The 60,948-nt window shown below is 43.8% G+C and overlaps 1 protein-coding gene across 1 annotated transcript; it reads right to left on the bottom strand.

Annotated features, from left to right (window-relative positions):
- Positions 1 to 200: 200 nt before the first annotated feature.
- Positions 201 to 29,670, bottom strand: LOC145341517 (monocarboxylate transporter 14-like). Its single transcript, XM_080186498.1, has 6 exons — positions 29,551 to 29,670; positions 19,061 to 19,347; positions 14,045 to 14,188; positions 12,081 to 13,094; positions 828 to 995; positions 201 to 282 (listed from the first exon to the last, which is right to left on the bottom strand). The coding sequence occupies exons 2-6, from the start codon at positions 19,320 to 19,322 to the stop codon at positions 224 to 226; spliced, it is 1,647 nt and encodes a 548-aa protein (XP_080042624.1). The 5' UTR covers positions 19,323 to 19,347; positions 29,551 to 29,670; the 3' UTR covers positions 201 to 223.
- Positions 29,671 to 60,948: the final 31,278 nt, after the last annotated feature.

Below are 60,948 nucleotides of genomic sequence, written 5' to 3'. Positions count from 1 at the left end.
CACATGCAGAAAGATATTCTGCTGCTTCCAGCTCAATATGAATAATGGAACTTTAAATCATACTGAGCACTCTGCCCAAAAGCTTTAATTGTTACCAACGATTGAGCAGAAAAAAGTTGAGGGTAGCTGTCCTGTAATTGTAGTATGATTTCTCGTGCTGTCAAGGGTAGTTGGCTATTCTCATACTTTGTGACACGGTCGTGATAAACCAGCTCTGCACAATCTATTTTCCAGGACTTGACATACAAGGTTGCTTATACAATGGGAGTAGTTTATTAGAACCTGTGTGAACATAAACAAAACAAGGGTGATGAATATAAATATGAATATGAAGGTCGAGCTACCATACTGAATAGTTAACACATTTCAAATCATCCCTCAGTAGGAATTAACAACTGGGTTTCCCGCTTGTGTCTCAGAGTGAATGTTAAGGGGCGGATTCTCCCATCCCACCGCGCTAATGTTTCAGCACAGCGAGCTGGGAAATTCCAGTGACAGCCGATGCGCGGGATGTGCGCTGGGTGTCCCAGCCTGCTGGCATCTCCCAGCGCCAGATTTCCGGCGGCATCCACTCCATGCCGGAAAACAGCAGGAAGGCACATAAATTAGGGTAATGTTCTTTACTATATATTTTAAATCCTATTAGTGGGTCCAGGACTGAAATCTGGGAGAATTCCAACCTGAATCTTGAATTCTAGGATACGTATAAAAGAAGGCCAAATATCAACTTGAGCACAAATTGTGACTATTTTATGCACTAAAAGTATTAAATCCTTTTTAAAATCTCAGAAGCTGTTCTCCCAAAGGAAATGATGAAAAAGAGGTACCTGTTGTCACAGATGTGTCAGCTTCAGAAATTGCAACATTTGTCTTTTTGGTGCTTTCCTTTATCTGGACACAATGCTTGGTCAACAGGCAGGTTATTCCAAACATGTAGAGGAGACCACATACATAAAACGAGAAGTCATACTTGTTTGTCAAATCAAAAAGCCAGCCTAATCAAAGAAAAGACTCATTAAATATCCAGCCTTGGGCATTTCAGTTATGCTTCATTTTTATTTGTTACTCTTCGACCTTGCAGTAAGCACATTTGCGATGTTCACTCCACAGCACATATACCAGCCACAGATTTTCCCCTTAGGAAAAGCCAGATTTTTTTTGTTAAACCTCACATAACCTTGAGTTTTTATGTGAACAGAATCAGCCATTGCATTGCTCATATTGGCCAAGCAAAATAAATCAACACCCCACATAAAGTTGACCTTATTGTATCAAGTTTAAGGAGTACAGATTCTAAATTGTTTAACAGCACCCAATTGGGGGTTGTAGCAACAGCAGAAAGAACTGTGACAAATTACAGGAAGACATTAATAAATTTGGAGCATGGGTTATTGGGAACTGAATTGCGGCATGGGTAAATCCATGGTGGTACATTTTGATACTCCTTGGAAAATGGATGTCTAAATGGGGTAGGGGTGTAAAGGTGTCTTGGGGTACAGGTGCATAAATCACAAAAAGTAGCACTACTAGCAAACAAGACCTTTGTAAAAGGTTATTGAATTGAAAAACAGAGATTATGCTAACCCTGACTTGAATCTTTGTTAGATCTCTGTAAGCCATGATCTTATTGAATGGCGGGGCAGGCTCGAAGGGCTAGATGGCCTACTCCTGCTTATGTTCTTATGTACATATGAAGATCTATGAATTGTTCTGATACAGAGGCACTGGAGAAGGTGCACAAAATATTTACTAGGATGACACCAGATTAATGGATTATACCTCAGAGAAACACTGAACAGACAGGGACTCTTTTCTCTAAAAAAAGAGATGAGTAAGATCCAATGCAGTTCTTTAAATTTATAAAAGGGATTGATAGCATCAAGGTAGAGAAGATCCATAAAAATTCATTCACTTAAATGGAGTTGAAAATGAGACGTGATGTTTCCATTTGTGGGAGAGACCAGAATTGGGAGCTATAAATACAAGTTAATCTCTAATAAATTCAATGGTGCATTGAGGGGGAAATTCTTTACTCCAGAGAATGGTTAGAATTTGGAACATATTATCTCAACAAGTGGTTGCAGTGACTAGCATAGGTGCATTGAATTGCAAGCTAGATAATCAAAGGAAAGGAAGGATATGTTAGTGGAGATAGATGAAGGAGGATGGGAAGAGACTGGTGTGAAGCATGAACCTGTTGGGTTGAATGTCCTGTTTCTGTGCTGTGAATACTGTGGTGTGAATTTGAAATTGTTTTTTGCCTATGGGTGCCACAAGTGCCCATCGACTTCCAAATGGTGACTATGGCACATGTACATATCTTTAGGGTGAGTCGCACTATATGTTTTATATTGATGAGAATGTTGGCGCATCCAGTGATTAGCCACACAGAGCAGGCTGATCATGACATAATCAGCAGTGTTGTTTTAGAGCTTGAGCTCTCTCCTAAGTGCTGGACAGACATTCAGCATCCATCAGGATCCACCATCAAGGCTATTTAAAGGAATGATCCACTACCTCCAGGTTAGTTGCTGACTGGTTTCTGGCTGCTTGTGGTGTTTCTACAAGTGGTTGGAACTTTTTATACTTATTTAAAGTTGTAAAAGTAATAGTGTGGCATGTTCTCAAGGACAGTTTGCTCACTTAGTGGCATCTGCACAAACTAACTGATCCCAGACAATGATGCACTAATAGGCATTCTTCTTGGAATACAGCATGACTTGGAGAAGCGTCATGAACTCCACTGATGTTCAGGACAAAGGCATTCTCTTGTTTCTTTCTCTATAAACAGTACTGTCTGTATAGCGCACAAGAAACAATACTTTCCAATGTATGCTAATACATATGACAATAATCAATCAAATCAAATCAAATCGAAATTCCAAATTCCTAAAAGAAAACTTGGAACACTGGTTCTTAACTATTTTTGCGATTTGAAATAAATGCAGAAAAGAGACGAAAACCTGGTAAAGAAAGGGATCTGCCTTGTTGTAAATTATTCAAATGACAAAATGTTTATTAAACTTTAAAATATACAACAAAAAAGACAACAGTGAAGAAAAACATTTACAATTAACTATACAATTATAAACTAAATAATATGGGTGGCATGGTAGCACAGTGGTTAGCACTGCTGCTTCACAGCTCCAGGATCCTGGGCTCAATTCCTGGCTCAGGTCACTGTCTGTGTGGAGTTTGCATATTCTCCTTGTGTCTATGTGGGTTTCCTCCAAGTACTCCGGTTTCCTCCCACAGTCCAAAGATGTGCACGTTAGGTTGATTGGCCATGCTAAGAAATTGCCCCTTAGTGTTCAGGGATGCATAGGTTAGAGAGATTAATGGGTAAAATATGTCAGGATATGGGGGTAGGGCCTGGGTGGGATTGTGTTCAGTGCAGACTTGATGGGCCAAAGGGCCTTTTTCTGCACTGTAGGGTTCTATGATTCTTAATAATGGTTACCCAGACAGTATTCTTAAATTATCACCACTGCGCGCACACACAAGCTAAATGTATCTATTTTCCTAAACTCCAGAAATACACCTTCCCCAAAACAATAACCCATAGGTTTTAACACAATGAGCCAAATCCAGCTAGTAGTTACCATACATGGCATGTAGCTTCCTTTTGGGAACCTATCCCGTAGTTGAGAGTAGAATTTATGGGGTCTGACACAGATTGACTTCTGCTATTGTCCTGCACAACAGCTTGATTCTCTGAGAGAGCTCTGCGTTGCAGTTGGGTGTGCCTGTGATCTAAGTCTCTGGATTGCTAGTCTCCACTTTAAAAAGTATCTGTTTCAACCTGCTAACAGGCTAAACTGCATCTCACAGGTCCTCAGTGCTGCTAAATTCCTAGAGGGACCAGGAGAGCTTGTTGTTGATCCAGACACCTAGAAACTTGAAACCCTCAACCATTTCCACTTCAGCCCCAACTTATCCAAATTATCCAAGTGTGATTTATTAACCCCAAATCCCTACTCACCAACAGTTCTACTTTTCCCCAATTTCACTGATCATCACATGTAAAGATAAACACAGCAAAATATATAAACCAAACAAATTTATCAATGAAATTATTCCACTTAAGTATCTACTGTTAAACCTTGTGCATTGCTTTAGTGTCTCTCTTCCATACACTTTGAGCTCATGCTCTCCAACATCTCCAAAGTATAGCGATAATACCACAAAGCCATCGTCACAGAGAAGTGCTTATCTGAGTCCCCTGCAGCAGAGCCCATGTGCAAACCTTCCTCTGATGGGCTGGTCCCTGCTCTATCATTGCTCCCTGCTCTGGCTGCATATCTGCTATCTTACCCAATACGGATCCCACCTCGATGCTATCTTTTTAATTATGTGCAGTGTCCACATTTGAGCTGGAGGGTGTGAATGTGAAGTTGAGTGACAATGTCTGTTCATCGTTATTGTCTTCTTGCTGTCCCACACAGCCTGGGCAGGTTGGACTTCTTGGGTATCTGAAAGGGGAAAGGCACAGCATAGATTTGTGGTGCTGGGAGGGAGGGAAAGAAAGAGGTGCTTACTTACTTACACTACCTGCAGCTTGGAAATCAGAAGAGATTGCAGGATGAGGGAAGATATGAGAAGAAGGATTGAGTCTGAGGATACCATCATTTACAATGGCTCCAGCCCCACTGCTGGCCACAGCTTCAGTAATGGCATCCCAATAATGATAAGGGAGGCATGGTGGCACTGCTGCCTCACAGTATCAAGGACCTGGGTTCAATTCCCAGCTTGGGTCACCATCTGTGTGGAGTTCGCACATTCTCCCCACGTCTGCGTGGGTTTTAAAAAGTTTATTTATTTATTAGTCACAAGTAGGCTTACATTAACACTGTAAGTAAGTTACTATGAAAATCCCCTAGTTGCCACACTCCAGCGCCTGTTCGGGTACACTGAGGGAGAATTTAGCATGGCCGATGCACCTAACCAGCATGTCTTTCGGACTGTGGGAGGAAACTGGAGCACCCAGAGGAAACACACAGAGGCACAGGGAGAACATGCAGACTCTGCACAGGAAGTGATCCAAGCCGGGAATTGAACCTGGGTCCCTGGCGCTGTGAGGCAGCAATGCTAAACACTGTGGGTTTCCTCCAGGTGCTCCAGTTTCCTCCCACACTCCAAAGATGTGCCAGTTAGGTTGATTGGCCATGCTAAATTGTCCCTTAGTGTCCTGGGATGCGTAGGTTAAAATGATTAGTGGGTAAAAATGTGGAGTGATGAAGATAGGGCTTGGGTGGAATTGTCGTTGGTGCAGGCTCGGTGGGCCGAATGGCCTCTTTCTGCACTGTAGGGCTTCTATGTTTCTAAGCACTACCTCCTTCATGAGGGTCGGGACAAAGCCTGTCCCCCTCTAATACTTCCTGCTGCCTATGTTAAGCACCAGCTTGTGCAACAAGTGAGAGGGAAACATGTTAGTGAGTCTTGTGCAGTCTCAGATGGTATGGTTCTCATGGTTGACTAGCTGACAGTGTGTACTATCTGTGAGATGTAAGTGTTAGTTTTGCATGATTGCTAATTGTATGAATATGGTGGAGCATGTGAATGCTTTATGAGAACACTGATTGAAAGAGATCTTGATAGATGGGTGATGGGAGTGTGATGAATTGAACAGAGTCTGAGGTTGTCAGTGTGGTTGTAAGATATGGCATCTGAAGATGCCTTCGCTGATCTTGACCACTGTGGTAAGGTCATTGAACTTCTTGCGGCACTGTATCTAACTCCTCGGGACTGACATTTTTCACCACAGCTATCTGCTTCCAATGTCTTCTATGTGTTGGGCTGAATGACTTTCTGACCCCCTGTGCATTTCTCTTATCTTCTACTTCATTCGCCCATGCCCCCAGCACAGCATCCACAATCCTTGGAGCCAGCCCTCACTCTACCATGTTATACCTTTATTCAATCTTTCCCAGATCAGATTCACTTCCTGCATAATTACCAGCGTCAACTCGAACCAAAATATTGCTGGAGGTGCAGGCTTGTTTAAACTCGCCAGTCACATTATTAGCCCCTTGCTGAAGCGCCCAGCCGATCAACAGTGCGGTTAGTGCTGGATGAGCACTGAAATCATTTAAAATTGCACTCAGTTCAAAGTTGGCATGGTGCCTGAATTACAGGCGAAGGTTAATCATGTATCACAATGTTTATTTTAAGGGGCTAACCAATTTAGCTCTGATGGACAGTAATCAGAGGTGTCTGCGCTATTGCACATTCTACAGATCTCCAGGGAATATATTTGGAGACAAAGTATTGCTCTTCAAATGTTGTTTCCCAATATGTGGTGTTACCATCTCCTGCCAGCTAGGTACAAATATTCTACTTGGAAGTAACAACTGATAAGGAGATAGTAAGCAAGCTCTTATGGCTGGAATGCACTGTCTGCAGAGCAGATTCATTAGTAGTTTTCAAAAGAGAATTGGGTAAGTATTGAAGGGGAAAGAACTGCAGGGATATGGGGAAAGAGTGAGGGAGTGGATAGATCTTTCAAAAAGTCAACAAAGGCACAATGGACCAAATTGACTAAATCTCTGCTCTGATATAATTGTAAGCATCCCTTGTCACGGTTGTTAGCAATGCTGCCTCGCAGCACCAGGGACACGGGTTCAATTCCCAGTTGGGTCACTGTCTGTAAGGAGTTTGCATGTTCTCCCTGTGTCTGTGTGGGTTTCCTCCAGGTGCTCTGGTTTCCTCCCACAGTGCGAAAGACCAGCTGGTTAGATGCATTGGCCATGCTAAATTCTCCCTCAGTGTAACTGAACAGGCACTGGAATGTGGCGACTCGGGGATTTTCACAGTAACTTCATCATAGTGTTAAGCCTATTTGTGACACTAATAAATAAGCTGTTGTCAGTAAGAGGAATCACGGAAAACTATATTCAATCTTAATGCGAAACAAGTTTTTGATTATTATTAATTTGAACTGATCTTGTACTCGAGGGGCAATGACGCTAAAGTAATTTTTCAAACGGAGTGTCCCACTGGACATATCCACCAACATGGATATTTATGTCTAGGTGATTTTCACAGTATTTTCACTGCAGTGTTAAAGTCAGCCTACTTGTGACACTAATACATAAATAAAGGTGATGAATTTTGACAGTTAACTTGGAGCACTGAGAGCTGCTCAGCATCATTAAGGGTGTTAGTATATTTAAGGAAGGTGACTTTCTTGGCTAATGGTCACAGAGGTAAGAGTGCAGCACATTGCTGCAGCTGGGTTCAACATCTCTTGTACGATCTCACTCGGATGCTCCTTACAGCAGCCAAAGGAGCTCATTCTGAATTTCACTGTCCCAAACTGCTCAGGCTGTAGTTTCCTTTCCTCAGGCAACACAGATTCCTCGACATTGAGGCATTAATGGCCTTCCTGAAGTGCAAAATTGTACAGGTTTGATTTTGATTTGATTTATTATTGTCACATGTATTATGATACAGTGAAAAGTATTGTTCCTTGCGCACTATACAGACAAAACATATGCTTCATCAAATACATAGGGGAGAAGGAAAGGAGAGGATCAGGATATAGTTTTGCAGTCATAGTTAGGGCTTAGAGAAATATCAGCTTAATATGAGTTAGGTCTATTCAAAAGTCTGATGGCAGCAGAGAAGAAACTGTTCTTGAGTCAGTTGGTACATGACCTCAGACTTCTAAATCTTTTTTCCGATGGAAGAACTTGGAAGAGAGACTGTCTGGGTTATGTCAGGTACTTGATTATGCTGGCTACTTTCCTAAGGCAGTGTAGACAGATGCATAGGAGGCTGGTTTACGTGATGGACTGGGCTACATTCACAATCCCTTTGTAGTTTCTTGTGATCTTGGTGAGAGCAGGAGGCGTACCAAGCTGTGATACATCCAGGAAGGAAAGAGTGCAGCATGCAATGAAGATTCTTATGGTTCTTCAGAGTATACACTCTGTGTCTTCATTATGCCTGCTTACATTAATGGTTCAATGCTCCTGATACTGCTTAGACCTGATTGAATGCATCATTCGTGGTCATACTGGTTACTTTAGTGGAATCGTAAGCCATGGTTGTAGACAGTGTGTCTTGCCCCAAGAAATCATGATTCTCTTTATATAACAGGTCAACAACAATAGCGTGGTTCAGAATGAAATCTTTGTGGGAGCTGCCAGTAATGACTAGCAGAAGTTTTTAATTGGTATCACAATCACAACATGTACAACGTGAATCACTTTTTCTTCCTGGACATCAATGGATCTTTTCCATACGTGTACCAAAATAATTCTAAGCATGTGGGATTCTCGGAGGGTTGAAACACTTGGAAAATACTATGGTGTTGTGAGACTGCGGAACTTCTGAGGACATGGAGTGGGAAACAGTGAAGGACAAATTTAAAGAAATAGTACTGTTTTTGGGGGGGAATAGGTTGTGAATCCGAAAGTCAGCAATAAAAGTTTCAGGACTTTTCAAAACTCTGAATCACTTCACTATCATTTGTACCAGATGACTTGGGAGCCATGTAATTTACACAGGTCTAATTAACTCAGAATGGTTCTGTTAAAACAGAAAATTCACATGCACAATGTTACAAGGTGATTGTAGCTTCACAGATGAGCCCATAGTACTTCAGCAAGTAGATTCTTACTGCAGCCAGAAGGATCGAGAAAATTTATGTTTAACACAATAGTACATAAGCAATGTGAAATGCTGAAATACTGATTTCCTCGATCCTTTTAGCATTGCAATGTGTAACTGGCAACGATCGTGAGCAATTTCATCTGCTACGTCACACAAATATTACACAAATTGTTGCACGTGTGAAGGACAAAATCTTAAGCACATTCTGGACCTAAGCTAATTCTCCAGCCTCATCAGGTGGCCCATGGGAATCCTGATATTCCGCTGAATGGGGCAGTCGGCCAAAAATTGGGATTCCCAAGGGGTGTCAAGGCAGTAGGGATTCACTCAACCCACCCCACCGACACCGATCGGACTCCGGTCTATAGCAGGCAGTGAGCTGATTAATATGCAAACCCGCACTGACAGCCTGGGCCTGGTGCTGTGAAGCAACAGCGCTAACCACTTCATCACTGTGCCGCCCCATTGTGTTATGATCGCTTTCAAATATTTGTTTTTAAATGGACGTAACCAGTCTTTTATATAAATAAAGAAAAATTTGTATTTCTATAGCACCTTTCACAACCTGAGGATTTACTGAAAAAATGATGGCCAATTATAGTGAGCACTATAATCACTGTTGCAATATGTATTGAATAACCATATTTAAAAATTTGATTAATAGGATTGAGTACATTGTAATTATCTCTCTGCAAAAGACATAAATAAGCAGCCTTTCAGCATCCCAGACTAATATCCACATTCCCTCTTAGTTTGTGTCCGTATATCTTCACTTTGCTCATTTTCTGATGTCCATTATTGCTCGCTGACACATCCCCTTCAATTTTTCCTTACCCTGGGGAGTTTCTGCTGATTTAGCATCATCTGCAGAAGGGGGAAATGGGTATAGTATGATTATCTATCCCATTTTCCCTGAGAGAAGAAAACTATGGAAAATGCACATTCAACTGCTCTCCGATTTTCATACAGGGCAGCAAGGACCTGGGCCTATTACCTCGACAGGTGAGTGTTTCAGAACCCAACATAACATAAGACAAAACCAAAATGAACAAAAATTAATAATAATCAAACTGTAGAGATACTGTAATGACCTCAGTCAGACCATTGAGGTTGGCCTATTGGAGTACAAGCTCCCTGATTAAGGATCTAATTGATGGGCCAATCAGGGAGTCGTCGGTGCTGGGGCCTCAGCTATTTACCATTTATATAGATGATCTGGAGGAGGGAACCGAGTGTAGGGTGTTGAAATTTGCTGATGACACCAAGATTGGGGGAAAGGCAAATTGTGCGGAGGGAGTGGAGAGTCTACAGAAGGATCTAGATAGGCTGGGCGAATGGGCCAGGAACTGGCAAATGGAATTTAATGTTGGCAAGCGCGAGGTGGTCCACTTTGGTAGGAATAATGGTAGGAAGGATTATTACTTACGGGGCGAAAAACTGCAGCAGGCGACGGTGCACAGGGACCTCGGGGTCCTTGTGCATGAGTCGCAAAAACCCAGCCTGCAGGTGCAGCAGGTGGTCAGGAAGGCGAATGGGATGCTGGCCTTCATAGCGAGGGGGATTGAATATAAAAGTAGGGAGGTCTTGCTGCGGCTGTATAGGGCATTGGTGAGGCCGCAGCTGGAGTACTGTGTGCAGTTTTGGTCGCCGCACTTACGCAAGGATATTTTGGCCTTGGAGGGAGTGCAGAGGAGGTTTACTAGGCTGATACCGGAGTTGAGGGGGTTGAACTATGAGGAGAGGCTGAATAAACTAGGCTTGTACTCGTTAGAGTTTAGAAGAATGAGGGGAGATCTCATTGAGACGTATAAGATGATGAATGGGATGGATAGGATAGAGGTGGAGAGACTCTTCCCGTTCAGAAAGGACAGTAGGACGAGGGGGCACAGCCTCAAGATAAAGGGGGGGCGGTTTAGAACGGAGTTGAGGAGGAACTTCTTCACTCAAAGGGAGGTGAATCTCTGGAATTCTCTGCCCGTTGAAGTGGTGGAGGTTACCTCGCTAAATATTTTTAAGTCGCGGGTTGATGGGTTTTTGATAAGAGAGGGGATTAAGGGTTATGGGGAGAGGGCGGGAATGTGGAACTGAGCCACGACAGATCAGCCACGATCTTATTGAATGGCGGGGCAGGCTCGAAGGGCTAGATGGCCTACTCCTGCTCCTATTTCTTATGTTCTTATGTTCTTAAGTGGGAGTGTCAGTTCCTCTGGCACCCCGGAGGTACACTGCTGACTGATTCCACTCTGGGGACTGCTGTTAGAGTTTGTAACTAAAGGGATTTTGGTGGAGGGATTTCTGTGTCTGAAAACTTATTACAAATACCGGGTCAAAAGAGAAAGTAATCTTTCTTTTGTTCTTATAATCATCTTTTCTCCACAATGTTAGGCTATAATTTCACACTCTCGCAGGAAACTAATGAGCCGGATCTGCCTCAGCCTGTAGCTTCATCATTTCAATCCATATCCATTTACCATTGATGCATCGTCAGAAGCAAGACTAATTTTGTGTAGCAAGAAGTTGTTTTCAACATGGTGTAGAATATATTCAACATAATGTACAATCTGGCTGTCTTATTAACATCTCAATTCAGCTGCTTTTACAGAACTGTCTGGAATTCCATCTGAATTTAATCGTTATCAAACTATTTGACCAGCAAGAGGCTACAATGGCCCTTGGATAATATGCTTTTATTAGTAATTATTAATACATGCACCCATTTAAAATTAATTTTTCATCTTTCTATCCTATTGAGCTGAATGAATGGGAAAGCAGGTGGTCTGGCTCCCTATTCCTCTCACTGCTACAGATTTAACATCCCACTACTACAATAGTGACTTATATTACTATAGCACCTTTATTAAAATCAAATGTTCCAAGATGCTTCAGGGGAGTATTATCAGACAAAATTTGACATTGAGGCACATGAGACAATCAGGTCACCAAAGGCTTGGTTAAAGTGGTAGGTTTTAAGAAGACGCTGAAAGGAGGAGACAGAGATTGAGAAGCAGAGAGATTCAAGGAAGGAATTTCAAAGTTTATGGTTTAGGTAGCTGAAGGCACGGTCACCAATAGTGGAGTGAAATTGGAGGTAGGCACGTGGAGCATTGGAGGAGAAGCAAGATCTTTGAAGATTGTAGGGCTGGATTAGGTTGCACAGTGGAGAGGTGAGTGAGGAATTTGAACACAAGCATGAGAATGTTAACATCAGAGAATTGCCAGATGGGAACAAATGAGGCATTAGTCTAATGAAAGGTAGGAAGCAAATCACATAGAATCAAACTTAGGTAGGCAGTATGTTTCCTTTTGCTTTTATATCAACAGCTGGAGTGTAAAATGAAGATGAAAAGTCTTGAGGGAATATTCACATTGGTAGAACAATTGGCTACTGTCTACTTTATTGGTAATGGACTCTTATCATATTAACTATACTACTATTAATGATATGACATTGTTCCAGTGTTTACCTGCAAACGGTGGCCCCAGCAATGCAGACACTCCATTAGCACAGATGATGATACCATAAGCATTGGCAAGGTTGCTTAGTCCCACCAGATCCTCAGTTACACAGGGCATGACTGAAAAATATCCACTGGAAAACCCAATCAACGCACAAACAATGGCCAGATTGGTAAACGTGTGCATGAGTGGAATTATCAAAATGCAAATGCCAAGACAAAAGTTAGACAAGATTAATACATTCCAGGCACTAACAAATGGGAAATCGCAGATTATACCCAGAATGACTTTTCCAAAAATATGAAATATAGCAATGATTGAGGTCAGAGGAAGCTTGTCATTTTCCGAGGATAAACCATACTGTTTTACAATCTCCGGCAGATGAATGAAAGGTATAACAAAACTACAGTAAGCAAATAAAGCCCAGAAAATAAATGCTACAAAAACCTTATTTTGGAACAAGGATTCACCTCCAAAATAGCTTGAATACCAAAAGTGAAATCCTAGCTTCACAGAGTTTGCACGCTGGCTAAGTGTTTTAACGTGGCCTATTGCATACATGTCCTTCAAGATTATGTCTTTAGTGTCTTTATATTTCCGTTTTGTATCTGATGCACTTCTCTCATGGTCACGACTTGAATTTTCTTTACTGCCCTCCGCATTGTCTTCAGTCTTCTTTATTCCAGCGTTTTGGTTGTCAATTGCAAGAGCTGTGTGACCATTGTCAGATGGCTTCCTACTGCACTTCTGCACATCACATAACTCTGGTACAAATCCTTTGTCAGCTGGAAGTGGCCTTAATAGTGCACCACAGACACACAGGTTCAAATTTACTGCTCCGTGAATCAACATTGCACCCCTCCATCCAAACTCAGCAGAGAGGGTTTTAAGTAAAATGGTTACAAGGAAGGCTCCAAACCCAGTGCCAGTTGTGCTTATTCCCTGTGCCAGCGCTCGTCGCTTTTGAAAATACTGTCCCACCATGACTATGTTCGGCAGGTATGCCAAACCGTTGCCAATTCCTGCTCACACAGTGAAGAAAATACACTTTAGTTTTACAGAAAAATCTAGCTGGATTCTTTCAAATGGAATCTTCCGAACAGGATCGCTGTTGTTAGCTTAAATTAAGAAACAATGAACGGGCATACAATATTTAATATTATGAAAACACATTTTGATTTGCTTGTCTTCCCTTTCTTCACCTCCCTCCACTTACCCCTCTGCCACCACATAGAGTCATAGAGGAATACAGCATGGAAACAGGCCCTTTGGCTCAATTTCTCCATGCTGCCCAGTTTTTATCAGTAAGCTAGCTCCAATTGCCTGCATTTGGTCCATACTCCTCTATGCTCACCTTACCCATGTAACTGCCTGAATGCTTAGGGCCTAGTCCATTTGCTCAGTCAGGTTGGTCAATCCTATTGACATACTCTCCTCAGATAGTACCAGTGGTCCTCCTTGGATAATCGAGCAGAGGTGGTGGGACAACTGTTTTTAAATAGTTTATCCGATCGGTTCATTTGAAACAGATAAATTCTGTATTCGAACGGTTAGCGACAGAGAGTATATCCAAAATTATTTATTCCCCATCTCTTGCAGAAATTTGAAATAAATATTTCTATCTCAATTTAATGGAAAGGACCACCTTTTGACAGACAAGGGAATTAAGGGTTATGGGGAGAAAGCGGGAAAGTGGAACTGATCCACTTCAGATCAGCCATGATCTTATTGAATGGCGGGCCAGGCTCGAGGGGCTGGATGGCCTACTCCTGCTCCTATTTCTTATGTTCTTATGTTCAAACTGAATAATAAGTAAGTCAAGTACAAGTACAGCAAGAAAGATCCAACATGACAGAACCTACATTCAGCTACCAGCTAACCTGGATTTGGAAATGGGTAAGCTAACATAAGGTGAATTATTATAACGATGATTAGGAAAGACCAAATAGTCCAATGCTTAAAATGCACTCACCAGTTACTACTCCAAATGAAATGAAGAGATCGTAAACACTTGTTGCATATGCACTCAGAGCCCAGCCCATTGTGGTTATTATCCCTCCAGTTATTGCTGTTGTGCGACATCCACATGCATCCACAAAAAAACTCACAAATGGACCTGTGCAGGAAAGGGAAATACTTGAATTATCCGGGCGGAGAATGTAGCAAAACAGATTGATGGATTAGTACTACGCATTGTGATGTATCGATTTATTCCTTAAGGCAGATTGCATGGATAGATGGATTTAAATTAGACTGAAACTGAAAAGGAGGACATATGATAACATTTGAGGTAACACTCCTGAAGATAATCATGATGTGGAGATGCTGGCATTAGACTGCAGTAGACACCGCAAGAAATCTCAGAACACCAGGTTAAAGTCCAACAGGTTTATTTAGAATCATGACCTTTCGGAGCGCTGTGCCTTTATCAGGTGATGAAAGCTTGTGATTCCAAACAAACCTGTTGGACTTTAACCTGGTGTTCTGAGACTTCTTACAGGAGATAATCATGGGGAATTGTACAAAGCATAACGACGAGGTGTGGGGAAAGATTGGCTAGGTTACAAAGGATTGTGGAAAGAAAAAGTCAAGTGTTAGTGGGAGAGACTCTCAAAGAAATCACTCAACGTTCAGGGTTGGTCCTTGCATCAAACTGTTTATTTTTGCCAGCGGGGGGATGGCTTCTGTTAAATCCAGCACCTCTCTCCGACAAACAAAGGAAAAACATCCATTCTTATACATTTTTCAAACATCTACACAGCCCATCACAGCTGGACCTTGTCCAATAATATTGATTACAGATTACATACAGCAGTCGCATATCCAGTGAAAAAGGCATTATGTAAGGTGGGCTTGTGCATGATCAGCTCATGGTCTCATGGTACCTCAGTCAATATTATCTTTCTCCCATCTGGAGTCCTTGAGTGTACAATATTCCTTGTCTAGTGGGCCTCCTTAACCAAAAGTTAGCATGAATCTAGTACTCATTCAGAGAACCTACATGGATAGCTGTTCTCAGGATGCTAGTTAAAAATATCATTTGTTGCTGATAGATTTTTACTGTCAAGTTTTACTAATTGCTACAATTATATAAATATTGAGTACTTTCTCAAGATCTCTGAAGTTGCTGATGTCTACAGGAAGTGGTGCCAAAGGATTTTGTTCCAACTTCAAGGTTTCTGCAAATACCAGTTGTTCTCAGAAATGGGTTAATGGAAAGACACTCCCCATGGAATACCGACTGCATGGTTGGAAGAATAAGCAGAAGCCATGCAGGGCATTGCTGCTCCGAGATGGAGGAGGGAGAGGGGGAGAAGGATTCTTCTCAGAAGCTGTGTTCACCTCAGATGCACAGACAGCAATTCTACCTGAATCACAGTGCGTCAGTAAGGAAGTCCTCACTGGAATCTGCCAATTGCTGCAGCTGCAACTGAAGTCTCAGAGTTTGGCAAGGACAGCATATACAGTGGCTTTCATGGTGATCATGCAAGGAACATTTGCGCTGCAAATCATCAGAAAGGACATAAGAACATAAGAAATAGGAGCAGGAGTAGGCCATCTAGCCCTTCCAGCCCGCCCCACCATTCAATAAGATCATGGCTGATCTGAAGTGGATCAGTTTCACTTTCCCGCCTGCTCCCCATAACCATTAATTCCCTTGTCTATCAGAAATCTATCTACCCGTGACTTAAACATATTCAACGAGGTAGCCTCCACCACTTCAATGGGCAGAGAATTCCAGAGATTCACCACCTGTTCTAAACTGCCCCCCACCCTTATCTTGAGGCTGTGCCCTTTAGTTCTGGTTTCCTTTCTAAGTGGAAAGAATATCTCTACCTCTACCCTATCTAGCCCCTCCATTATCTTTTAAGTCTCTATAAGATGCCCCCTCAGCCTTCTAAACTTCAACAAGTATAGGCCCAGTCATTTAATCTCTCCTCATAAGCTAACCCCCTCATCTCTGTTACCAGCCTGGTGAACCTTCTCTGTACTCCCTCCAAGGCCAATATATCCTTTCGCAAATAAGGGGACCCAAATCGCACACAGTACTCCAGTTGCGGCCTCGCCAGTGCCTTGTACAGTTGCAGCAAGACCTCCCTGCTTTTATATTCTATCACCCTCGCTATAAAGACCAAGACAAAGACAAAGGACACTGGAGGAGTGGCAGAGATTGGAAGAAAAAGGCTGTTTTCTCGAGAGAGGACAGCAAGTCAGCGCACCTCAAAGTCAAGACAACACCTCAACAATCCTGGTTCTCTTTTGGAGGACAGATTGCTGGATTGCTGTGAGACTTTGCAAATTCCTTCAAGCACATGGAAGCAATCTGAGCTTGTGTAATAGCACGACCTCAGCTTGAGCTCCCCCTACAACCCTCAGACGTTGGATGGCTGTTGTTTGTGCTGCAGTGGAAGCTGAGATAACAGCTGTCAGAAGCTGCATCATGGTTAGATCCGCAAGTGAGCTAATAGAGTTGTCCACCACTTCCATGCTGAGAAGGCTTGGCTCCAAGATCTGAGCAAAGCTCTGTGCAAGGTCGATACCCAACTCTCCACGTGTCTTCATGTACAAACAAACCTCCTAGCAGAGCTGTCAATGCACTAAACACTGTGCATTTCCATCAGCCTGTTTTTTTGTAGTCTACACCATTGAAATAATCACCTGAGTCCATTGCAACAGAGCGCATCTGTGATTTCACCCTAGCTGTAGGCCACTCATGAGGTGTCTCATTACATACAAGTCCTGCTTTTCCACTTTCCTCTCAATATCAATATTCAAGCTTGGTGCCTGCAGATTTTAAGTCAGGTGATCGTGTTTCTTTATCAGAGTGAGCTGTCATCCTTCCACTCGGTATCTGACAGGAGAAACTCAAGGGGATGATTGTGATGCTGGGAATGGGGGAAACATCTTTACATCAGCTGCAGCCTGTAAATCACAGCCACACCAATGGCTGCTCCATTGTCAACCAGCACTGTTTCCACCACCTCCAGTTTGTCCTGCAAGAGAGAGGAAAGTATATCAGAGAGTGCTGTGCAAATTATTTGGACAATGTGACTGTATGTTTAAATAGCTGTGAAAACTGTGAGATGAGAGTTCATGCTGCCAGGAATGTTAACTAATAGTCTTTATTGACAGAAATTGTGGGTAGATGTGTCATGGGGTGTGGCACATTCAGCACTATCTGAAAGTAATGGTGCATCTGGTGAGATTTGGCATTTGAAGATGGACTCACTAACCTTGACCAGTCTTGTGAGGTTACTGAAATTCTTGTTTCTTTGAGCGCTCGTTCCTCTTGATTGCTGGATTCCATGGCTACTTGGCTCCTCTGCCTGCTGAGCACTCATCTGGAGGGCCTCCTGTTCTGCTGTTGATGCAATGCTTCTCTCCTTCATTGCTCCTCCTCCAACAAGACCTTGAGTGCAGTTTCCGAGAACCATAGAGTCCATTCTCTCTTACATTGTGTAATTATTTAATTTTTTTTCCCTGTCAAAGTGATTTGCACAATGACTTTCACTACCTCCTCTGACAACAATGAACCTCCCCTTCAGCCTGGCCTTAAGGCTTGCTTTAGTTCATGCTAGCTTCTCATGCCTTTGGACTCCATTTTGAGGCATGTGGACACTCAACAGTGCATTTAGTGCTGACTGCATGCTACAGTCTAGTAATGAACGGACAGCAGGAAGTTGGCAAGCTGCCCACACCACAGGTGCTGGTTAATTATGCATTGAGACCCTGTGCCCATTTTTAATCCAACCTTAGCAATGGAAAATAAGGTTTTCACTGTAATTCTTAACAAATGGATCATTGTTAGGTGACACATAACAATTTTTACTGATGCACCATAGAAAGCATTCTTTCCACATGTATCACAGCTTGATATGGCTCCTACTCTGACCAAGACCCCAAAAAGGCACAAAGCAATTGTGAACATAGCCCAGTCCATCATGCAAACCAGCCTTCCATCTACTGACTCTGTCTACACTTCCCACAGCCTCAGAAAAGCAGCCTGTATAATCAAGGACCTCATATACCCCAAACATACTTTCTTCCACCTACTTCCATCATGAAATAGATACAAAATTCTGAGGTCATGTACTAGCCGACTCAAGAACTGCTTTTTCCCTGCTGCCATCAGACCTTTGAATTGACCTACTTCATATTTAAGCTGATCTTTCTCTACACCATAGCTGTGACTGTAACACTACATTCTGCACTCTCTCCTTTCCTTCTCTCCTATGTACTCTATAAATGATATGCTTTGTCTGTATAGTGCGGAAGGAACAATACATTTCATTGTTTGAACATTGGTTAGGCCACATTTGGAATACTGCGTCCAGTTTTGGTCACCACGCTATCAGAAGGACATGGAGGCTTTGGAGAGAGTACAGAAAAGGTTTACCAGGATGTTGCCTGGCATGGAGGGTCTTAGCTATGAGGAGCGATTGGGTAAATTTGGGTCGTTCTCCCTGGAAAGACGGAGGATGAGGGGCGACCTAATAGATGTGTATAAAATTACGAAGGGCATAGATAGGGTGAACAGTGGGAAGCTTTTTCCCAGGTCGGAGGTGACGATCACAAGGGGTCACAAGTTCAAGGTGGGAGGGGGGCAAGGTTCAACACAAATGTCAGGGGAATGTATTTCACACATGGTGGTGGGGGCCTGGAATGCACTGCCAAGCAAGGTGGTTGAGGCGGACATGCTGGGATCATTTAAGACTTATCGAGATCGTCACATGAGTAGACTGGGAATAGAGGGATACAAACAAATGGTCTAGTTGGCGGCGCAGGCTTGGAGGCTGAAGGGCCTGTTCCTGTGCTGTACTGTCCTTTGTTCTTTGTATCCTAATATGTGTGACAATAACAAATCAAATCAAAATAGTATCAAGACCTCTCGGGTGATATTTTCAGAAGTAAATATAATGCAAAACAATATAATAAAGAGCATTATTTTATATCCACGAAACATTAGAATGCTAAATGACAAACATACCAACAATAAGTGATAGACCCATTGCCAAGGATCCAATCCATGCTGTCAATCCACGACTTTGATTGAACTCCTCCAGCCATTCAACATACAGTATCCCCAGGGCCATCTGCGATCCCATAACAAGTACATGCATGATGAAAGATGCGAGGATCACCATCCAGGCCCAGCCCCTGTCTATGTTTGGATTTGTCATTTGCATTTCACTCCTGGGTTTAGCACAATCTTCTGAGTGGTATTCAATGTTTCCACCACTGGTTGCCATCTTGCCATTCAAAATTGAAAAGAATCTGAAAGAATAATAAGAACTAATTGGTCGTAACTCTTTTCAACGTTAACTACAATTTTCTGTTTCAGGCAATCCCATCCCTTCATTTTCTGTCTTAACCAAAATCAGATTTCATCTTCAAAATGAGCTTTGCTCCATTGTTATTTAATTAAGTCATTTCAGTTTTTCCACTTTACATTTCCCTCTATTCATTAAGACAAAATAATTAAGTATGATATTCAAATTAGCAAACTGATGTACTCAAATCTATCTCCAATCTGGAATGGCATCTCTGCTTATTCAAGTTTTTTTTGGAAACTAGGCTGAACTCTCTTCTGCACTCATGCATTTTGTTAGGAATCAGATCAGAAATCCCAAGGTATATCATGTGGTCAGACTTGACCCCAACAACTTGCTATTTTGGTATTAATATGCAGATTATGATGTCTCATTTCAGGTCTGATTCTACTGACAAATCGGGAAGCTTTCATCAAGACAAACTTTATTTAACAACACGAGTATAACAAATGAATTAGCTTAATATTTAATATTGAACAATACTTCAACATGACGCAAGACAATTCTTAGCTGTTCACTTATCCCGATGAATGCCAATTCAAGCAATATTCTTCTTAGACTTAAAACCCCCCTTCAAAATCAGTTAGCAAAAAAACAGGCTTATGTGCTTATACTTAGGTTGCCAGTCCGAGAGCTGTCAGAGCACTTCTGAAAAGAGAGATAGAGAGACACGTCTTTCTTCTTTCAGAATGAAGCAACAAACTGTTTATTTTTAAAAATGAAAGAGAAACTGGATATCTTCCCTGCAAGCTTACCTCCTCCTATTAGTAGAAGAATCAATCCCTGTCGACCAACTTAATCAAAACCCTATTCTGAAACTCTAGGGGAAGAAACCAAGTAAACACAAATGTACTAATTTGTTTAGACAAACACACATCAGCTAAAATGAATTATTATTCTGCAGTCTCAGCTATAGCTGCATATTCTTTAAGACAAATCAGCTCCTTGCAACAAAACACAGCCTCTTACAAGAAACATGATATAAATATATTTCTTAAAGACGTAGTATCATCACAAGTTTAAGAAACTAGGACCTGAATTTTCCAGCCATTCAGGCCTGGGTTGCTGCCCTCAGCCAAATCTCTGTTCACTGAAGCAGGACCAGAGAATCCCATTGGAGTGAACAGCTGGAGAATTCTGACCTAGCTCATCATTAGATATGGGTTATTTAATTATAACTAACAATACTTAACATTCTCTATCCTCTGTAGATCCTGGGTCTAGTTTTTTTGAATGAATTGACAGTCATATGAATTAAATGAAATTGATACTTTACATTTATTTTGTTTTGTTGCTTATTTCTTCAGTACGTTTGCCACTGACCAATTGTTCCAGACTCACTCCCTGGTTATGGTCAATAATGTTGTTACGATAGTGAGTCCCAGTGATCCTGTGATCATAGATTCACTATTTTTAGACCATTGGATCTTTTTCTTAATGTGTCAGTTAACAATTATAGGAGCTTTTCAGAGATCGATGTATTATGCTGGCTTTCATGGGAGAGATTTCTCTTTATTGATTACAGCTCAGCCAATACAATGATGACACTGATGACACCAAGATTGGGGGAAAGGCAAATTGTGCGGAGGGTGTGGAGAGTCTGCAGAAGGATCTAGATAGGCTGGGCGAATGGGCCAGGAAATGGCAAATGGAATTTAATGTTGGCAAGTGTGAGGTGGTCCACTTTGGTAGGAATAATGGTAGGAAGGACTATTACTTACGGGGCGAAAAACTGCAGCAGGCGACGGTGCAGAGGGACCTCGGGGTCCTTGTGCATGAGTCGCAAAAACCCAGCTTGCAGGTGCAGCAGGTGGTCAGGAAGGCGAATGGGATGCTGGCCTTCATAGCGAGGGGGATTGAATATAAAAGTAGGGAGGTCTTGCTGCAGCTGTATAGGGCATTGGTGAGGCCGCAGCTGGAGTACTGTGTGCAGTTTTGGGTGCCGTACCTGCGCAAGGATATTTTGGCCTTGGAGGGAGTGCAGAGGAGGTTTACTAGGCTGATACCGGAGTTGAGGGGGTTGAGCTATGAGGAGAGGCTGAATAAACTAGGCTTGTACTCGTTAGAGTTTAGAAGAATGAGGGGAGATCTCATTGAGACGTATAAGATGATGAATGGGATGGATAGGATAGAGGTGGAGAGACTCTTCCCGCTCAAAAAAGACAGTAGGACTAGGGGGCACAGCCTCAAGATAAAGGGGAGGCGGTTTAGAACGGAGTTGAGGAGGAACTTCTTCACTCAAAGGGTGGTGAATCTCTGGAATTCTCTGCCCGTTGAAGTGGTGGAGGCTGCCTCGCTAAATATTTTTAAGAAGCTGGTTGATGGGTTCTTGATAAGAGAGGGGATTAAGGGTTATGGGGAGAGGGCGGGAAAGTGGAACTGAGCCACGACAGATCAGCCATGATCTTATTGAATGGCGGGGCAGGCTCGAAGGGCTAGATGGCCTACTCCTGCTCCTATTTCTTATGTTCTTATGAACTCATGGAGATGGTAATTCTGGCTGAAAACGTATTTTATTGTTGCCCAGGCCTAGTCCACGTGTATAGGAAATGATTTGGGGCAGTCGTAATTATTCTAAATTGCATTCTTATCAGGATCACAATTATACATTTTCAAAAATCATTTGCCCACCTACTCTGCTCATCCTACTGGATTGAGCCAATCATTTTAGCATGAATCAAACACCTTGGCCAATAACATTCTACTCTCTGGCAGCATGAGAATGCATAAGTCCGTAGATCCGGAAGTTCTTGCCCACTGTCTCCTAGCAATCCCAATACGTAAGTCCATGGGGTTCAAACGTTCCACTGTCTCCTAACAACTGTAATATGTATGTCCATAGAGCCCAAAAGTTTCTTTCCCAACTGTCTCGTTTTACAAGCCCTTATCAGCAAAATTCAATTATTCTATTCATTCTGCTGTGTGGGAAGCTTGCACTTCCTAAAGCTGATAAGATAGTTCTCAGAAGCTGTATTGTGTTCAAGGAGTGTGGTTCTTCTTGCTCAGCTGTATCCCATCATGCCATAGAATGTCATTAGCCAAGGTTTATGCCTTTAATTCAGAAGACAATATGTTTTCAAAATATACATGCTTAAATTCTCTAACAGTGGATATGCATGTTTATATGCAAACTGTGCCTTTGTAACTCCAGGTACTTTGTACTATATTCACTCTAAATTAGTTTATCTTAATCTATTAGTCTTTTCAGTCCCAGGTTATCCTAAACCCCTCTAACAACAACTTAGATAGATTCTGTCTATGCTGTTTTAAATAAGATGTTAACTGAGTCAAAACATAGCAATAAACTTAAGCAGTATTATGACTAGTGCTTTTACATGATGGGTAATTTTTGTGCTGCATTATCTAGTTTAGCAGTCCATTCAATGTCCTACTAAGATGTTGAGTGGAAAAATAAGAGTGTCCTCTAGGCATGTATTTGAAATACCAACTGCAGTCTTCTCATGAGTCAACTGTGCCTCGTCAGCCATAAGAGGAAACCAGTCGCCAGAACAACAGCCTCACCAGTCCCTGACTAGTCATTGTGCCAATTAAATCCCCACAGTTACGAATCAGTCCCATTGATTGGAGCCCAGTACCTATCCATTTTGAACCCTTGATCCCAAGCATTGAGATACAAAGCTCATTCAAGCTTCTACATTACACAGATGACATTAACATGACTTTGAGTCACTTATGCCAGTGGGTGGACCTTACACCAAATCCACACAGATTCTAATAGTATGATTAGGCTTTGGTGGGTATGGTTACTGGAGTGATAACCATTTGCTGTTAAACGTGCTCAACCTTGCTCTTGATTTTCTCTAAGACTGGGTGAGGACTTTCTTGCTATGCAGAAAAAGATACAAAAGTCAGAAGGCACGTACCAGCCGACTCAAGAACAGCTTCTTCCCTGCTGCCATCAGACTTTTGAATGGACCTATCTTATGTTAAGTTGATATTTCTCTACACCTCAGCTATGACTATGACACTACATTCTGCGTCCTCTCCTTTCCTTCTCCCTTTTGTACTCTATGAACAGTATGCTTTGTCTGTATAGCATGCAAGAAATAATACTTTCACTGTATCCCCATACATGTGACAATAGTAAATCAAATTAAATCAAATTACACATAGACGTTGCATCCACCCTTAGTGCTCCATGATTTTCTGTTCTCAGCTTACTTAAGTCTGTAAAAGGACAGAAATTCCTTTCTGAATACTGCTCATCAGCAATTTATCAACCTTAAAAATCAGTTGCAACTTTAAGCATAGTTTTTTACCCAACAGAGATTACTCTTCATTCTGAATAACACAAAGAGGTTCAACCATTTCTTTATGCTTGGAGCTTAATCCCACCAAATATTGGTTTGTTACTTTCAACGTAGTCCCCCTGGACCTTGCAACTGAATGGTGCTTGGCTGTAACATGATATTTTTTAAGCTGCTTTACTTCTTCAGATAATACTGAAACACCTGCACCGGTATCCAGCTTGAATTTTGTGGGTAACCATAAACTCGTAATTTAATACTCAAGTAATTATTTTCTGTTTCATTAACTTAGCTTGGGTTGGTTATTTGTTTTTTCTTTCCTGTGGCTCTTTCACTTCTTGGATTTGCTTAAGCCTGATTATTTTCTCTTTCTTCCTGTGAGCTGCTTATATTTTAGATCAGCAATTTTGAATTGTCCTAGCTTTTCACAGTTGTGGCACTCTGCTCCTTCCGCTGGTCATTCTTCCTGCTTGTGCAGAGCTCTCCTGCCACAAGAAGAGCACTTGACACTGAAGATGGCATTTGACACACTTATTTCTGATTTTACAGGCTTTTGCTTCGCTGCTCTTTTATGTTTGATAAATTGAGTGGCTTCACTCATTTTTTTTTCCAAAGGACATATCTTTCCTCGTGAACATTCTGTTCAGCTTCCTAACCTCAGTCTGTCACACTTTTTGCACTGCCTTTGCGAAAGTTAAATTTTCTCCATTGTAAGAGATCTAAGGTTAAGTTTATTTATTAGTGTCACATGTAAGCTTACATTAACGCTGCAAATGAAGTTACTGTGAAAATCTCCTAGTCACCATACTCCGGTGCCTGTTCAGGTACACTGAGGGAGAATTTAGCATGGCCAATGCACCTAACCAGCAAGTCTTTTGGATCGTGGAAGGAAATCAGAGTATCTGGAGAAAACCCACACAGACACGGGGAGAACGTGCAGACTCCGCACAGAGAGTGACCCAAACCAGGAATTGAACCCGGGTCCCTGGTGCTATGGGCAGCAGTGATAGTTTTATCTAAGAACCCAAGAATTATATGACCACGTATTAATTCCTCTGTAAGGATCCTACAGTCACAATTTTCCATGAATTGGTACAGGTTATTTGTGAATGAATCCATCCATTCATCCAGTTTTGTTTCCTCTTATAAAATTTCGCTCACTCGATGGTCACATATTTTGAACACTGATATAGACATCAACTGTCTGGAGAACTTCATTATATGAGTTTGAAGTCTCATTGACCCCTTGTTTTTTGATAACATCATCTACAGTAGCCCCTACTGCATCGATAAAAGCATTGACCTCATTCTTTTGTTCCTTCTTATAAGAATCAGAACCTGTTCTGTACCTGGAGAATCTCTTCCAATTGTCCCAGTGCTGAGCCTATTGTGAACTTCCAGGACTACAGAGAGGTTCTGTGGGTGATGATGTAGACTCCATGCTTACCCTAGGTCTGGGTCTGTTGCTACATCAGTAGTTTGGCTTGTAGATTGTGGTCTGTACTCTTTGATGTCTGGACCCCAGGTGAGTGTGTCAGCTTGCGTCTGCTGTAACCACAATGTGCCATTCCCAGGTGAATCTTCAATTTTATTTTCTTCTTGTCCTTTTTCCATGGATTTACAGGCCTTTCAGGTCTGTAGTCTTAACGTTAAAAATGTATTTATTAGTCACAAGTAAGGCTTACATTCACACTGCAATGAAGTTACTGTGAATTTCCCCTTAACTGGAGTTCATCACTTAGAGTTGGGATTAAGTAGGGTTTCATTAGGGTTTGCCTGCTTCACTAAGAAATCTACTTAAGCCTGAAACTCATAAAAACCGTTCTTGTTTATTTACAGATCCATATGCATCTCAGTAATTCTACAAAAAGTCAAATTTCTGCTTCCTTCCAGATCTTAATTATTAATCATGTGGCGTTGTGTCACAGTGATATCAGCAATTACATCAGTATTAGGTGCTCCTGATGTTAATCCTTTACTCTACAGGGATCTCTGCTGTTGGGTCAGTCATGAGTAGTTGCTTCTTTCTGCCATATGTGCCCCAAGGTTCTATCCATCTGGATAATGGGTTGATACCTGCGGTATGAAACACACAAACATGGAAACTAGAAGCAGAAGGAGACCATTCAGCCCTTCTAGCCTGCTCCACCATTCATCTTGATCATGGCTGATCATCAAATTCAATATCCTGAACCCCCCCACTTCCTCCCATATCCCTTAATCCCTTTAGCCCCAAGAGCGATATCTAATTTCTTCTTGAAATCACACAACATTTTGGTCTCAACTATATTTGGTAGTAGTGAATTCCACACGTTCAATACCCTCTGGGTGAAGAAATTTCTCCTCACCTCAGTTCCAAAAGGTTTACCTCTGTCATTCTCAAACTGAACTCCACACCATTCGGAACATTCTTTCTGAGTCTACCCTGTCTAAACATGTTACAATTTTATGAGATCCCTCTCACTCTTCTAAACTCCAGTGAATGGAATCCTCTACCAGGGAAACTGTTGGGGCCAGTTTCACAGAATAGAATCATAGAAACCCTACAAAAGGAGGCCATTCAGCCCATCAAGCCTGCACCTACTACAATCCCATCCAAGCCCTATCCCAAGAACCCCATGCATTTATCCTAGCCAGTCCCCCTGACACTAAGGAGCAATTTAACATGGCCAATCCACCTAACCCGCACATCTTTGGAAAGTGGGAGGAAACCAGAGCATCCGGAGGAAACCCACACAGACACAGGGAGAATGTGCAAACTCCACACATAGAACATAGAACATTACAGCGCAGAACAGGCCCTTCGGCCCACGATGTTGCGCCGACCAGTTAAAAAGCAATGACCCTCTAACCTAAACCAAACCCTTTCCATCCATAAACCTATCCACGGATCTCTTAAACGCCCCCAAACTAGGCGCATTTACAACTGCAGCAGGCAGGGCATTTCAATCCCTCATCACCCTCTGGGTAAAGAACCTACCCCTGACATCCGTCCTATAACTACCACCCCTTAATTTAAAGCTATGCCCCCTCGTGCTAGCTTTCTCCATCCGAGGAAAAAGGCTATCACTGTCCACCCTATCTAAACCTCTAATCATCTTATATGTTTCAATAAGGTCCCCTCGTAGCCGCCTTCTTTCTAATGAAAACAACCTCAAATCCCTCAGTCCCTCCTCATAGGACCTCCCCTCCATACCTGGTAAACCTCCTCTGCACCCTCTCCAAAGCCTCCACATCCTTCCTATAATGTGGGGACCAGAACTGCACACAATACTCCAAGTGCGGCCGCACCAGAGTTTTGTACAGTTGCAACATGACGCTGCGGCTCCTAAATTCAATCCCCCTACCAATAACCGCCAAGACACCGTATGCCTTCCTAACAACCCTATCTACTTGATTCCCAACTTTCAGGGATCTATGTACACAGACACCTAGATCCCTCTGTTCATCCACACTATTCAGAGTCCTACCGTTAGCCCTATACTCTACACATCCGTTATTCCTGCCAAAGTGAATTATCTCACACTTTTCCGCATTAAACTCCATCCGCCACCTCTCGGCCCAGCTCTGCAACTTGTCCAAGTCTCCCTGCAAACTAAGACACCCTTCCTCACTATCTACCACACCTCCGACTTTGGTGTCATCAGCAAATTTACTAATCCACCCAACTATACCCTCATCCAGATCATTTATAAAAATTACAAACAGCAGTGGCCCCAAAACAGATCCCTGAGGCAAACCACTCGTAACTGAACTCCAAGACGAATACTTACCATCAACCACCACCCTCTGTCTCCTATCCGCCAGCCAATTCCTGATCCAATTTCCTAAATCACCCTCAATCCCATACATCTGCATTTTCTGCAGAAGCCTTCCATGGTGAACCTTATCAAATGCCTTACTAAAGTCCATACATACCACGTCTACTGCCTTACCCCCACCCACCTCTTTGGTCACTTTCTCAAAAAACTCAATAAGGTTAGTAAGGCACGACCTACCCTCCACAAAACCATGCTGACTATCTCCAATCAATTCATTACTCTCCAAATAACTATAAATCCTATCCCTAATAATTTTTTCTAAAACCTTGCCCACAACAGAAGTAAGACTCACCGGTCTATAATTCCCGGGGAAGTCTCTGTTCCCCTTCTTAAACAATGGGACAACATTCGCTATCCTCCAATCTTCTGGCACTATACCAGTGACCAACGGCGACCTGAAGATCAGAGCCAGAGGCTCTGCAATCTCCTCTCTTGCCTCCCAGAGAATCCTAGGGTAAATCCCGTCCGGCCCAGGGGACTTATCTATTTTCAAACCCTCAAGAATATCTAACACAGGCAGTGATCAAACCGGGAATCGAACCCGGGTCTCTGGTGCTGTGAGGCAGCAGTGATAACCATTGTTCCACTGTGTCACCCCTTTCTTAGATATGTTCAAGAGGGAGCTGGACGTGACCCTTGTTGCTAAAAGAATCAAGGGGTATGGAGAGAAAGCAGGAGTGGGATACTGAGAGTGCTTGATTAACCATGTTCATGTTGAATGGTGGTGCAGGCTTAAAGGGCTGAAGGGCCTACTCCTGCACTTATTTTCTATGTTTCTATCAGTGAGACCATACATGTTTTAGCAAGATGCGGGCTTTGGATTCCACACTCCCTGTATTGCCAACCATGATTAAATCTGGAGGTTTTATCACTTGATTTGCCCCCATGCTCCAACCATTCATCAGTCAACAAATCCATCCTTGTGACATACAACGTTTCGACACCAACTGAAAAGCCAGAAGACTCGTTACCCAATTTGATGATGCACTACTGTCAGCCAGACAGCCTTTTGCATCCCCTCCCGCCACCCCTTGCACTATTTTTAAAGCCTGATAACAAGAAATCTTAAAGAAAATTTTAAGAAAACAATCTTTTTTAATGTTGCGATGATTTTTTTTTTCTGGGATTATATACAGCAATATCCTGGAGGCTGACCTTCAACCTCTGGAGACTCCAGGCCAATCCCAGAGGGCTGGTAACCTTGTTTGTGGTTCCTATTGGTAATGTAACAGTGGTTACATTGTTAAACAGCTGGTAATAGGAGGTTTTCATCTTAAAACGAAATACTGAAAGCTAAGAAAAGATTGTCATAATTATCAAAACGGGGAATGAAACCCGGATGGGCTACCTGCGATTTTTATCATATGCAAAAACACAATGATATTTTGACAGTATGTTTCAGTATAAATTATATTGTACATTATGATTTTAGCTGACAAAATCATTGCCAGGCATTTTACCCAGAATGTTGGTGCCTCTTTAATCAATGATTATGCGACCCAAAGATGTCCTGGGCAAAAACATGTGTAGATTTGTACTCCTTCACCATAGAGTTTCCGCTACTAACAGTGGAACATACTGCACGTTTGTCATGTGTAACATTTTACGAAGAATCTCTAAACACAATTATACGTCATAATCCTATTTTAGTCCCGGTGTTGCACTGCAACATTCCACTTAGCACCTTCCAACTAACCCCTCTGCCTTAACAAAGACCTGGTCAGCTTTTAAATCAAATGGATCTTTTGTTTTCCCTCAGAGGATATTTTGAGATAATTTTCCGCACTAAAAGTGCCCGTTGTGAAATAAAATGAAAAAGGAATGCATGACTGTTTGATATTTCTGCAATTGCCGTAAACAATTAGAGATAATATAAGAACTCTTAATCTTTTTTAATTAAGGAATTTGTAATTGAACGGATTCCCAGCTTTTCAAACTCTAGCAGATATCTGCATTTTCTGCTGATAATATTGTGCCTTTGTGTTGAGCTTGGCTAAAATTACATGTTTGTGCCTGAATGCACTTTCAAATGAATTGCTGTGATTTTGCTTCACTTACAAACGTCACACAGTCTCAGGGTTGCCTCGGTTGTGATGGTTACCGTTTAGCTCTCTCGCAGCGCTGCTCGGATCCTGCTGACTGGTTCTGAAGATGCTCTTTTTGCATCCCTTGACTTGAGGCAACCTTTTTGCGGGTGGACAATTGCGATCCAGTCCCTGCCGCTGGTTGCTTTGTTGCTGGGCTCTGTGTTTTGTTGTCTGATTCTGATCCTGCCTCCAGCGTAGAGATGCTTGCTGCTTCATGCTATTACCAGCTAGCTCCGGTTTTCAGAACCTGCAATCACATCATCCACACACATCCTAGTGGTTGGATGGATTCAGTCAAATAGCAAAGGCAGAACCCAAGCCCTATCACTGATAAATGCCAATGTATCATTCTGCATTACACTACATAAATACAAATACTTGCCCCATTCCTGTTAAGTGCTGATCAACTTAACTCCTAGTTTTCAAATGTAATTTTTAACATTTTTAACATATAAAAACATATATACATATAAACATATATTAAACATAACACTATTAAACGCATATGCTATCGGCATGGTGGCACAGTGGTTAGCACTGCTACCTTGCAGTGTCAGGAACCTGGGTTCAATTCCCGCCTTGGGTCACTGTCTGTGTGGAGTTTGCACGTTCTCCCCGTGTCTGTGTGGGTTTCCTCCGGGTGCTCTGGTTTCCTTTCCCAGTCTGAAAGATATGCTGGTTAGGTGCATTGGCCATAATAAATTCTCCCTCTGTGTACCCAAACAGGCGCTAGAGTGTGGCGACTTGGGGATTTTCACAGCAACTTCATTGCAGTGTTAAAGTGTGGGTGCCGGCGACGTAAGCAAAATGCAGACTGAGGATCTGGGGAGGGAGTATGAAAAGCTTGGAATGGAATTAAAAAGTAGAACCGACAAGGTGGTTATCTCTGGGCTACTGCCTGAACCATGTGCAGATGGGCGTAGGGTTGACAGGATTAAGGAAGTGAATGGGTGGCTCAGGGATTGGTGTGGGAGGAATGGGTTTGAATTTATGGGGCATTGGCACCAGTATTGGGGTAGGTGGGACCTGTTCGGGAGGGATGGGGTTGGTCTGAACCGTGCTGGGACCAGAGTGCTGGCGAATCGAGTAAAGAGGACTGTAGACAGGGCTTTAAACTAATTATGGGGGGGGAGGGTGTGAGGGTAGGTGACCTTACAAGGTCTAAAGTTAAGGAAAGTGTACATGTAAGGGAAGAGGCCGAGGATGTCCCAATAATAGAGGGAGTAGGGGGCATGAGTATAGTTGGTGGCGTTGCGGCAAATAGGGTCCAGGTGAAGGCTGGGATGAAAGCACTTTATCTGAATGCACGAAGCATTCGGAATAAAGTGGATGAGCTGATGGCGCAGATCGACACAAATGGATACGATCTGGTGGCCATTACAGAGACGTGGCTGCAGGGTTACAGGGACTGGGAGCTGAATGTACAGGGCTATCAAGTGTTTAGGAAGGATAGACAGGAGGGAAAAGGGGGGGGCGTAGCTCTGCTGATTAAGGATAGCATCACGGTGGTAGCAAGGGATGATATTGGAGCCAAGGAGCAGAGGGTGGAATCGTTGTGGGTGGAGATTAGGAACAGCAAAGGGAGGAAGACGCTGGTGGGTGTCGTCTATAGGCCCCCGAATAATGATCTGGAGATGGGGCGGGCTGTTAACGCGCAAATAAGTGCGGCGTGCAGGAATGGGACGGCCGTAGTTATGGGGGATTTCAATCTGCATATTGATTGGTCGACCCATGTTGGACGTGGGGGGCTCGAGGAAGAGTTCTTGGAATGCTGCCGGGATAGTTTCCTTGAACAGTGTGTGTTGGAGCCGACGAGGGAGCAAGCTATCTTGGATCTGGTGCTATGTAATGAAGCGGGTAGAATTAGGGACCTTGTGGTGAAGGATCCTCTTGGGGAGAGTGATCATTGTATGGTGGAGTTTCTGGTGCAGGTGGAGGAGGAGAAAGTGGGTTCCCGGACACGCGTCCTTTGTTTGAATAGAGGGAAATACGGTAGGATGAGAGAAGAATTGGCGAATGTGGACTGGGAGAGCGCGTTGGAGGGAGGGTCTGTTAAGGAGCAGTGGAGGATCTTTAAGGAGATCTTTCTTGGTGCTCAACGGAAATTTATTCCGATGGTCAAAAAGGATAGTAAGAGGAGAGGTAATAAGCCGTGGATAACAAAGGAGGTGAAGGAAAGTGTTAAACTAAAAGCGGAGGAATTTAGAGTAGCTAAGAGTAGTGGGCGAGAAGAGGATTGGGAGAGGTTTAAATGTCAACAAAGATTGACAAAGAAGTTGATAAGGAAGGGTAGGAGAAACTATGAAGCTGGGCTAGCGCTTAATATAAAAAAGGATAGCAAGAGTTTTTATAAATATATAAAAAGGAAGAGGCTGGCTAGGGTGAATGTTGGTCCTTTAGAGGATGAGAAAGGGGACCTAGTGGTAGGGGATGGGGATATGGCTAAGGTATTGAATAACTTTTTTGTTTCTGTCTTCACGGAGGAGGACGTGAATAATTTGCCGGGTGTTAGCGATAGAAAGGTGGTAGGACTGGAGGGTCTTAATGACACTACTGTTACTAGAAAGGCGGTGCTCGACAGACTGGAGGGGCTGATTGTGGACAAGTCCCCAGGACCGGATGGAATGCATCCGAGGGTTCTGAAAGAAATGGCGGAGGTGATAGTGGATGCCTTGGTGGTTATTTTCCAAACGTCGCTGGATTCCGGGGAAGTGCCGGATGATTGGAAAACGGCTAATGTTACGCCGTTGTTTAAGAAGGGTGCCAGGCAAAAGGCGGGGAATTATAGGCCGGTTAGTTTAACATCTGTGGTAGGTAAAATGTTAGAATCTGTCATTAAGGAGGAAATTGCGAGGCATCTTGAAGGGAATTGCTTGATAGAGCAGACGCAGCACGGTTTCATTAAAGGGAAGTCGTGTCTGACAAATTTACTGGAGTTCTATGAGGATGTGTCTAGGGCGGTGGATAGAGGAGAGCCGGTGGATGTGGTCTTTCTAGATTTTCAGAAAGCGTTTGACAAAGTGCCTCACAAGAGGTTATTGCAGAAGGTCGAGGGACATGGAGTTGGGGGTAGGGTGTTAGCGTGGATAGAAGATTAGTTGTCAAATAGGAGGCAGAGAGTGGGGGTCAACGGGTGCTATTCGGATTGGCGGATGGTGACTAGTGGAGTGCCCCAGGGGTCGGTGCTGGGACCTCAGCTTTTTACCATTTATATAGATGATCTGGAGGAGGGAACCGAGTGTAGAGTGTCGAAATTTGCTGATGACACCAAGATTGGGGGAACGGCAAATTGTGCGGAGGGTGTGGAGAGTCTGCAGAAGGATCTAGATAGGCTGGGCGAATGGGCCAGGAAATGGCAAATGGAATTTAATGTTGGCAAGTGTGAGGTGGTCCACTTTGGTAGGAAAAATGGTAGGAAGGACTATTACTTACGAGGCGAAAAACTGCAGCAGGCGACGGTGCAGAGGGACCTCGGGGTCCTTGTGCATGAGTCGCAAAAACCCAGCTTGCAGGTGCAGCAGGTGGTCAGGAAGGCGAATGGGATGCTGGCCTTCATAGTGAAGGGGATTGAATATAAAAGTAGGGAGGTCTTGCTGCAGCTGTATAGGGCATTGGTGAGGCCGCAACTGGAGTACTGTGTGCATTTTTGGGCGCTGCACCTGCGCAAAGATATTTTGGCCTTGGAGGGAGTGCAGAGGAGGTTTACTAGGCTGATACCGGAGTTGAGGGGGTTGAGCTATGAGGAGAGGCTGAAGAAACTGGGCTTGTACTCGTTAGAGTTTAGAAGAATGAGAGGAGATCTCATTGAGACGTATAAGATGATGAATGGGATGGATAGGATAGAGGTGGAAAGACTCTTCCCACTCAGAAAAGACAATAGGACTAGGGGGCACAGCCTCAAGATAAAAGGGGGGCGGTTTAGAACGGAGTTGAGGAGGAACTTCTTCACTCAAAGGGTGGTGAATCTCTGGAATTCTCTGCCCGTTGAAGTGGTGGAGGCTGCCTCGCTAAATATTTTTAAGACGCGGGTTGATGGGTTTTTGATAGGAGAGGGGATTAAGGGTTATGGGGAGAGGGCGGGAAAGTGGAACTGAGCAGCGACAGATCAGCCATGATCTTATTGAATGGCGGGGCAGGCTCGAAGGGCTGGATGGCCTACTCCTGCTCCTATTTCTTATGTTCTTATGTTCTTAAAGTAAGCCTACTTGTGACACAAATAAATTAACTTTAAAATTTGAATTACAAAAATTGAATGATTCAGACGTTTACCTGGGGCATTGTGTTAACCGAGACCCTTGCTCCAGCTAATTGATAGACAGTGTGATGATACTGTGCCTTTAATGAATGTATCATTTAATCATGTTTCTCTGCAGGATATTTTAGCAGTCCCTGGGATTCTGTCAGAGCTGTGTTGTCTGCTGCCTGTGTCCTTTATTGCTACTGAAGCAGTGTAATACCGCCAAGAAGGACAAGAGCTGCAGATGCTTGGGAACACCACCACTTGTAAATCTCCCTTCAAGTCACACATCACCCTGACTTGGAACTATCTTGTCATTTTATAACTGGGCTCATGATCTGGAGACAGGAGTTCAAATCCCTCCACAGCAGCCAGAAAATAAATCAAATAAATCTAAAATAAAAAGCTAGTCTCAAGTAATGTTGATCATGGCACTGCTGTATTTTTGTATAACCCATTTGGCCTGAACTGTATTTGACTCTAAACCAAAGGCAAATAGCCTAGCAAGCAACTCAGCTGCTTTCATGAAGATGACTCATCACCATGCCCTCAAGGCAAATGGACAATGAATGCTGGCCCTGCCTTGACATCCACATTCTCTGCATGGATTAAAAAAAATCAGGTTATCCCCGACTGCTATGACTTTGCATTTACCGTATGAAATAGTAACTGAAACCTACTTCCAGTTCCGTGAGTCAGCAACATTGGAGACTGCCGATGGTGTCCATGAATCAAGTCCGGTGATCTTTTTATGCTTTGTTCAGCAGTTACTGATTTCTCGTTAAAATATCAGACTAAGAAGATTGATCAGCATGAAAATAGACAATCCTGATGCTTTACAAAATGGGCACAGAGCAACTGACTCAATTCACTTGGAATACTGTGTACAGTTCTGGTTCACCCTATTATAGAAAGGGTCTTATTAAACTAGAAAGAGTGCAGAAAAGGTTCACTAGGATGCTACCAAGACTTGATGGTTTGGGTTATAAGGAGAGGCTGGATAGACTTGGACTTCTTTTCCCTGGAGCAGAGGAGCTTATGGGGTGATCTTACAGAGGTCTACAAAATAATGAGGGGCATAGATAAGGTAGATAATCAACATCTTTTCCCAAAGGTAGGGGAGTCTAAAACTAGAGGGCATAGGTTTAAGGTGAGAGGGGAGGGATACAAGAGGATCCAGATGGGATTTTTTTTCACATAGAGGTTGGTGAGTGTCTGGAGCAAGCTGCCAGAGATAATAGCAAAGATGGGTACAATTTTGTCTTTGAAAAAGCATTTAGAGAGTTACAAGGGATTAAAGGGATATGGGCCAAACGTGAGCAATAGAATCCAGTTTAGTGGTTAAACAAAAAGGTCAGCATCGACAAGTTGGGCCGAAGGGCCTGTTCCCGTGCTGCAGACTATGACTCTACAACAATGTTTAATTGAGTAAATGAACTGCTCCTGCAACTCTATGCAAGAGGCCTATATTTCTAATTAGTTTTATGATACAGAGTGTTCACCATTCATGCTATTTACTTTGAGATTAACTTCTATAAATTCTACAGTTACATACACCTTTCTCTTTGGACTTGGCATCATTGGTTGTAAATTATTTGGTGGCACGGTGGCACAATGGTTAGCACTGCCCAGGGACCTGGGTTCGATTCTTGCTTGGGTCACTGTCTATGCGGTGTTTGCACGTTCTCCCTGTGTCTGCATGGGTTTCCTCCGGGTGCTCCGGTTTCTGAAAGACGTGCTGGTTAGATGCATTTGCCATGCTAAATCCTCCCTCAGTGTACAAGAACAAGCGCCGGAGTGTGGCAATCAGGGGATTTTCACAGTAACTTCATTGCAGTGTTAATGAAAGCCTGCTTGTGACACTAATAAATAAATTTTAAGCTTTAAGACATTCTGAGGTTATAAAAGGTTCCATATGAATTAAAGGCAGTAAATTTTGCCAGATTCCCCAGAAGCAGTGCCTTTTTGAAAATGAAATGCTAATAGATGAGCTGCTTTAGTCATTTTCATTCCAGAATTAATTATAGGCTGGCGGAGAAAGCTGCAGAAGTAGGAGAAGTTTCACTCTCCTACTTCCTCCTTCAGACGAGAGGGAAGAAGAGTCTCGGTTGCAGATGTTAGTTCAACTGCATTTGATGCGCTTTATACTGCAATAACAGAGGGCACATGAATCAGCACTGTGACACAGAATTAGCCAAATACAATCAATAAGGGAGGCAAACTGAAGACCCTATGCACTGTTGATTAAATGATTGACTTCTAAAGCCCTTGAGGCATTTTGCAAGTATTAATGAACTGAGTGAAGTACACTGCTACTGTACTAACAGAACTCTGGAAATGCATCTGAGTGCAGAAGTTGCAGTATCGATTCCTGAAATACGGTTTCTTCTCACGCTTACTGGTTCTGAGATTCCTAATGGATCCAGCTGAATAAGACAATGTTGGTGAGGGAGGCGGTGATAGTAATCTCAGACAATAGAACAGGCAGTAACAAATCTGCATGATTTTCATTTCCACTGACTTCACTCTCAAGGAGTGTCTGAGTCACATAGGCCAGAAGGTTTCATGTTCCATATCTGATGAAGTTTTAATATATTTGCCCTACTCATTTGCACAAGCTACATGTGAAATTGAAAGTTGCCAGTAGGAACCAAGGATCTCTTCATTTGCAAAATAGGAACAGAATGAGACCAAGCGTGTTCTGCCAACAATGGCTGGCCTGTACCTCAACTTTGTAAATTTCGCACGTTCCCTCTTTCAAAGATTTTCCAGGTGAGTTTTTTTTAAGGGTTAAATTGGATGACGCCCAAAGTTGGATGCGGGGATTATGATGCGTGATTACCCCATGGAGGAGATGGTGATGGAAATCACTGGAGTCGCCATTACTGAAGCTGTGGCCAGTGGCAAGGCAGAAACCATGAGGATGAAGGTATGTTCCCACCTAATCAACCTCCTCACATCCAAATCCATCCTTATTCCACAGTCTGATACCATTGTGCTGATACTATGCCTTTGAGAAATGTATTTAAACAATGATCTTGTGCAGGATCTGTTGTAACAGTTCTATGCACTCAGAACTGTTCTGTCTACCGGCATCCTGTAGTGTTGCTGCAGCAGCATAATTGTTTCTAATGGTTAGAATTTGGTTTAATCTTAGCTAATGCTGTTCTGCTGCTTCTCCCTGGGGTTCTGCAGAGCGGGGCTTGATTGGGATGATTGGTCATATGCTGGGGAAGATGGGTTTACACAGAATATTCCACTTGAATAGATGCCACTTGTGAGTTGAGAGAGAGCAATGTTTCCTTGCTCTGGAGTTGGAGACTGGAATCTGCCAGAAGGTAAGTTTCTTTCATGGAGATTCTGTATGAGAATGGATTTTTCTCTGAGAGCTGCTGTTTTGGAGGTAGTCCTTTCTCTCTCCGAAGTCCGGAGACTGAGAGCTGCCACAGACAAGGTTTACTTTTCTGAAGTTTTGAACCAGGGGACATAGATTAAGGTGAATGGTTAAAAGAAAACAAAGGTATCATAAGGAAAAACATTTTTACACAGTGAGTAGTTAGGATTTAAAAGTGTAGTGGACACAAGTACAACTGCGGTTTTTAGAAGTGAATTGAATAAACAACTGAAGAGGAAAAAGTAATATGTAGATCTTTGGGGAAAAGATAGGGGGGTTAGGATTAATTGAGTTGATATTGAAGAGAGCAGGGCAGGTCGCAATAGGTTAAATGGCATCCTTCTGTGCCATAACCATTCCATGTTTCTATGACTGTAATTGCTACCTGACTAGCCATTGCATGGAAGGCTGAAGTCCTCGACAAACAAGAGATTGATGAAGATAAAACATGATCATTCAGTTTGATGCTTGTAGCCAACAGCTCAGATATGGTTTAGGGAGTAGCACAGAATTGAGATCTGTATGTAGTGAGTCACCAGTCATGACTGAGTTGCAGCAGACTAGGCAGAAAGGATTGTACATTTTGAAATACATAACACAACTTGACATTTAGTAATACACAATATAATCAAGCAGAGTCAGCACGACTTCATAAAGAGGAAATCATTTCTGAAAAGTTTATCAGGAATCTTTGAGGTGGTTAGATAGATAAAGGGGGAGCAGTAGGTGTAATATAAAGGATTCCCAAAAGGTATTCAATAAGGTACCACACAAAAGGCTACTTTATAAGAACCCGTGCAATTGGAGATAGTATATTAGCAGGAACAGAGGATTGGCAAACTGATAGAAGAGTTGGGGTAAGAGGGGGCATTTTCAGAATGGCAACTTGTAACTAGTGGTGTGCCACAGGAATCAGTGCTAGAGGCACAGTTATTTACAATATATATTCATGACTTGGACAAAGGAAGTGAATGTACTATTGCCAAGTTTGCAGATGACACAAAAATAGGTGGGAAGGCAAGTGATTAGGATGACACAAAGATTCAACAGAGGCACTTAGACAGGTTAAGTGAGTGAGCAAAAAACTTGCCAGGTGGAATATAATGTAGGAAAGTGTAAAGTTATGCACTTTGGCAGGAAGAATAAAGGAGTTGAATATTTAAATGGCGAAAGACTGCAGAAAGCTGCAACACAGAGGGATTGGCGTCCTCAAGTATAAATCACATAAAACTAATAACGTAAAAGTAAAGTTAAAGTTTATTTATTAGTCACAAGTAGGTGTATGTTAACACTGTAATGAAGTTACAGTGAAAGTCCCCTAGTGCCACACTCCAGCACCTGTTTGATACACAGAGGGAGAATTTGACATGGCCAATGCACCTAACCTGCACATCTTTGGACTGTGGGAGGAAACCCACACAGTCACAGAGAGAATGTGCAAATTCCACATAGACAGTGACCGAAGCCGGGAATCGATCCCGGGTCCCTGGCACTGCGAGGCAGCAGTGTTAATTATGGTACTGCCCCATATAATATCTAAGTTCAGCAGGGATAGAGAAAGCAAATTAAATGTTGGCCTTTGTTTCAAAGGGAATAGAATATAAAAACAGGAAAGTTTTGCTAAAACTACACAAGGCACTAGTTAGACCACACCTAGAATACTGTGAACAGTTTTGGTTTCCTTACCTAAGGAAAGCTATACTGGCATTGGAGGCAGAAGGCTCATTGAGTTGATCCCGGATGTGGAGGGATTTTTTATGTGGCAGCTTCTACAAATGAAATCAACAAATATACAACAAATTGTTAAGATTTCTTCAATGGCATCTCCCAAACTCATGATCTCTACCATCGAGAAGGACAAGAGTAAGAGGCACGTGGGAACACCACCGTCTGCAAGCTCCCCTCCAGGTCACAAACCATCCCGAATTGCAAGTATTTTGACATCCTTTCATTGTCAAGTTTCTGACACAGATCCCCAAGAGAACCCTCATCACAGAAACAGCCACTGATTAAGACAATGGCTCACCATTATCTTCCAAATGGCAATTAAGGATGGACAAGAAATGCCAGCCTACCATGAATACAAGAAAAAGAGAATGGCATTCATCAGACTAAGGCCATTTTGATGTTCTGTAAAGGCCAGAAACCCAATACAACTGGCTGAGCACCAGAGAGAACATAAGAACATAAGAAATAGGAGCAGGAGTAGGCCATCTAGCCCTTCGAGCCTGCCCCGCCGTTCAATAAGATCATGGCTGATCTGTCGCTGCTCAGTTCCACTTTCCCGCCCTCTCCCCATAACCCTTAATCCCCTCTCTTATCAAAAACCCATCAACCCGCGTCTTAAAAATATTTATCGAGGCAGCCTCCACCACTTCAACGGGCAGAGAATTCCAGAGATTCACCACCCTTTGAGTGAAGAAGTTCCTCCTCAACTCCGTTCTAAACCGCCCCCCTTTTATCTTGAGGCTGTGCCCCCTAGTCCTACTGTCTTTTTTGAGCGGGAAGAGTCTTTCCACCTCTATCCTATCCATCCCATTCATCATCTTATACGTCTCAATGAGATCTCCCCTCATTCTTCTAAACTCTAACGAGTACAAGCCCAGTTTATTCAGCCTCTCCTCATAGCTCAACCCCCTCAACTCCGGTATCAGCCTAGTAAGCCTCCTCTGCACTCCCTCCAAGGCCAAAATATCTTTGCACAGGTGCGGCGCCCAAAACTGCACACAGTACTCCAGCTGCGGCCTCACCAATGCCCTATACAGCTGCAGCAAAACCTCCCTACTTTTATATTCAATCCCCCTCGCTATGAAGGCCAGCATCCCATTCGCCTTCCTGACCACCTGCTGCACCTGCAAGCTGGGTTTTTGTGACTCATGCACAAGGACCCCGAGGTCCCTCTGCACCGTCGCCTGCTGCAGTTTTTCGCCCCGTAAGTAATAGTCCTTCCTACCATTCTTCCTACAAAAGTGGACCACCTCACACTTGCCAACATTAAATTCCATTTGCCATTTCCTGGCCCATTCACCCAGCCTATCTAGATCCTTCTGCAGACTCTCCACACCCTCCGCACAATTTGCCGTTCCCCCCATCTTGGTGTCATCAGCAAATTTCGACACCCTACACTCGGTTCCCTCCTCCAGATCATCTATATAAATGGTAAAAAGCTGAGGCCCCAGCACCGACCCCTGGGGCACTCCACTAGTCACCATCCGCCAATCCGAATAGCACCCGTTGACCCCCACTCTCTGCCTCCTATTTGACAACCAATCTTCTATCCACGCTAACACCCTACCCCCAACTCCATGTCCCTCGACCTTCTGCAATAACCTCTTGTGAGGTACTTTGTCAAACGCCTTCTGAAAATCTAGAAAGACCACATCCACCGGCTCTCCTCTATCCACCGCCCTAGACACATCCTCATAGAACTCCAGTAAATTTGTCAGACACGACTTCCCTTTAATGAAACCATGCTGCGTCTGCTCTATCAAGCAATTCCCTTCAAGATGCCTCGCAATTTCCTCCTTAATGACAGATTCTAACATTTTACCTACCACAGACGTTAAACTAACCGGCCTATAATTCCCCGCCTTTTGCCTGGCACCCTTCTTAAACAATGGCGTAACATTAGCCGTTTTCCAATCATCCGGCACTTCCCCGGAATCCAGCAACGTCTGGAAAATAACCACCAAGGCATCCACTATCACCTCCGCCATTTCTTTCAGAACCCTCAGATGCATTCCATCCGGTCCTGGGGACTTGTCCACAATCAGCCCCTCCAGTCTGTCGAGCGACGAATTATGAAGTGGGTTCCTACTTTTCTCTGCTGTCTAGTGGACCCTGATAGAAAGAAATGAGTTGGACTTTATTGCCCTTTATGGATGAAATGTTTGTCAGTGCTCATTCTCCAAGCTCTCACATGGGTATTGATCATTACATTGCAGCTGGTACAGTGTTGCTACTGCCAACATGAGTCAGCAGAGGAAGGGTGAAATACGGATTGAGTAATGGTCTTGATTTTCCCCAAAAAAGTTAAGTGTGTTGAAAGAAGATTGCCACACGAGTGTACACGTAAGAAGGGCCTTTCTTTCAAACCTCCAGGCGTGATAAATGTGGCTGGTCTGTGATGAACTTTGGCAGTGATTTTGTTTGTTGGCTCTCCGGCTTTACAAAGGAATGTGAGGAGTTGGGCAGCTGAAATTATCCTAACCTATGAATGAGATCACTTTCCAGTGCGTGTGGAAGGTAATACTTCACCAAGTCCAGTACACTCACTGTCAGTGCTCAGCAGATAAAAAGCAGTAGCTTTTTAATAGCTTCTTTGCTGGAGTTATTAAAGAGGGGGACAGGGAATGAAGTGATCTGGAAAAGTAGAAGTTAAAAAGAGAATTTTAACAGGCCAGCCTTCGTGAGAAATAAAGGGCTGGTTACCCCCTGCCCCTTTCTCCCCCCCAACCCCTCATGGCATGTTTTCCATTGGCAGAGATAACTTGCCATTGGCCACCAGCAGGATCTTCCTATCCCGTTATTGTTCTTGACATTTTGAGTGCCTCATCCATCCTGTTGCCAGGGGCCCTGCCGAGGGGAGCGGCGGGGGGGGGGCTGCCTTCAGCGGGCTCAAAGAACCCCTTAGTGAGAAGGGCCAGAAAATCCCACCCAAAGCCATCAGACGTGGTGAACTAAATGCAACTGGGGGCATGATATCCTTGATAAAAATGCTGGCTTCAGGTAAGGTGAGACAATGAGAGCGAAATATTCACACCAATAAAATTTTCAGGAAAGATAGATAGGAAAAAAAAGGAGGAAAGACAGTCTTGTTAATAAAGGAGATGCTCCACAGAAAGCAAAGCTTTATTATTGGCAATGTTCAGATATAGTTTGCTTGGGGTGCATTAAGAAATAATGAAGTGTTATACTGGGAGTACATTTTGACTACTGAGCAGTGGGAAAGAAATTTAAGATTGAATTTAAAGTGATGCAGAGGGATTTGCAACAACAATAAAGTTATAATAATGAAACTCTTGTTAGAATCATAGAGTCCCTACAGTACAGAAGAGGCCTTTTGGCCTATTGAGTCAGCACAGACATTCTGACAGAGATCTTACTCATGCCCTCTCCCTGCCCTATCCCTGTAACCCCCACACATTTACCATGGCTAATCCAGCTAACCTACACATCTTGGGACACTGAGGGGCAATTTAACATGGCAAATCCACCTAACTTACACATCTTTGTTCTGTCTAAGGTTGTCTGAAGACAAATTGAATACAAACATTGTATCAAATGAGAATGGATTCGAACATAGAACATAGAACACTACAGCACAAACAGGCCCTTTGGCCCACAAGTTGCACTGATCATATCCCTACCTACCAGGCCTATCTATAACTCTCAATCCCATTAAATCCCATGCACTGACCCAGAAGTCTCTTAAAAGACCCCAGCCAGTTTGCCTCTACCACCACCGATGGCAGCCGATTCCACTCACGATTCTTAAGTTACATCCACAACTATTTCTTCAACAGCATACTTAATACTGCATACCTAACAATGAATGGTGCCGTGCGAGATCCGTTCTTGCTAAAGAAACCGTACACGCGAATAATCTGAAGGCAGGGAAAATGAGGCAATAGTGGCCACGATCAGCATATAAAACCGGTTAACCAATGTGCAGGTAAAACCTGCCTCTTTCACTCCCCAACCGTGAAGTAAACTAGGCCTGTATTAGAGCTTTTTCAAAGGCCACTCAGCAAGTCGCTGCTGAGGTGTTTCTGCCTTCTTTTGATCAGGCAATGTTGGTGGAAGCACTGTGGTGACTTACCTGGAGCAGTTTGGATGTCCCTCTGAGTACAGTAAGGCAGAGACCTGTGACCTTGCAAGGCTATTGTGCAATAGTTACAGTGTCACTGGCTGTGCAGCATGAGCAGGGCAGGCAGACAGGAAGCTCAACAAGGATGGAACTGAAGGAGGGCTCTCCTTGCATGTCTACCGAGAAAGAGCCTTCTGGCAAGTACCACTACTAAGCTGCAATGATCCCATACCTCAGGAAGCATCACTTCATTGAGAAGGTAATCATGTTGTGTCATGATGATCTGGAGCCTCAAACCAGCATGGGAAGGATCGTCCCTATAGTTGCGAAGATTGCCCTCACATTCTATTCAACCCAATCTTTCCAGGCCAGCAACATCAGCAATGTGTCACAGTTCACCGTTCAAAAGGGAATCACCAAGGCATTTCACAGGAGAGAGGATTTCCTTATCCTCCCTTCATCTAACTCAGCACGCCTTTTGTGGGAAGGTGATATTACTGGAGATAAATATCATCCTCAAAGAGGCACTGTATTAACAAAAAAAAAACAATGGGACCAAAAATAGAAAAGCCACAAAGACAAAATGCTGTAGAAAGATTTGAAGTGGAGAGACGCTGGGCCCAAGTTTACCATCAGGTTGTGCCTGTTTTCGGGCGCAAAAGCTTAATAAAGTTGGGCGTGAGGTGAGTAGTGCGATCCACACCTCCACGCCGGTTCCTGCTTTACCAAGACCCAAAAATGGCCACAATTGGGACCAAGTCCAAAATGGGCACAACGGCCATTTAAATGAATTTGCATGCATTAAATTGATTTAATAGGCTGCACGCCCAAACTTAGTGACGCTTCCCCCTTTACCATCACATTCACCCATCCAGATTCGGCACGAAGCAGACATACTCCACAAAAGCCTGATTCGGGCGCTCCAGTTAGTGAGGAGGGAAGGGCTGAGCGTCCAATGGCTCTCAGATTGAGATCAGTGAGGGGGAAGGGGGGGGTTTGCTGCCAATCAGCCTGTGATCAGTGAGGGGGAAGGGGGGGGTTTGCTGCCACTCTGCCTGTGATCAGTGAGGGGGAGGGGGGGTTTGCTGCCAATCAGCCTGAGATCAGTGAGGGGGGAGGGGGGGTTTGCTGCCAATCAGCCTGAGATCAGGGAGGGGGAGGGTGGGTTTGCTGCCAATCAGCTTGAGATCAGTGAGGGGGAAGGGGGGGGTCCGCTGCCACTCTGCCTGAGATCAGTGAGGGGGAAGGGGGGGGTTTGCTGCCACTCTGCCTGTGATCAGTGAGGGGGAAGGGGGGGTCCGCTGCCACTCTGCCTGTGATCAGTGAGGGGGAAGGGGGGGTCCGCTGCCACTCTGCCTGTGATCAGTGAGGGGGAAGGGGGGGGGTTTGCTGCCACTCTGCCTGTGATCAGTGAGGGGGAGGGGGGGGTCCGCTGCCACTCTGCCTGTGATCAGTGAGGGGGAGGGGGAGGTCCGCTGCCACTCTGCCTGTGATCAGTGAGGGGGAGGGGGGGGGTCCGCTGCCACTCTGCCTGTGATCAGTGAGGGGGAGGGGGGGGTCCGCTGCCACTCTGCCTGTGATCAGTGAGGGGGAAGGGGGGGGTTTGCTGCCAATCAGCCTGAGATCAGTGAGGGGGAGGGGGGGTCCGCTGCCACTCTGCCTGTGATCAGTGAGGGGGAAGGGGGAGGGGGAGCAGCATTCTATCATTTTTCTGCACGTGCGCAATTGGAGGCGTCAATCGAAGCTGCAGGATTTCGGGTGCGTTAAGCCCCACCCACAGGCTTGTGCAGTGCAATTCGGAATCGCTGATATTTTTTCGGGCAGAGTGCATATGGGGGGGTGCTAAAAGTCAGATCTGAAACACTCCCAGTTTCAAAATAGAGCCCATTGAGTCTCCCATAAAGAGATAAGCACCGGAATTCTATTGCCCTTCCCACCATGGGAATCGGAGTGGGCAAGGGGAGGGCAAAGGGAAGGTCTGTTGACCTCCGGTGGGATTTTCTGGTCTCGGGTCAAGCCCAGGAACTCAATCCGAGGTAATCCCTCCTGTAATTGAGCCGAATTAATCTCTTATTTTAGATATGTCACTTCAGCCACTTTCCCTGGTCTGAATTCCCTGGCTGGACCCTCTGACACTGTTCAGATCTTCACACACAGTGTACCAGCTTCCAAAGTTACCCTGAGACTGCATGAGACCAAGGAACAAGAACTTCTAACGAAGAGAGTTCCAGATACCAGCCCAGCAATGGTTAGAAGATTGGGTTCTACTCCATCCTGAAAGACTCCCAGTTAATACCTGGTGAATTTGAGACCCAGTAGAGTTTGGAATCATTCCAATGGACCTCTGTTGGATTTGCAATGGGAATTACAATGTAATTTACATTGGATTTACAATGGGAATCCTCCAAATAATAAGTCACTAGATCTAGTTAAAGACTAGATCCTCAATGCCCAGCCAGTCAGTGTGTTTGATCAATCACTGAGCTGGAGAGGTTGCTGCCAGTTCCCTTGAGGGATAGCAGGAAATTTGCCAGGGTTTCCGCTCCTGATCGCTACTCAGATATTATTGCCAGTTGTGTGTATGTACAGACATCAGGACTGACGTCAATGATAATTGCTCTCCTGCCCCTCCCATGGCAAGAAGCTAATATTCACAGTCAAGGCCCGCACATGATTAATGGCCACTTAGGTGAGATATCAAAGGTAAATATTACGCGTAGAAACATGCCATGACTGTTAAGGTTGTCAGTTCCTTGCAATATGGTTAAAAAAAAATTACCTGAGTAAGAGATCAACCCACACGGGAAGGGGAGAAAATAAACTTTAAGGCAAGCTTGGTTCAAAACAAAGATTGTAATATCAATCGCAAATTAAGTCTATAAATAACATGAATCTTGCTTTTGGATGTTCACAGAATCATGGAAATATCACAGTGCAGAAAGAGGCCATTCTGCCCATTGTCTCTGCACTGGCCCTCCTAGTGAGCAATTCACTAAGTGTCATTCTCTGACCCACTCCTTGTAATCCTATTTATTTTTCCTTTTCAGATTTTGGTCTAACTCCCTTGTGAACACTTTAATTGACTGCCTCCACCACACACTCAGGCAATGCATACCAGACACTAACCACTCACTGTGTGAAAAAGTTATTCTCATGTCACTTTTGCTTCTTCTGCAAATTACTTTAAACCTATGCCCTCTCATTTTCCATCATTTCGCAGTGGGAACAGTTTCTTCCTCCCTATTTACTCTAACCAGACTCCATGATTTTGAATACTTCCAGTAAATCTCCTCTCAGCCTCAAACCCATCCTAACTTCTCCAATCTATCTTCATAGATTGAAAGTATTGTGAAATGTGAGGAGAATGATCTCTGAAAGGTCATAGAGAAGTTAGTGGAATGGACAGACAGATGGCAGATAAAGTTCAATGCAGAAAATTGTGAAGTGATTCATTTTGGTAGGAGGAAAATGAAGAGACAATATAAAATAAAGGGTACAACTCTAATAGGGTTGTAGGAACAGGGGGAACAGGATGTATATGTACATAAGTAATTGAAGGTGACAGGACAGGTTGTGGGAGCAATTAAAAAAGCCTACAGTAACCATTCTCTTGAATCTTTTTTGCATTCTCTCTCCAATACCATCAAACCCTTCCTAAAGTGGGATGTCCAGGACTAGATACACTATTCCAGCTGAGATTGAACTCTGTCTTATACAAGTTCAACATAACCTCCTTGCTCTTGTATTCTGTTACCCAATTAATAAAGCTTAGAAAACCAAGGATACAGTAGGCTTTTTTAATTGTTCCCTCAACTAGTCCTGTCACCTTCAATTACTTATGTATATATACATCCTGTTCCCCCTGCTCCTACAACCCTTTTAGAGTTGTACCCTTTATTTTGTATTGTCTTTTCATGTTCTTCCTACCAAAATGAATCACTTCACAATTTTCTGCATTGAACGTTATCTGTCACCTGTCTATCCATTCTACTAACTTCTCTATGACCTCCCTGGGTTGATTCCTGTATCAAATATTAACCATAACTAACATTCTTAATATGAACTTTGTGAACAGCTTATAGCCTGGTAACGTTTGAAAGTTTATTGATTAGTGTCACAAGGAGGCTTATATTAACACTGCAATGAAGTTACTGTGAAAATCCCCCGGTTGTCACACCCCGACACCTGTTCGGGTACACCAAAGAAGAATTTAGCATGGCCAATGTACCTAACCAGCACGTCTTTTGGACAGTGGGAGGAAACCGGAACACCCGGGGGGCCCATGCAGACATGAGGAGAATGTGCAGACTTTGCACAGACAGTGAATCAAGCTGGGAAAAGTCCAGGTTCCGGTGCTGTGAGGCAGCAGTGTTAATCACTGTGCCACTGTACTGCCTTTATTCAACATGCCAGCACTTCTTACTGCTACAATCATAAACCTGCTGCAACTGGACAAACACATAACATTACAAGATATGAAATAAATGGGGTTCCTACAATGCACTTAGTGTGATCTGAGTTACACCATCCAAAATGTTGCTTAAAAGCAATACCCCCAGTGCAATTTTTCTTTCAATTCCGAGCAGTGACATCTGGACAGCAAGCAAGTTTTCAAACGTTTAATTAATGCTGATCTTGCCCAAAGTAATTCAGCACCTGTTTCTTCCTCTGAGGGAATGCAGAATCTCTGCTGTAGATCACCTACTGATTGCACAGTTGAGTTGGGGAGCGCATGTTCGAGAACAGGCTCACCATTCCATAAGGAAGGACAGACATATCTTTGTGTGAGATCAGGTTCCAGCATGTTACTTATATCAGTATACTGATCAGGTGTCAGCATTAATTAAGCATCTTAAAACCATTTTGCATGTAGATATGTTCTGCTTTTCTGTTGTGTAGTGGTGAGCACTCTGGACTCTGAATCCAGCAATCCGAGTTCAAATCTCATGGAAACTTGCTTTCCGTTACAACTCTCACCAACTTTTACAGGTGCACCATAGAAAGCATTCTTTCACAGCTTGGTGTGGCTCCTGTTCTGTCCAAGACAGCAAGAAACTACAAAGGGCTGTGAATGTAGCCCAATCCAACACGCAAACCAGCTTCCCATCCATTAACTCTGTCTACACTTCCTGCCTCAGAAAAGCAGTCAGCATAATCAAGGACCCCATGCACCCTGGACATTCTCTCTTCCACCTTCTTCAGTTGGGAAAAAGATACAGCAGTCTGAGGACACATACCATTCGACTCAAGAACAGCTCCTTCCCTGCTGCTATCAGACTTTTGAATGGACCTACCTTGCACTAAATTAATCTCTCTCTACACCCTAGCTATGACTGTAACACTGCATTCTGCACTCTCTCCTTTCCTTCCCTTCCCTTCTATATAAATGGTCTGTCTTGTCTGTCTAATGTGCCAAAAACAATACTTTTCACTGCATGTTAATACATGTGACAATAATAAAACAAATCGAATCAAAGATTCAATTAACTTTTTAACTGACTGATTTCTCTGCTGGAATTTTACTGGCACGTCTGCCCTGGAATCGGGATGGGAGCGGCTCACAGAACGGAATTCTTCATTGGCCTTGGGGGGGATTTTACAAGCTTCAACCAAGTGAGGTCATAAAATACCGACCCTCATGTTAATTTATTCACCAGTTTTGCAATTCACTTTGGTCAAATTCTAAAGTATTGCCATTCAAATGGGACGGAATAGGGTCCAAGTAAGGGCAGAAGGGTTCTTATTTTATTTGCTTAGGGCATCATGATTGGAATGGGCTGAAGGGCCAAAGGGCTTGTCCCTGTGCCGTACTTTACTTTGCTCCATCTTCTCAAAACCTTCAACATTGGCAATTTGGATTCTGGCTCAAAACTTCACAAGAGGGAGACAAAAAAATTCCACATCTGCTAAAGTAACCACAAACTGTAAATACAGCTCAGCTTTCACCCTCTCTCACTGAAGGGGTCATATAAATGTTTATCTTTCTCGGTCTACTTTTCCACCAAACTTATAGACCATTTTTTTCTCCTGAATAAAGATATATAAATTGTTAATTCGGAAGTCAGACTCCAAAATGACAGACTTAACATCGGAAAATGTGAGTCAAAAAGGTCCAAATTTGTTTCCAAACTGACTGCCATCAGTGAAAAGAGACAGATTGATCAGGACCAGTGCGTATATGAAAGGTAAGCCATTTTTATCATCTCGCATAGCTCTCACAGAGTTAACTCCCTCAGGCAAGGTCACTCAAACATTTTGTGTCTGCTTTCAGAGCAATGCCAATTTGTATTCCAACAAGGGCAACACGGTGGTTAGCACTGCTGCCTCACAGCGCCAGGGACCCGGGTTCAATTCCAGCCTCGGGTCACCATCTGTGCATTTTCCCCAAGTCTGCGTGGGTTTCCTCCGGGTGCTCCCATTTCCTCCTACACTCCAGAGGTGTGTGTGTGCGTGCGTGTGTTAGGCTGATTGGCCATGCAAAATTGCCCCTTAGTGTCAGGGGATCAGCAGGATAAATACGTAGAGTTAAGAGGATAGGGCCTGGGTGGAATTGGTTTCACTGTGGGCTGAATGGCCTCGTTTTGCACTGTAAGGATTCTATGAACACAATGAGGAACATTAGCCTTTTTCAGATGCTGACAACCTTTCACCTCCCAACATTTTCTATAATCTACTGAGCCTAATTCTGACATCCAGCCCAGGAAACGATGGTGGGGCAGCGAATCCTGGAAAAAATAAAAGCAATCCATAAGCTGCAACTTGGGTCCAGATTTGGCATGGCAACCTTCTTTTGGTTCAATGGTTTCAAACGCTTTCTAAACATCTGAGTCCAACGGAAGTTCACTCTCACAGTCCTATACCTACTTAGTAATATAGGGCAGGTGGGGGTGGGGGGAGGCGGGCATGGGGAACAATATACTTTGGCCCCAGTTCTTGTTGCACCATGAGATATGTCATAACATCACAGTTCAACTGGCATTGGCTTTCTGTTATGTTGAGCGAATAATGTCCTACACCATCCCCACAGGGTAGAATCTGGTTGCCCTCTCTCTCCTCCTTCTTGTTGCTTGTGCTGTAGCCTCTCCGTCCTGACCTTCAGCCCTCTCTCTGGGCTCCAGCTGCCACTTAGACTGGTTTCTGCGCCCACTAACACTTACAGGGCCAATTAAACCCAACTGATTGCGATTTTGAGTGGCGAGCTTTTGTGCTCAGTGCCACTTGGACAGACAGCCCTCACATTGTTTATATTCATTCTACATCCAGGGCAGAATAAAAGGTCCAGAAGACATTGAGAAAGTGTGGAGTTAAGAGTTTTCTGTCAGTTGTTTGTGGTTGGTTTAGAGATTGTTTCTGGCATTTTTTGGTTGTTTTGGAAAATACTCTGTTGCTGAACATTTACAGAAGCTTTGTGCAGAAATACTGCTTCAGAAATCTGTGCAACCAGCTGGACAAACATGTGGATTGTGTACTCTACTGCAGGGTGAGGACCAGAAGGGAGAGGAGGTCAGTTTTACACAGGCACCGTCCCAGAGTCTGGCCCCCGAGACTGAGAGGAACAGCCAAAAGTGCAGAGGGTCAGCAAGATTTGCAAAGCAGAAAGGTCTGGAGATAGTGCCATTACCCATCAGATTGAGTGCACAGGTAGTGATCATGCTCCCTGGACAAGGCAAAACTTCAGTGCAGAAGAAGGCTTCACCTCTCCAGGGACACTGGTCACCTCAAACTGTGACACGATCAGCTCCAAAATACCTCAAAACGAGTGGGTGGCACCCTATGCCAGTGGCTCTGAATGTGACAGTGGGTCTGAACATTTATGCCTCAGGTTCATTCCAGGGGTCAGTGGGAGATCTCTGTGGCGTCTCGCAATTTGCTGCCCACAGCTGAGTCAAGCTAGTCATTGACACTTTATTCCGAAGGATCAACGCCTTCATTCACTTCAGGACAGATGGTGCCAGCCAGATAGAGCGAGCCAGAGACTTTGCTACCATTGTAGGATTTCCATAAATTCAGGGTACCATTGACATGCCCATAAAGGTGCCAGCAGGAAACAGAAATGGCTTCCACGCTCTAAAAATCCAAATTGTGTCTGACCAGAGAGTCAGATATTATAGGTTTGTGCCAAGTATCCAGGAAGTATTGTCGTGGTTCCCCAAGACGACAACTTATTTAACCCGATTAAAACAGAGAGTCTGAGTTGTAATCTTCCAAGCAATAGACTTTATTTCCCAGTACAAGAGAAATACAGCCGGGAGGTCCGGAACACTCCACAGAGCCCTCGGCTTACAGTCTTTTTATGCACATTTCAGCTCCATATCTCAAGATTCTTATCTCGCTTTTACAATGCGACCTCGTTTAGCCACCATTGTTTCTGTACTGACCCCTTATTTACCTTGCATGAGATTGGTCACCCATTGTTACATCTCTTTTCCTCTCGAAACCATGGTAGTTACATCCTTTGCCCTTATCTTTACGACTCTGCTTGTACAACAATAGTGGTTTAGCTGACTTAGGCCAAATGTGAAGAAAAACATGCTCACTTTATTCTTTCTTGCTTGTTACAATCATATATTAAGCTGGACAGCTGTATAGTACCCATTGTCTCCCCAAGTGACTGCTGTTTGCATTTGCTAATAAGTAACTGCTATACTGCTTCTCTGGGCCTCCTGCTTTGATCACATTTGCTACACTTGATTATATTAGGTTACAAATCAGCTATACTTGATTACCCATCCTAATTCTACTTCAAGGAAGACACTCTAATACTATCCGTGATTCCATATTTCATACCCAGTTTAGGTACAATTATTCAGTACAAATTCTCTAAGTACTAACATGCTTACATATTGAGTACAAATTTCCTTACATATCCCCCCTTTGAGACTATCCCCTAGTCTCATCCCAATTACCAAGGCCAGCTCAGATAGTCCCCCTTGTTTGACCCTGTTCACATGCACATATTTAATCACACTTGTAGGCAACGTGGGGGAGCCAAGTACTTTGGCCAGGGATCAATGTCCCCATTCTAGTCTTATCATGGCTTGTCTAGCAAAAGTCCTGATTTTTAGGTTGCTCCCCCAGATTGCCTGCCCCTAACAGTCATCAGCCAAAAACCTTCCCACCCTTGTCTAGGGAAGGGAAAAAGACTGATTCCTGTGTACAGACTAAGTCTCTTGGTCTCCGTAGGCATCGGTGAGGTTGTAGAACGATCCTCCACTAGTGCAGCTATTTCGCAAACTGACAGGTTTCAATTTCAACCAGGGTCATTGTGAATTCATCCAGCGGGGGCAGTTCAATGTTTCCCCATTCCTTAGTTGTCCCTCCCAAACGTGGGTTGCTTGTCACTTGTGTCACCATTTGTCGCACTGCCAATCTGGCAAGGAGAGATCTCAGGACAGGTAAAAAACAGCAAAATATTAATCCCAGGATGGTTATTGTCATGGCTGCCACAACTCCAGCTTTAGCAAACCAGACCCCCCATCTTCCTAACATATTGTCCAGCCAATTCCATATCCCATTGTGACTGTGGCTGCCTTTTCGTATGCCCACCAAGCTGCTGCCAGACCTTGATAGCAAGGAGGATACCCCATTGCTACGTCGTCTAGCTTGGTGCTGTAATATGCTACAGCCTGCCTTCGTCTGCCCTTGCAATTCTCCTGCATTAACACTGCTGTAGCAAATCCTGCTTCTCTGTTACTCACAAATAAGTCAAAGGGTTTGTCATAGGTTGGTAAAGCCAATGCTGGTGCCTGTGCCATTTCTTTCTTTATATTCTCAAATGCGTCTGAAGCATCTTTATCCCATTTTAGTTTAGCTTTTAACTCTTCACATCCCGCCTCTTTCATTATTTTCCGTAGTGCCTGTGTTTTTTCTGCATAGCTTTCCACCCATTCTGAACTGAATCCTGTCATTCCCAAAAATGTCATCATTTGCCCCACCGTCTGTGGTTTCGGAACTTTTAGTACTGCTTCTATTTGCTGTGAAGCTATTCCCTTTTGCCCTGCTGATATCTCTCTCCCCAAATATTCTACTTTTTCCTGGCACAACTGCAGCTTTTTCCTGGATACTTTGTGACCCCCTTCTGCTGATCTTTCCAATAGTTTTAAACTGTCCTTCCTGCATTGCTCTCTTGTCTCTGCGCATAATAATAAATCATCCACATACTGTATCAATGTTCCCTCCAACTGTATCCCCTCCAAATCTGCCCTCAACACCTGGTGGAATGCATGTGGGGAATGCTTGAATCCTTGGGGCATCCTGTTATACGTGTATTGTTTCCCTTCAAACGTAAATGCAAAGAGATACTGGCTTTCTTGGGCTAGCGGCACGCTAAAAAATGCTGAGCATAGGTCTACTACAGTGAACCATCTGCTTTCAGGCGGTATATTAGTCAACAGGGTGTAGGGGTTGGGAACCTCTACTGGCATGTCCTCCACTACCTCATTTACTGCCCTCAAGTCATGCACCAATCTCCATTTTTCCCCATCCGCCTTTTTTACCGGTAGCAGTGGTGTGTTACACTTGCTCCGAGTTTCCTTTAATACCCCTGCTTCTATCAGTCCCCTAATTGTTCCTCTAATTCCTTCAATTGCTTCTGCCTTAATCGGATACTGTGGTCTGTAAGGTCCTTGTCGTCCGATCTTTAGTCTAACCTCCACTGGATTAGCATTTTTAACCCTCCCCACATCAGTGTCCTGTCTGGACCACAACTCCTGTGGGAGGGAATTCAAATCCTTTTCTAAGCTCTCTCTCCACTCCTGCTCCTGCTTCTCAATCTCTGCCTCTATTTTTACCTGTTTTGGCTTCCCGATCATTTTAACATCCAAGATTATCTTCAACATTTGTCCATTACTGGACGTCCAAATATCTACGTTTTCTGTCCGAACAAATTCTAATTCTTGTGCTCTCAGCACCATTGGTCCTAGGTCCTTTGATCTGTGTCCCGGATTCACTTTCAGTGTAACATGTGGTTCTGCTCCAGGTACAGAGAACCATTTGTTAACCCATTCATCTCTAACAACCGTGAGGGCTGCTCCCTCTGGGCCAACTAAAATACTTTCTGACCTTATTTCCTGTTCTCGTCCTGCCTCCTTTTCCCATTTCTCCTGTATCTCGGGTTTCTGTTCTTCATCAAATATCATTGTGCTGTGTAGTTCTGTCCTTGGCCATTCGGCCTGTGGAACCCAAGTGTCTATCAGCTCCCCCCAAACCTCCCATACCTGTTTTTTAACTTGCTCCTCTATGTCTCCCAACCAGTACACATTAACCCCTTCCTTTCCTGGTACTCCGAGTAAATACACTCCCGTCAAATCAATTCCTTGTTCTGTACATTCTAATTTTAGTCCTAAACTTAGGATTGCATCTCTTCCTAATAAATTTAATGGCATTCTATCACACACTAATATAGGTACATGAGTAGTTTTGCTTCCAACGGTGACAGGTACCGGCGTTGTCAGCTGAGTTAACGTTACTTTCCCCGAGAACCCCACAGTTTTCACAAACTGGTTTGATAATGGTAGGTGATTCGCATATTTTGTTTGTATGCACGTACACGTGGCGCCGGTGTCTATCATCATGGGGACCTCAACCCCTCCTACTCTAACACTAATTATGGGTTCCTGATCTGCTGTATCTGTTATTTGTACGTACTGTCCTGCCATTTCAGGGTTCTCAGGGCCCCCCTATAGGGAGCTCTGAAAATTCACAGGTCCCTGCAGCACGGGAGTGTTATTCAACGGCATTTGCTGGCCTATCTGCTGCTGGTTTTCTCCCTGCCTGTGAGAGTTCTGTGGGCAATTTCTTTTTATATGTCCTGCTTCCCCGCACCCCCAGCATACGCCTGGAGGGCCAGGCGGCAGTCCCTGCCTTAGAAGCTGCTGATTTCCCTGTCCCTGTCCTCTCTGATTCTGATAGGGTGGTCTACCACCTCCTTGTCCTTTCCCATTTCTATTCCAGTCAGTCTGATTTTGTGAAGCATAAGGGTGTTGATAATTTAAGCCATAGCCTCCTGGGTTCATGGACAGCGGGAAGGCAGAAATGTTGTAGGTTATGATGGGCTGGCCTCCATCTCCGTTCCTCCCTAGCATCGGTGCAGGTATTTCCTCTGTCTTTTGGTTCACCACCATCGGTGCTATTTTCTTGAGTGTGGGGTCTTCTTTCACTTTCAGCTTTTCCTTACTTTTAATTTCTTCCAGCTGGGCTTGCAGGAGTTTGCGTTGTATCTCCTTCAACTGTTTGTCTGCATTTTTTTCCTCCCTGCGGTGTCTCTCCACTGCATGGGCAACATAATCCACAAACTCTCGGTAGTTTTTCGAATCCAGGCCCACCACTTCTTCCAGTCTTGCCTTAGCTGAAGTCGGCAGGCCTTCTAGGATTGCGGCTCGGAACATGGAGTTGGTTAGTGGATCTGTTAGAATGTCCCTCTCCGTGTCCCTTCTCCACCTTCTTAATTGGTTTTCTATGTACACGGCCGCATTCTCTTCCTCACCCAACGGTTCCCCTCTCAGAGTTTTTATATCCATCCGATTGGGGTACATATCCCGTAGTGCTTGCCAAATGTCGTGGCGGTATGGGTCCATTAGTGTCCCAACCACATCCGGGTCATAGGCTGCGGTCGGGATGCCAGCACGTCTCATTACTTCAGCCATTTGGTCCATTCCTAACACTTTTGTCAGGAGAGCTTTGATGTCACCCAGCGCCATCCTCTTTCCCATCATTCCAGCCTCCAGCTGTCCAATCCACCTTCCAGCTCCGTCCAAAATATTGGGTAATTCGTTAATTAAATTGGGCAAGTCCTGACCTGACCAAGGAATATATTGCAGTCTGCCACCCTTCAGAATCACCGGGAACATCCCTTTCTCTCTTTGATCCACTGCTGGATATTTTACAGGTTGGTGTCTTTTCCGCATTGATTTTCTTCGTCCCCCTAACACTGACTGTCTCTCCTCCTCTTCACTACTTTCTTCTGTCCCTCCTTCCATCCCTTCCTCTATTCTTTCTCTCTCTGGGTGCTTCCATGTCCATGCTCCCCCAAACTTTCGTCTGTCCCCCCTCTTTGTACTTCCCAGCATTTTTCCTCTGTGCTGCTTTCTTTCTCTTTTTCCTCTTTCCTCACTCCGACTCTCTTTCCTTCTATCTTTTCTTGTGGTATCTCACTTTCACATTCGTGGAGATCCTCTCCCATTTTCTGCTCGCATTCTTTCCTAGCCCCAGTCCCTCTTCTTTCGTGCCTCTTGTTTCCTTCTCCTTCTATTACCTTTTTTGCCCATTCAAAAAGTTCTACCGCGTTTACTTCTGCCTCTAACTGCCTCCTCCTTTGAATTAACCCATCCAGGTTTTCTTCCATCCTCTTAGTCTCTTCCTCAATACCTTGTCTCCTTTCTTCCTCCTTCTGTGCCCACTGTTCCTTTGTCATTTGCTTCACGTCAAACTCTCCCTCAAAATTCATTGTACCTGATATAACTGGGTACAGTCCTACAGGATTTGACCCTTCCAGGTATGGGGGTGGGGCTACGTTTGGGTCTTCCAGCTCCTTCTTCTCCTGAGTCTGGACTGGCATTAGCATCCTACCCCTCCCCCATGCCCTTCTTCTCTCTCTCCCTTCTTCTTCGAACAACGCCAATATCTCTAACTCCTTTTCTCGCTTCTCCCTTCTTTTGCTCGATCTATCCTTGATTTTATAGTTCTTTATCATTCCCTTCTGATCCTCACACCTCTCTATGCACCATGTGCCTTCCTCCAGCCACTGTGTATTTGTCTTACTTGTTCTTTTAGCCCACTTCTTAGAGATGTGTTCTATATCCCCCCTGAGGGCTGGGAACTTGTCCCCTAGTATTTCCACTGGTGTTTTAGCTTTGCTTGCCATTATTTGTACTCTCGTCTCGCTCCTGTAATTCTTATCGTTTAATTTGTCAGAGTTTGGTATCACAGTGACTACCACCCGATGTATTGCCTTTCCGTGGTCAGTCCCCTGTTCACTTTTCCCCTGTGATTCCCCTGCCAGTATTTGTAAGTCTAACTGGGGTTCCGATATCCACTTCCCCGTAGCCCCCTGTCCTGGCACTATCTTTCTTTACTCCGGCGATCTCTCAGACAGATTCTTTCTTACTCTCATCTGAACATCACATCCCAGGCATCCTTTTCTAGCCTTTACACTCACTTCAAACTTCTGAGCTTCGCATAGGGGGCTACCCCTCTTAACAACTGGTCTAAGGCTGGGTGTAAAGACAGACACCTCCTTATTTGCACGTGCTCAGCTCAGACCTCTCACACACTCTCACACTCTTTCATCACAGATGAGCACCTACTGTACTTTGATTCACTCCCTTAAATTCGGTAATCTATTCCGGAGCTCCGGTTGTGGCCATTCAACCGGACCCATAAACAGATCCCAGGTTTCAGCACCAATTCTTGTAGGTAAAGATACCTCTGAGACTAATTGTGAGTCAAAGTACAGCAGTTTAATTAACTAAAGCCTGATTCAGAAAATCCAAAATAAGATTTATTTTTATCACCATTAAATATCCTCACTAAATCAAGACCCTTGCACCTTCTTACAATTCTGGTACAATAAAACAAAACATCACTTGGAACACAGATGCACGAAGAAATACTGAAAGCATTCTAATGTGCAATTTACATGTTTAATTATTTCTACAGCTCTGCCTTTGTAACCAACACAGGCAAGTACAAAATCAAATCTACTGTGTGCCTAAATGGTTAACTCTCCTTACAACTTTAAGATGCAATATAATGCCACCTTTCCCACTTGGCAGAATTCAAATCTCTGTCCGATCCCTGCATAATTTAGTAAACTTAAAGCAATTCACTTTGATTGGCTATACCTATTACATCACCTGAGGGTCTCAATTACACAGTTCCACCCTCTCTCTCTCTCTCTCTCTGTACCATACAGAGTCAGCCTGCTTGTCTCTTTTTTTAACCCTTTACTGGTGGGAGCTCACTGGCCTCTAATAAATTTGATGGGTGTCTCATGTCATGACAAATCCCCTTCTCTCTCAAACAGTCATATAGTCATGCACAATTCCAAATACATAACTGCTATTAGCGTTCACCCCGCACCTCAGTAAAAGCCTATGTCAGGGTTCCCAGTTCCATTGACATACTTCTCTCTACTCTTTCTGCTCCCTCATCACATAACCTCCCCTTAGTTTTAACTACCGTATTAGGTAAGAGAGCAATCTCTCACAGATCTCTCTCCCTCTCGGTTGACGTCTTTTTCCCGAGGTCCTGGGTAGGTTCGGACTGGCAGGCCTTCCTACACTTACTCTCCTTGGGCAAGTCGTAACCTGGAATCCCGCTCCAAACCGCTTGACTTAACCTAGTTGCATCGATTAGCGTTCGGTTCTTTCTTCGTCGCACTTTTTACCCATTCACAGACAACACAGTATTCGCAGCGCGCTTTGCATGCAAAACTCTACCCTTCAGATCAGACTCAGTCTCTCAAAATGTTTTCCCCAATTTAGTTTTACCTATGCAGGATGTTCTTTGGGTTGGGGAGATCCAGGACCAGCAGAGAGCCGGGTGCGCTGGGCCTCGAGATCCCTTTTTCCGACAACAAGGATTTACATGCAATATAAGTCTGCTCACCTTGCTGTCAGAATGCCGGCTTTGGGATGTCCAGCCCCAGTCGGACCACCGTCTCCGCTACTCCTTCCAGATGCTATTTTCTGGGCGATTTCCCACAACACCCTGCTCGCAGCGCCAATTTTGTCGTGGTTCCCCAAGACGACAACTTATTTAACCCGATTAAAACAGAGAGTCTGAGTTGTAATCTTCCAAGCAATAGACTTTATTTCCCAGTACAAGAGAAATACAGCCGGGAGGTCCGGAACACTCCACAGAGCCCTCGGCTTACAGTCTTTTTATGCACATTTCAGCTCCATATCTCAAGATTCTTATCTCGCTTTTACAATGCGACCTCGTTTAGCCACCATTGTTTCTGTACTGACCCCTTATTTACCTTGCATGAGATTGGTCACCCATTGTTACATCTCTTTTCCTCTCGAAACCATGGTAGTTACATCCTTTGCCCTTATCTTTACGACTCTGCTTGTACAACAATAGTGGTTTAGCTGACTTAGGCCAAATGTGAAGAAAAACATGCTCACTTTATTCTTTCTTGCTTGTTACAATCATATATTAAGCTGGACAGCTGTATAGTACCCATTGTCTCCCCAAGTGACTGCTGTTTGCATTTGCTAATAAGTAACTGCTATACTGCTTCTCTGGGCCTCCTGCTTTGATCACATTTGCTACACTTGATTATATTAGGTTACAAATCAGCTATACTTGATTACCCATCCTAATTCTACTTCAAGGAAGACACTCTAATACTATCCGTGATTCCATATTTCATACCCAGTTTAGGTACAATTATTCAGTACAAATTCTCTAAGTACTAACATGCTTACATATTGAGTACAAATTTCCTTACAGTATCCAAGTATCCTCCGTCATTCCCGGGTGCCAAGACACTGGCATGGGTGGATGGCAAGCTACTGGCGGATGAGTATTATCTGGTAGAAAGGTGGCTGATGACCCTGCTGCAACACCCAAGGATCACAACAAAGAGAGCTATAACTACAGTCTGCCTAGCTGCACACTCAGCCCTATTGTACGCCCACAGCTTTGATTTGAAATTGCTGAGGCTCCCCAACAAGCAAATGTTATTAAAGCCCTCTCCATTGCATTTGAAACCTTTGATTTGTAACAAGTTCAATGTACAGCGCCTTATAAAAGATTCAGTGGGTTTCCATCATCCTCCAGCCACCTGTGTTTAATTTTATTTCCCTTCATGGTTGAATGCACCTCAAGTACCCCAGCGTTGACAATCCTGATTGACAGTCTGTGATTTAAGTTCCTCTTTGAAGTGATTTGCAAAAGAGGAAGTCAGTGGTGGGAGGGGGTACTTCCACCAGAATCGCTCCTCTCTCTGGAGTGTCCTTCCCAGTCAGTGGGTCAGTGACCTCCGGACCACCCTGCTCCCCCGGCCTCTCCCCCACCACCCCCGATCGCCCTATCATGACTCCCTGTCCTGTGACCCCTTACCTTATCCTTTGTCACTTACTCTCTGGCGAGCAGCTCCTCTTCTGTCCACTGTAGTGCTATCGCTGCAGAGACTGAAGAGCTGTTGTCCAATCAGATTGGCTGGCAGCTCCATAAGGCGGGGCTTATTCCTGAGCGAAAGGCGAAAATCCCACCTGAACCAACACTCAAAAGTAGTGTAGTGTGGCTCTGGGGCAGTCGGAAGCAGTGGGGATGTGTTCCCCGACAGCCCTTGTCAGAGGCAAACGCTCACCATCAGAAAAATTCAGCCCCCACGTTCCAGAGACCGACAGCTGGAGTACTGGCTGGATATGTGAATCAGCTAAAGTGAGTCAGGAGATATTGGAAAGGGATAATGGTTTCAAAAATACCACTTATTTTTGCGGTAGAAACTTTCTGGAAACATCCTTCCCCTTTTATTGTAAAAACAATGGAAAATCCCAAATTTCTTCAGTGTTATCTTCTATGTCATTACCCCCATGCAGTGTGGGAAAGCAAGAGAGTTTTAGCTACAACTGTAATAAAGATAGTGTCAGAGTGAGGTAATCAGATCCAACATTCTTATATTACTTAACAAGCTGATGTGAACTGTCACTGTATTGGCCAACATGGTTTTTTTTTAGAACAGTTGCCCCGATTTTAACTCCTCCATCTGGTGGCTACTAGCCAGAGTGTTGGGACGGTAAAGTGGTGTGACAAGACTTCCTCAATCTTTTTGCCCTCCAATGAGCCTGACTCCAATTTTAAACTGCAGGCAAACGGACAACCGTCCTCACCTTGTAGCAACCCTTTACAAAATGCATGCCAGACTCTGACGAGGACCCAATTTGGCATTTTAATCTATTTACCATTTATATAGATGATC

Source organism: Carcharhinus amblyrhynchos, chromosome 3, assembly GCF_965287045.1.
Source record: "Carcharhinus amblyrhynchos chromosome 3, sCarAmb.v2.hapA, whole genome shotgun sequence".
Taxonomy (NCBI): Eukaryota; Metazoa; Chordata; class Chondrichthyes; order Carcharhiniformes; family Carcharhinidae; genus Carcharhinus; species Carcharhinus amblyrhynchos.
This window is presented reverse-complemented; position numbering and strand designations above follow the sequence as displayed.

What these genes read in the sequence shown, in the direction of transcription:
- LOC145341517 (XM_080186498.1), bottom strand. Translation starts at nt 19,322, where the DNA reads ATGGCAACCAGTGGTGGAAACATTGAATACCACTCAGAAGATTGTGCT. An exon ending in TTCATTTGGAGTAGTAACTG is followed by an intron (nt 13,095 to 14,044) that starts GTGAGTGCATTT and finishes CTGTGTGAGCAG; the next exon opens with GAATTGGCAACGGTTTGGCA. An exon ending in GCTGGGGCCACCGTTTGCAG is followed by an intron (nt 996 to 12,080) that starts GTAAACACTGGA and finishes TTCTTTGATTAG; the next exon opens with GCTGGCTTTTTGATTTGACA.